Consider the following 72089-nt stretch of genomic DNA (forward strand, 5'->3'; position numbering starts at 1 on the left):
CATTCTGATTCTAAATCTGGCTAGAACCAGGAAAAGCAGAGGCATATGATGGAAAATAGTTTTGTCACAGCATTTAAACCTGAGAGACTGGTTCAGTTCTAACTTGGGGGTGGGCCCTATTGTACACAATCCTGTTCTCCCATCTCTATTTACAAAACCATTGATGTTCTGAATAAATCAGCAAAAGCAAGGAATTTTCTCCCAAGCTGTAGTTAGCAGAACAAACTCCATCTGCCTTCAGAGTTATAGAACTACATTCAGGCTTGGAATATCTGAAATCATGGATGAGATAACTGCTGAGAAGGAGATTGTATATTTGCAGGCTCTCAAAGCACAAACCATTCACTCAGTTAGTCAGGCTAGCCAATACAGAAGAGAATCTAATCTTTAATTTAAAAAATAAAAGTAAGGTTTTAGCCTTTTTTATTGCAAAGATGGCCTCTAAAACAGTCCAAAATCATACCTAAGGTTAAAAGGTTGCAAGTGATTCTTCTTAAAGAACATATAAGAACATAAGAATAGCCACACTGGGTGAGACCAAAGGTCCATCTAGCCCAGTATCCTGTCTTCTGACAGTGGCCAGTGCCAGGTGCCCCAGAGGGAATGAACAGAACAGGTAATCATCAAGTGTTCCATTCCCTGTTGCCCATTTTCAGCTTCTGGCAAACAGAGGCTAGGGACACCATCCCTGCCCATCTGGTCTAATAGCCATTGATGGGCCTATCCTCCATGAACTTATCTAGTTAACCCTGTTATAGTCTTCGCCTTCATAATATCCTCTGGCAAGGAGTTCCACAGGTTGACTGTGCGTTGTGTGAAAAAATACTTCCTTTTGTTTGTTTTAAACCTGCTGCCTATTAATTTCATTTAGTGACCCCTAGTTCTTGTGTTATGAGAAGGAGTAAACAACACTTCCTTATTTACTTTCTCTACACCAGTCATGATTTTATAGACCTCTATCATAAGCCCCCCCAGCACTTAGTCATCTCTTTTCCAAGCTGAAAAGGTCCCCAAAAAGGAAACAGGCTATTCACAGTCCCCTCACAGACATGTTGTGGTCCAGAAAAAAAATGTAGTCCCCCCACAATACTCTACTACAAGCCAGGGAGGAATAGAACTTTGAATGCCCCCAAAGCCTGTGTCAACAGCTGCCAGCATATGGTGTCAGTGCAATGGTACTCACATGCAGCACTCCCTGGAGAGTCAGATTCCACATCTGTCTGACTCTACATGTGAGGAAAGGTTAGCTTGCTAAGGAATGCTTCAGGGAGGACAGAGTGACAACATTATTATATGGAATTGTCCCTGAGGTGTGTGTGCGCTCATCCAGCCTGCTGTCCATGGCATCAGTTGAACAGCTCTCATTTCCTCCCCAGGGAGACTTGACATCTATTTTACACGATTATTTCTGGTCTTCTCAAACTGCTCTGATTGGAATATTACTGAGGCTAAGATTTTATCATGGAGATCATGGAAGTCACGGAATCCATGACTTTCAGAAACCTCCATGACATTTTTGCTTCAGATGTAGGGCAGTGCAGTTGGAGCTTTCAGTCAGCAGGACCCCCCCTACAACTCCCAGCTGTGGGCAGCGAGGACCCCCGCAGCTCTGAGCTGCTGCTGCGGGGAGATCCTGCAGTCCTGATCCACCTCCGTGGGTGTCGTGGGACCCCGCAGCCCCAAGCTGCTGCCGTGGGTGTCCAGGAGACCCCCACAATGCTGAGCCACCACGGGCATCAGGGGGACCTCCCACAAACCCAAGCCACCACCACAGGTGTTGGGGGGACCCCCGCAGTTCCCAGTCCTGCGGGGTGCGGGAGAGACCCTGGAGCTCCTATCTGCCACAAGAAGACCCCAGAGCTCTAAGCTGCTGCTGGTGGTAGGGGAGAAGCCCGTACTCTCAGCCACTGTGGGTGGGGGGAACCTTGGAGCCCCAGCAGCAGTGTGTGCTGGACCTTCCTCCTTCCCCATTTTGTCATAGTTATTTTTAATAAAAGTCAGGGACAGGTCACAGGCTTCCATGAATTTTTGGTTATTGCCCGTGACCTGTCCATAACTTTTACTCAAAACAACCAAGACAAAATCTTAGCCGTAAATATTACATATTGTCACAAAAATATTTAAGTGCTGGAACTAGGGGTGCTGCTGCACCCCCTGGCTTGAAGTGGTTTCCATCATATGCAGGGTTTACAGTTTGGTTCAATGGCTTTCAGCCCCCCACTATACAAATTCTTCCAGTGCCACTGCAAAAGTAAGTATATTTATTAGGAGTCTGAGAACTTGGGGACAAAGCAGTTCTCAGCAGTTTTCTGGAGGAGTGTGAGGACATCTCCAAGGCACCCAGCAGTAACTGTCAATTACTAATTAAACTTCCTAACCAGCAGTGCTTTGCAAGAAGTGTGCATTAGGTGTTATCTAAACCATCTCACTACAATTATCATTGATTTCACTATCTGTATGTCCAAATGGGAGCGGGTAGTTGGTCAGTCCGATAGCTAGCTGGCTTAGTGGTCAGGCAGTGGCTTCACAGTTCTTTTCAGCCTGCCTGTCCTGGAGGGGGCCCTAACAGGTCATATACAGCAGGTCTCAGTCTCGCCTGTGCGCCTCCTCTTCCCACCTTGGGGTTCAGTCATGAAGGACGGTAGGAGAAGTGTGGGGGAGGGATGATCTGGGCCTGTGTGGGCCTGTGGAGAGATGATCTGGTTCCAACCCAGAGCCCTACCGGATTGTTGCAGTGTCTAGACTACTCATTGGTCCACCCCAAGTTACACTCACCCCAGATCACTTCCTGCCAGGCTGTGACTCCTCTGTTTGGGGCATGCCACAGACTTAGTCATGTCTGCTTTGTCTGCTGGGGGCTCAATATCCCATTATTTAGGGCCCCCATAGGTTCTCGGCTCCTTACCAGGGGGAAATATGGATCATGGCTCCCAAAGTGGCCATACCAAGGCTGCAGTCTCTCCACCCACTGTTCCAGAGATCAGCCTCATTTCCTGGTGCAACCTGTGGGCTTCCCTTTTTAAATTGTCCCTCCACCTGGAACATGCCCTACAGCTGTTGAGGAGTGGGGCCTCCCTGACCCAGTACTGCTCCAGGCCTTACTCTGGTTTAGTGTGGAGTCTGTAAACCGCGCCACACAGCCACAGTCCAGGAGAGACTGGCTGGCATGTTGGACCCATGCAGAAAACCACAGGATTTAGAGATGGAAAAGACATACTTGTCTTTGCCCTTCTGTCAGGTTTGATTGTTCCCTAAAGTATATTTTGTAGTGCAACATACATTAGTTTTAGATGTGTCGAGCAATGGAGATTATGACGCTATTGCACAGCCTAAACTATATAATTGTCAGACAGTTTGGTTAACTGTTGAAATATTTTCACTCATGGGGCGGGGAGAAGTGGTATGATAAAGGTATGTTTGCTTACTGGATGTTCACACCAGTGGGTGGAGAACTGAGTTAACAGACTACTGCCAGTGTTATCATGGGGCCGTGCTTTATTATCAGTCATGTAAATATATTGTTAATGCATTTTCCCAGTCTGATGCTTTTTACCCCTACAAAAATGGCCCTTGTTTTTTCAGTCTCAGTGTTTGTGAGTCAGGGAAATATTGCCCTTGAAGGGCTTCCAGGAAATGTAGTTAATGATCCCAGAAGTACTGGGAGGGGACTTGAGCCGGTGGTGTTTGTTAGTTTTAACAAACTGGCTCTTTGAACCCAGCCCTTATTGCTGCTGACAGTACCTAGCAGAAGGGCTATTTTTTTTTCAAATTTCCAGCTACACATTGGGGCAAGAGAGGAAGAGAAATAGGAGAGCTAAACCCTGGAAGTGACAAGGCATGGGTTAATGAGGAACTGGAAAAAGACAACAAGGAAGAGGAAAAGAGAAGGGAAGCAAAGAGACTGAGGTTGATCTGGAAGAGAGAACTTTGTGAAAGTGGGACAAAGAGGAGCTTGGGGTGAGAAAGAAAGTAGGGGGAGCTGGGAGCATGAGTACCTCAGGTGAAGCTCTTTTGTTAATAAAGGTCTGCAAGTCCAGAAGGTTGGGAACCATGACTCTAAACTGCCTCCTGTAGTAGGTCATGTTCTTTTACAAAACCAGAAATTCACAACCCCTCAAACTAGTCTAGTATTACTTGCTTGGGAACTGGCAGGGGAGTGATCATAGTCAGGAACATTATCTATTGTCTGGAATATTGTTTAGTGATATTGTGATTAATATGTAATCCAACAGTTTGGCATGGTAAAGCATGTAGGATCTGTGCCCATGTGAAAATACCACCACTGAGCATTCTTCAAATCATTCATTACTATTTTCTGTGCACTATTGCATGATGATGTGGAATAGCCTTTCAGAATAAGTTCCAGGAAGAATTTAGTAATGGGTCACAATAATCAATTTTATTAATGATTTGTTAGAAACCACATGAGAAGGCAATGTCAGTTTGCAAATCAGCTCTGTAATGCTCTGACTCTTAACCCGCATCTTGTAAAACTAAGCAATCTGCTGTGTACTTAATTTTATTGGCAGAGACATTGGACAGTGGATGATCTAAGGTCAGTGGCCTGTTATAAGAACAAAAGAACATAAGAATGGCCATACTGGGTCAGACCAAAGGTCCATCTAGCCCAGTATCCTGTCTTCTGACAGTGGCCAATGCCAGGTGCTTCAGAAGGAATTAACAGAACAGGTAATCATCAAGTGATCCAATCCATTATCTTTGAGTGACACTCTCACTTGGAGTTTGTCATGGAGTAAAGTGGTACATCAGATCCTTGCAGATGCCTGGTCATGAGACAGGCATACCCTCAAGCTCAGAAGCAAGTACTGTAGGTACTTTAAGTTCCAGGCTCTGTTGACTTTTGCTTTTTGAGGGTGTCCAGTTAACAACTGAAAGTGAAAAGTCTTTATTTTTAAGACTGGCAGAAGAGAAAAGGGTGTCAGTGTCCTAGCTGAAAGTCTAAGTTGGGTGGCTACAGAAAGAATATTTGCAGATTGAGTCCTCAGTATAGACCTCTATGGTGCAGTCCAACAAATGGGTAACCTTAATCCTCATGACCCTGCAGGTCTCACATATGGGATGTCCCATCAAATCCATTTCATTTAGGGAGGGCAAACATAAATTTGGGTCTTTAAGACACATTGGTGTGTATTACTTCTGTCTTCGATATCTTGGGTGAGATCAGGTGATCTCATTTGCATCATAAATTCATTATTGGACAACTGTCACCTAGAAATCAGCAGAGGATGAGAAGACCACTTGAAGAGAAAAAACATCATGAGGTCATCCTGCCTCTCAAAATAAAGTCATTGAACTTTGGAAGATATAAGCAAAAACAGAAGTCATATTTGGCTTCCATCAGTAGACAAGAGGCCAGAGCTTTTGCAAGCTGAGAAAGATGAGTCCTTCAACCACGGGTTCAAGACTCTGAAAACTGAATATAGGTGAAACTCCCACTTAATCAAAGATCTTCCACTGAGGAAGACAAGGGAAGCCAGCATCTTGTACTTCTGTAGAAGGTCCTGACTGAGGAAAAATCAGCCATGGTTGGGAAGAAGAGTGACTGTGAGGAAACCATCTGGAACAAAGTCTGTACCTTGCTAGATTAAGTTTTAGACTTTTAGATGCATGTTTTCACTTTTATTTGCTTGTAACCCTTTCTAACTTTATTCCTTTTACTTTATATCACTTAACCTATGTCATATTGTTAATAATTTCTTTACTAGTAAACCAATTCAGTGCTGTGTTTAAATGGAAGGGTGTATTAACCCCCACTTAAGTTAATAAACTGTGGTGCTCTTGTGACTTTAGAGGAGCAAAATAAACCTTATTTTCTCTCTCAACTGTCCAGGAGAGGGCTGGACTTTGCAGAGCACATGCTTTTAGGGAAATTTGGGATTGGGAGTGTGTTGGGGTCACCTTGCTGATTGTAACCCAGTCTGGTGGAAGCCAGAGTAGAGCTGTAGACAGGCTGCTTTGGTCAGAGCTCCTAAGCCAGGACTGTCTAGCACACGTGTGGGCACACACACCAAGGTATACTTGCATGCTTGTGAACATCCCAGGCTAGGAGTACCAGCAGCAAAGCATTCATTGCAGGGCACCCAGGGTTACAGGACAAACAGTGACAACCCCTCACTGGTCTGGATTTCATCTCAAACCCTGTGACATATGTGGACTCCTATCCAGAAATGAAGAAAGGAAAGAAGAAGAAAATTGTGGGAAATATGGATAATATTTTCCTCTCCCCTTCTGGAGTAACAATACCTGGGGAAGTGGTACCAGAGATGATATTTAGGGCCTGAAGGTTCAAGGGCAGGTGAGAATGATAGACAGATGGTTTTGTGATGTTAGGAGAGATGTTAAGAAGAATGGGAGTGAAGAAGCTCTTGTGCTGAACTCCAGTGCCTACAATACTATCTCCTTCAATATGATCACAATACCATTTTGTGTTTATTCCAATGTGTGGTATAGTTTAGAAAAGAAAAAAAAAACTATTGTATTGCACGTTGCAGAAGATCGCATACTCCTTACACTAGCCAAAAAACAAAACAAAACAAAAGCAGATTTGAAGGCATTCATGCCCTTAACATTCACTAGGATTCTTCCTTGTGTAGATAGTATGAGATAAGGCCCTGTGTGTGTTTATTTCAATGTACCCCCATCCAATTATGTGCATGTGTGATGCATGAAAAGAACATACTACCCATGCATAGTACTGATAGGCTATTTACATGTGATTATACACTCTTTAATTCTCAGCCAATAAAGTATGCCTTTTTCACAAGGACTATATACATGTGGCTATATATATATATAAAATCAGGTTTGACACAGAAAATTAAACTGATTTTAAGTTACCCCGTGGGAGAAAAAAGTCTGAACAATTTTCTTTAGCTAAAGTGTAATAGCCCCGTGGGCAAGGGATGATGAAGTATCCTAGGATGCCTAGTAAACATGATATTTTCCACTGCATGCATCCAATGAAGTGAGCTGTATCTCACGAAAGCTTATGCTCAAATAAATTTGTTAGTCTCTAAGCTGCCACAAGTACTCCTTTTCTTTTTGCGGATACAGACTAACACGGCTGCTACTCTGAAACCTAGTAACCATGACAATTTTTACATGTCTGAGGGCAATTAAAAAGGGGACAGTTCTGTGTGAAATGGCCCATGGAGTTTCTGCCTAGGGATCATAGACTGCCATGGGAGACTAGGATCAGCATTGGTGAAGTGTGTTCTGTGTACAGGCATGTCTATGGTAGAAGCATGCACTGGCAAGGAGACCTGCTGCTCACTTTTTCCTTAAACTCAGGTAAGTCAAAATGGGTGACCAAAATGTTCCCAAGATCTCAACATTTAAAAGGAGCACCTTCAATAAAAGGGAGCAAAAGCAAACATAAAATATGTCATTGTAAAAAGATAGTTTTAACACTGGTTGAAAATGTGTTTCTGAAAACAAAGGGTTAGAATTAGCATTCTTCTTCAACCAGAACTGTAGTATCTCTCCTAACAGCACTGGAGGAAATCCAGCAAAAAGGGAGTTGAAAAGCCAGAGGGATGAGGGAAGTGGCATAATAGTGAATACAAACTATTATGAAACAAAGGCACTTCCCCTCCCCCCCCGCCCCATTTGAACTGGTTTTACTCACAGAATAATGAAGCTTTTAGCCACAATCAATGCTACAAGCTACTCCGGAAAGAATCCAACAGAAATGAAATGAGAATAGGGCACATCAAAGCTTCTGTGTTTGCAATAGTAACAGCTGTGTCTAAAAACTTGAGCTCGGGGTGGAGGGTTTGTTATTCAAACAAGTCTCTTTGAAACAGCATTTTGAATTCAAGTGCACATGACTGTCTATTAAAACAAAGGGAAAGTGTAAGGATATGGAACAAATGCATTATGATTTGAAATAAGGTGCTTTTACAATCACATGCCACAAAATTTATTGCAAGAATAGAGTGCCAAAAATGTGTTGCAATTCTATTGAATTTAGTCTTAAGGAGTTGTAAAAAGGAATAAACATTTCAGGACCAATGCCCATTTATCCTATTCTGCTGCACATGAAAGAAATGTGTATTAAACCAAGTGCATATCTGGAAAAAATTAAATCATCTACCACTGGCAAGCCTAAAGGAAAAGTTCACAAAAAAGCTCAGTTTTGTATAATAAAAGTTCTCATGTTTCTTGGTCAGAATGAAAAAGCATGACTTCCAAAGGGAACATTTTTTATTGCCTTCAGTTATTCTCCTCCCTGGATAATATATTTTAGGGTTCTCCATTGCACCCTTTCATTCAATGATCCAGTGTTCTCTACTTTGTACGAGTGTTACCTGAACAATGTTCTCTAAATGGAGTCAGTTCAAACTATCACAACAAACACCATAGGAATGAGGCACTCATTAGTGATATCTAACAGCGTTATTCATTAGCAATAAAAGTTAACTGCCCACCCCCACCCCCAGCCATGTTTCTTTTTAACTTTTAAAAAATAAGGGGTTTTTTTAACTAGTCCAAAGGTGCTTGATTTATTGAATGCTTTTCAGGGGCCAAAATCTGCCATTAATAAATGGGGTTCAATGGGTGTGAATGAAAACTGAATTTGTTCCAAGGGACTAAATTCACCACTGGCTCAAATTAATTTACCACAAGGATGCATGTGATTCAGTATTGTAGTGTGGAGGGGGGTGAGGGTGTAGTGTTCTAAAGAGTTATAGGTCACAAGCAAAATACATTTAGTGGTTTCATCCTGTCACCATAGAACATTGGCAAATATTAAGCCACTAACAGTTTTCAGAGCAAGATGCTCAGCTGGTGTCAGTGCTCCTCAGTGGAGATAATTTACACCAGCTAAGGATATGACCCTCAGACTTTACACAGGAGAATCCCATAACTATCATATAAAACATGTTGTGGATCATAATTGAGCTTTAACAACAGATGTATAGAAAGTTTGCTTTTTAAATCTGCCGTCGGAAAATGAAATGATTTACCACTGCTGGGCAGCATTAATAATGTTAGCATAGTTAGCTTTAAAACAAACATATGCCCAACAGCAACGAATGGCGATTTAATTTTGCTTCCTTATGCAGAATTGCATCACTATGCAAATGATAAACTTAGCAGCTGGTAAATTATTCAACATCGTGTCTTTCCTGGGCTTTTCAAACTCCATCCATTCCTGGTTCTCCTCCTACTTCTTTCATTCCTTCAGTCTCTCTTGAAGGCTATCTCCACAATTCCAGCTAGGAGTGAGATTCCCTGCTTGTGCACATATACTTGTGCCGGCTCTCAGAGCTAGCACAAGTATAACTAGTCGTTACAGCCACAGTAACATGGGTAGCAACAGCGGAGACACAGCCAAGCTGTGCAAAGTATAAACCTGCCGGAAAGTAGTGGGTATGTACTTGGCATAGCTCAGCCATCCTCCACTACTGCTACCCGTGTTACCAGGGATACACGGCTGTCTATACTCCTGCTAGCTTGATGAGAGCTAGAGAGAGTATGTGTACCCCTTGTTCATAGTACAGGCATATACCCACTGAGGCTGTCTACATAGCAAAGGAAAAACCTGCGACTGGCCTGTGCCACCTGACTGGGGTTCGCAGGGCTTGGGCTGTGGGGCTTGGGCTGTGTAGACTTCCGGGTTCAGGCTGGAGCCCAGGCTCTGGGACTTTCCCACCCCACAGGGTCCTAGAGCCCAAGCTGCAGCCCAAGCCCAGACATCTACACAGCAGTGAAACAGCCCCACCGCCTGAGCCCTGCAAGCCCCAGTCAGCTGGCACGGGCCAGCCACAGGTGTCTAGTTGCTGTGTAGACATACCCAGTGAGCCCTTTACTCCACTTTCCCCTTGTCTGGGGAGTCTGTTTTTTACCTCTGCTATTCTCCCTTTATTCCTTTTTCTTAGGTAACCTTTTTGTAGATGAAGTCACAGGATAGTCTTTATGGTGATGACTCACAATCCCAGCCTCTCTCTCTGACATCTCCTGAACGTCACACCAATAACTTAAATTAAATATGGACAAAGTGAACTCCTGAGTTGTCCTTGAAATCCTCCCCAGGCCATCCTTCTTTGTCACAGCTGACAGCATCATCATCCTTCCTGCTACTCAGAGCTCAAAGTCATTTTTGATTCCTCCTCCTCTTCCCTAGCTGTGTCCAGTCTTACTACTTCTTCCTCCATATAACATTTCTCTAAGATCTGAACTTTTATTTCTATCCACACCATGAAAGCTCTTGCCATCTCCAGTCTTCATTACTGTAGCTGCCTTCTCGCTGGGCTCCCTGATAACCACATCATGTTATGTCACATCACACCCCCACCCAACCTGCAGCTTCTAAGATCAGCTCCCCTCCCCTCATTCTGACCATGTTATTCCCTATTTTCATCCTTTCATGACTCCTCCTTTTCCACTGCATAAAGTTCAAGCTTCTTGTCTTCACATTCAATGCCCTCTATATATCTTCCCTTCCCTACTTACTCATTCATCTCTTTTGTGCACTCCACTTTCTGCTAGTGGGGTGCCATTGTGCAATAAATCTATTGCTGCAAGTCTGAACTGGTCAGGAAACGGTTTTCCAGCACAAAACTTCTCAGAGTATTGAAAGATTTTTCCATCCAAAATGGGATGAAAAGTAAAAGTCTCAAAAATGTTAACGAAAAAGAGATCCTAAAGAATAAATTTCAGTTTGGGTAAATGGAAGTGTTTCATTCTGATATTTTCTAAATGTTTCACTCCGATTTCAAATATTTCATTTTTTAACTATAACAAAGTTCTAAAGGAAAAGTTGTTACACAATGAAAAAACAGAATTTCATTTTGAAACACCAAAATTAAGTGTCTGACAATTAAAAAATTCAGAAGTTTTCCAAATTGAAAAATTTCTCACTAAACCTCTCACTGAAAGTTTCAGTTTTGACTAATCAGCATTTGCTGACAAAAAAATGTTTCCTCAATAAATTTCTGACCATCTTTATTGCAAATGAATTAACAGTAATCAACCCTACACATCTGCAGAGCCTAGAATCCTTATGTTCTCTCTCTGTAATACAAGCAAACACTAGAATGCAACATTTCCCACTCACGGTAGACAGGGTCCTTATGCCATTTCTGTTACACACACTATAAGGTTTTGTCCCAGATTCATTCCATCTACCCAGAGTTGCATTTAATTTAAGCTACAGAAACATAACTAAACAGCAGTAGAACTTAACACACATGAGGCAGAGCTGTTCTGCGAGTTTGAATTGGGTTGCTCACAGTGGCTCATGGAACTGGTATTTTTCATCTCTGAGGCTGCCATCTTGTACCTTGGGATCTAAGCTGCCACTTAGAGATCATTTTAATTAAGTATGATCCTGTCTTGCATTGTGGCTGCTGTATACTTGGTAAATCTCACTGCTTGAGGATCCCTCTGTATAGAGAGATAAAAGCCTCCATGGCAGCTACTACATCACTCCCTGCCAGTCCATCAGCGTGGGCCAGATGGCCTTGGAAAAGGGATGTTTAACTAAGGTATCAGTATTCCCTGATGATCCCCAGCTGCCACAAGGCACTCTGGGTGCTGTTGAAGAAATGTATTATGAAGATTTGTACAAGTGACATTTTTTGTGTCTCCAGTCAATGAACCTCTGTTGGGTAGAACTTGGGATAGTACCACTGCTTTTCTCCCAGTTCAACCCCTGACCACTCAGAAAGAGCTGTCTACAGACCCTCACCCTAAGCAGATGTATCTTATTCAGTGAGATATAGTTTATTCCTAGTGTTGCTTCCTTTAAGACTTCTTTTCTCTCCCTCTAGTCTTCTCATCTCAGAGGGCTACCCCAATTTTTCTCTAACTGGTGCTAGTGAGACCTACTTTGTCTGACTACCAGGATGAGTCAGCAAAATAACTCTACACAAAGCCTGACATCCAGTCACACAACACTAATGCATATTGTAGTGATTATAAAGAACAGAAACAAAAATGAAAGCAACATTTATCCAGTTAATGGCAAATCCATTCCTCTTTTGCATGGCTGCAGAGTTCCCCTGTGCAACAGATCCAGTGTGGTTCTGTTGCACTACAGGAAGGTGGGACTGGAATGAATATAAATGGAGGCTTTCACACCTTCTTGCACAGAATGGAACCTTTCTCTACATTAGACCCATGGGTGGCTGGCTGTTAGCAGAGTAGTGAGAGAGAATGGGGCATGAATTGACCAGGATTGTTGTTCAGGGATCCAACTCCTGTCCTCCCTCCTACTCATGAGTGAGATGCACCAGAGCCTCACAAGACTATTGTGTCACTGAGCTACAGGAGCCTCTGTGGAGTGAATCCTCAGCCACTTTAAGTCCTGAAGGGAAGGAGGGGAAAAAACCCATCCTGCCTCTGTAATTTTCCCAATACAGAGCACAGCTGCTCAGGCCTGGTGCTGGGTTCTGGATGTGTCCCTTCCTTCTCATATACAGTAGTAAAATTCTTTCCAATAGGGAATTCCTAACTACACTGGCTCTGCGAGAGAAAACTCTTTCACAAAGTTACTCAGATACCGTTTCTGTTAAAGCAGGGTTTCTGAAACTGGGGGTCGTGACCCCTCATGGGGTTGTGAGGTTATTACGTGAGGAGTCACATGCTGTCAGCCTCAACCCTAAACACCCCCCTTCTCCTCCAGTATTTATAATAGAGGTAAATATAAAAAATGTGTTTTTAATTTATAAAGGGGGTCGCACTTAGGCTTGCTGTGTGAAAGGGGTCACCAATGCCAAAGTTTGAGAACCACTGTATTAAAGTAATAATACAGAGTTGACAGCTTTCCCTCATACAACAAAGAGTATATGGTAACTGATGCAGACAGAAGTCCAGTAAAGTTTCAGTAAATGCTGGTTGCAGACTAATTCTCAGTAGAGAAAGTAAATAATGTGAAAGCAATGAAGACAAAAATAAATAAAATAACTCTTAACAAATAAGATCTTTCAAAGCCACCTGATGAGAATCAAAAAGTCATGTATCATGCAAAAATCATAGAAGAACTGGAAAAATGGGTTATGAAAAAGCTAGTTCAACAAAAAAGCACACAGCACCATTGTAAATGTTACCCCTGAAACATTTATTCCTCAAAAATATGGCTAATGTCTGATCTCCATCATGGTAGCAGAAATTCATTTTTTGTTTCTGAACCAATATTAGCCTCCACTTGTGTTATGCAAGTAGAAATCTGCACCTTTGCCGATTTGATATCTAAGGTGATCTTTTCTGGGAACCAATGTTTTGTTAAATATATTACAATGATGATTTTAGAAACCTGGTTAATGTGATATTTTACTCTGAGCTGCTCACATAATATTTCAAATAATTTAAAAAGTCTCGCTGACAAAAAATAGTGTTAATTTTCAAATGTAACCCTTCTGGCAAGTATTGCTGGCAGCAAAGAGAGCCAGGTTCAGTTATCTAGGGGTTCCTTCTGAAAGCTTAAACCATACCAGCTGAAGCCCCAATCCAGAAACCCAGGAAAACTAAATTACCCTCTTTGAGGCCCTTGATAGGCAATACTTCCCCACTCACAAGCCTAATTTGGGGAAGGAAGGGAAGGATATGGAATAAATTTGGGAAAGCCAGCAATTACAAATAGACTTAACCTCAGTCCATCTCTCACTTATGAGTAGCTAATGAGGCAATGTATTCTAGCATTAGCTACTACCCTCCTCAGCAACTCTGCACTCTGTTTGTTGTCCAAGGTCAGCAGAGGCCAAAATTCAGGCAAATCCAGCTCATAATGGAAGTGCTGCCTATTCTGCTCCAGGGCCTTTATCATATATCCCAGCTGAAGCAATTACACTTTTGTTGCTGGGTAGGTAGATCATCACTAGTGTTCATCAGGTAGGCTACTGCTGCTTTGTATAGCTTCAGCCCAAGCCACCTCAGCACATATACATTGTCTCAGCTCTGAGTCCTCAAAGAGAGATCAGTGGCAGATAGAATCCTTAACAGACCCCTTGACATGAGCGAGACACTCCCCGCCAAATTTAAAAAAAAAATCCTTTCTCTGTCTTTAGCCCTGTGCAGGCTCCTTTACCTAACAAATTCAGATTGCAGTTATGGTCATGGTGACCCCTCGCCCCAGGTAATATTGGTACAGTTTAGTGGCCAGTTAGTTTCCCTACAGGGATAATAGCTGTACAACATCCCCAAACTTAAGTGAACTTTTACCAAAATGGCAAAAACTGTCCCATAATAGAAATGCAAACGAGTGCTGGCCTGCTCACTCTTTCCCCCAACAGATGCTGGCAGAAAGCTCCATCCCATAAGGTGCTTCTGGAGTTTTCAAGCAGCTCTGGGGTACTCTTCTCTGTGATGCAAGGACCCTCCCTTGCGTAACTGAGCTCTGTGGCCATCTCCCCAGTCCTGAGGTCCCACACCCTCTCCACAGTTTCTGCTTGTGTGTCTCTTCTCAGAGAGGTCTAGTACCAGAAGACTTTTCAATATCTGCCCTGCTGGGACACTCTACCATTATACACCGACTGTCAGTGAGGCACTGCACCCACAGGGACATATATGGCAGTAGGGAAAGGAGCAGAGTTTCAGATTGCACTTCTAGGATAAGATATAGGGCAAACATAAGTAGCCACAGAGCATGGATACAGCCTCTGCAGAAGAAATATTGCAATGCCTGAATCAGATCAGGTCTATGTAGTCTAGTATCATGTCTCTGACAGTGGCCAGCATATGTTTCTTCAATTCGGGATTCTCAGAGTTTTCCACAAGCATAAAGACTGCCAGATGTAGGTCAGATAGTCAAGATCAGTTTTACCAGAGATCCCTGAGTAAGCAGCTAACCAAGGCTAAAAAGCGTGCCACACTAATAATTAATGATAGGTCAAGTCAGCAACACAGAATGGGGGGAGGTGAGGCAAGGCAAATGAGTGCGAGCCCACTCCTGTTCACTACCAGTGGTTATTAGGATTGCAGCTCAACCCATTGTCCTACTCATAAGTATGACCCTGACTTCTTTCCAGATGATTTAGGCTGTTTTATTACTATCTGGGCCAATGGCAACAACAACTCAAAAAGTGAAGAATGGGCTCAAGCTGCCCAAAGTATCAATACCTATATTTTCTTTATAAAGCTGTGCTTATTACTAAAAATAATCCACCTGATATACGTAGTGTGAAAAGTGCTTACAAGGGACAGTACCTAAATATGACAGAAAATTTTACATGGCTGCCCAATTTCTGCCTTCAGACACATCCACGCAATCCTACTGAAATTCAGCTCAATTCCAGAGAGTGGGTGGTCCAGCTCTGCTTTCACATAATTACATACAACTGTCACTGGCCTCTCTCTGAGCCATTTGACTCACTATTTACACATGGTACCATTGACAGCTTACTTCAAAATGTTAGTAGAAGAAGATGACTGTCTTTTAGGCCTGTGCAGTTAAAAAAAACAAACAAAAAAAAACACCTACAACTAAATTGGATAAGTGTTTGCATTTTCTAAGATTAAAAAAAAAATTTTTTTTAATTATTCCAGCACTTTTCATAGATTCTAGGTTTTTACAAGTTTAGAGAGAGGTGGACATCTAAAAAAAAAAGTAAAAAAATACAAACAAAGAAGATTGTTTTAACTGTGAAAATGTTTCTGCATTTTTTAAACCAGCTCTACCCACAGCCATTTTTCCATGGCTTGCTTTCCCACAGCTTGTGTTTAACTCAGCCTCCCTTTTTCCATGGCCTGTCTTTGCTCAAGCATTCTACCAAGGAAAGAGATCTTTCAGTTGAGACTGCTGCTATAAAAAATTATTTGGCACCCAAGAGATGCATTGAATCATTGTGTTTCCTGAATTCCCAGATGGAGCAGGAGTTGCAGACGCTTATGTCACTGTGCCCTCCCATGAGGCAGACTTTCCACACCACTGATATCAATAGCTTGAGATCTGCCAGTTGAAGAAATCATTAGAGCAGAGTAGGTGTAAATATTTTTGAACTACTATTGTGATGGCTGCCATATCGGCTGACACATGCCCAAGATTGAACTGGGGGCCTCCAGAGCTAAAGAGCTGCAACAGATTGAGCTAAAGAGCCAAGGCTTTGTAACTAACTGCTGTAACTACTCATATCATCTGTAGAGGAACACAGATGAGGACCTATCACACCCACTTAGTGGGTTACGCTGTTACTGCAATGCACACAAATGTATGCGTTACTACCTAATTGAAATTCACCTGATTTTGCAATAAATTATATGAAAAACAGATGGCCATTAGGTCTGAATTTTAGAAATTAGATGAAATTAAGTTTGTACACTTCTGCTCTTCACCTTGTAGGCATTTTTAGAATGACAGTAGAGGACATTAGACTCTGCAGGGATATTGAATATGCATTTCCAAACTAAAAATAACCATAATTTCATAGTCAAACATTATATATACGAAATAGGGTCTCCATAAAATTTATGGTAACGATAATGTGTGAAAACCCACTTATTAAACTTTCTTTTCCAAATTTGCTGTGGATGGAGGTTGGCATTAGTATCCTTGGGCTATGTAAAGGAATTCTAGGGGCTATATTTAGTAACTACAATATAACACACTATCTTGAATATATGTGTGTATCATCCCTGAAAGTGGATAGGACAAACTGCAACATACAGTATGTCCCATGGACAATTTCAAACTCTTGCATTATTGAATCCTGCTTCTGGTTTATTACTACATCCCAACTGAAACTTTATAGTTCTTTCAGTGAAGAATACAATAACTCACATCTGAACTGTATTTGTTTAGCTAAGCAAGAAAATTCTAAACTAAAGTTTTCCATCTCTGTGGCCAGGAACTGCATTTTCCTGAGAGGGTCTAACACCAATCCACAAGCTGGGCAGGAACTACAGGCCATAACTCTAAAAGTTAATAAAGAAACATTCTGCCACACCACATGTTTGCATACTCAGCAGAGCTACCTTATGTTCAGCTATGATTAAAGAAAGATCATATATTCCTTTCCCCTCTCTCAAAACTGTGGCAAATTATACCTTTTCAAACGTAAATTTGGTTTTAAAAGAATGGGAGTCTGTAATGTGAATGAAATATAAGCCAAGAAGAATCAGATCCAGCAGCTATTACTTAGGCCATCGGGCTTTATGGGATTTCTGAGTAAGGACTGAAGGATTTGATCCTAGAAGATTTCTGTGTCTTCTACTGTAAGTTCTTCAGAAATGCCCCCCTCCCACTCCCGCCAGATATATATTAGGCATTGCTGAAGAAGTTCTGATAAAGTTAAACACCTCTTCAAACTATGCCAAAGCAAGAACCAAGCCTTATTTTTGACATACCAAACAGTGCTTCTAACTTTCTTCTCCCAACTTAAAAAAAAAAGTTTTATGTAGCTTTGAATTCCCAGATTCTGACAGAGTCCAGAACTAGAGGTGACAAAATCTCAAAGAAAGGGTGCTCTTAGGGAGACCTCTGACCCAAATGAAAAGAAGGGGTAGCAGAAATCTCATGTAAAAGGGTATCACTGAAAGATTCTTCAGAAGTTTCAGCAGATACTAGAGGTTTGGATAGTTTGAATTTATACCCTGTGAACTTTCAGATGCTTATTCAAGGCTAACAGCTAAAAATGTCATATGGTTTGCCCATCATTAACTTATATTGACAATCTGGCTAGTTTTTCCATCTGCCTGGACATGCACAGAAAAAAACAACAAAAAACCGCAAGAACACCACAGATTGAGGGATTTCACTTATTGGTTCCTTGTGAAGACAGAGTTTGAAGGGACTTGAAGATGGAAGAGGATTAAGCAGGATCTCTTTAACTCTTCCATGCTAATAGGCCTGATCTAAGGACCATTAAAGTCAATGGGCAGTGGATCAGACCCAAAGTTTAGAGCAAGGATTGGGGATTTCAGAAGCAGGTTCTGTGGATTCTGTAGCATCTCTGCAGTGTGCCATCTGAGAGGCATCCATTCCCGCCCACTTCCTCCTCCTCTCTCCCTCCCCCATATATAAAATATGAAAAGCAATATGAAAAAACAAAATCAAATAGCTATAGACAGAGAGCTATTTGATTTTGTTCACATTTTTCATATTGCTTGCCTAAGTTTACTTTTTAACAAACCTTGATTATGAGTCTTAAGAATTTCCAAATAAGTTGAATGCAATACTGAAGATTCAGGATTGCAATATCACAAGTCCTAAGTTCAGTAGATGCAAGCATTTATGATTCAAGCCTCCACCCTGGAATATATTAAATCCCAGGAACCTTCGTAGACCAGCTTGAGAACCCCGAAAAGCCAGTGTTTTTAAAGACTGAGATCTCACAATTAGCGAACAATGGTAACAATACCTAGTGTATATATCTCAAAGCATTTCACAAAAGGTGTGTTATTATTCTCATATTGTAACTAAGGAAACTGAGGTCCAGCGAAGCTAAGTGATTTGCCCTAGGTCACACAGAAAGATAGTGGCAGAACTCAAAACAGAACCCAGCTAATAGGATTCTAAGTTCTGAGGCTTTCCTATTAAATCATGCTCCTTCCATAAGTTCTAGAGGCGAAAGAGCTCGACTCCTATTGATGAAAGGGCAAAAGTGATACCATACATAGGCTAATTTGCATAGGCTACCTACCCACAATTCCTCTCATGACACTTGGGGAATCCCCATAACTATGTAACTAACCACTCTCAGGTAACAGGTAACTAACCGCTTTCATGTTCTCTCCACAGGTACCATTGCGGAGAGTGGACCAGATGATATGTCTGGGGGGAGAAAGCAGAAGGAGACTCCGCTGGTTGGAAGGCATGAGATGCGCTGTCCTGAGATGGGGGGTTCCATGACCACCACTCCCAAGAGAAGGAGGCGGGTGGTGGTGGTCGGGGACTCTCTACTCCGGGGGACTGAGTCATCTATCTGCCGCCCTGACCGGGAAAACCGAGAAGTCTGCTGCTTGCCGGGAGCTAAGATTCACGATGTGACGGAGAGACTGCCGAGACTCATCAAGCCCTCGGATCACTACCCCTTCCTGCTTCTCCACGTGGGCACCAATGATACTGCCAAGAATGACCTTGAGCGGATCACTGCGGACTACGTGGCTCTGGGAAGAAGGATAAAGGAGTTTGAGGCGCAAGTGGTGTTCTCGTCCATCCTCCCCGTGGAAGGAAAAGGCCTGGGTAGGGACCGTCGAATCGTGGAAGTCAACGAATGGCTACGCAGGTGGTGTTGGAGAGAAGGCTTTGGATTCTTTGACCATGGGATGGTGTTCCACGAAGGAGGAGTGCTAGGCAGAGACGGGCTCCACCTTACGAAGAGAGGGAAGAGCATCTTTGCGAGCAGGCTGGCTAACCTAGTGAGGAGGGCTTTAAACTAGGTTCACAGGGGGAAGGAGACCAAAGCCCTGAGGTAAGTGGGAAAGCGGGATACCAGGAGGAAGCACAGGCAGGAATGTCTGTGAGGGGAGGGCTCCTGCCTCATACTGAGAATGAGGGGCGATCAGCAGGTTATCTCAAGTGCTTTTATACGAATGCACAAAGCCTTGGAAACAAGCAGGGAGAACTAGAGGTCCTGGTGATGTCAAGGAATTATGACGTGATTGGAATAACAGAGACTTGGTGGGATAACTCACATGACTGGAGTACTGTCATGGATGGTTATAAACTGTTCAGGAAGGACAGGCAGGGCAGAAAAGGTGGGATAGTAGCACTGTATGTAAGGGAGCAGTATGACTGCTCAGAGCTCCGGTACGAAACTGCAGAAAAACCTGAGTGTCTCTGGATTAAGTTTAGAAGTGTGAGCAACAGGAGTGATGTAGTGGTGGGAGTCTGCTATAGACCACCGGACCAGGGGAATGAGGTGGATGAGGCTTTCTTCCGGCAGCTCGCGGAAGCTACTAGATCGCATGCCCTGGTTCTCATGGGTGACTTTAATTGTCCTGATATCTGCTGGGAGAGCAATACAGCAGTGCATAGACAATCCAGGAAGTTTTTGGAAAGCGTAGGGGACAATTTCCTGGTGCAAGTGCTAGAGGAGCCAACTGGGGGGGGAGCTTTTCTTGACCTGCTGCTCACAAACCAGGAAGAATTAGTAGGGGAAGCAAAAGTGGATGGGAATCTGGGAGGCAGTGACCATGAGTTGGTTGAGTTCAGGATCCTGACACAGGGAAGAAAGGTAAGCAGCAGGATATGGACCCTGGACTTCAGGAAAGCAGACTTCGACTCCCTCAGGGAACGGATGGGTAGGATCCCCTGGGGGACTAACATGAAGGGGAAAGGAGTCCAGGAGAGCTGGCTGTATTTCAAGGAATCCCTGTTGAGGTTACAGGGACAAACCATCCCGATGTGTCGAAAGAATAGTAAATATGGCAGACGACCAGCTTGGCTTAACAGTAAAATCCTAGCAGATCTTAAGCATAAAAAAGAAGCTTACAAGAAGTGGAAGGTTGGACATATGACCAGGGAAGAGTATAAAAATATTGCTCGGGCATGTAGGAATGAAATTAGGAGGGCCAAATCGCACCTGGAGCTGCAGCTAGCGAGAGATGTTAAGAGTAACAAGAAGGGTTTCTTCAGGTATGTTGGCAACAAGAAGAAAGCCAAGGAAAGTGTGGGCCCCTTAATGAATGAGGGAAGCAACCTAGTGACAGAGGATGTGGAAAAAGCTAATGTACTCAATGCTTTTTTTGCCTCTGTCTTCACGAACAAGGTCAGCTCCCAGACTGCTGCGCTGGGCATCACAACATGGGGAATAGATGGCCAGCCCTCTGTGGAGAAAGAGGTGGTTAGGGACTATTTAGAAAAGCTGGACATGCACAAGTCCATGGGGCCGGACGAGTTGCATCCGAGAGTGCTAAAGGAACTGGCGGCTGTGATTGCAGAGCCATTGGCCATTATCTTTGAAAACTCGTGGCGAACGGGGGAAGTCCCGGATGACTGGAAAAAGGCTAATGTAGTGACAATCTTTAAAAAAGGGAAGAAGGAGGATCCTGGGAACTACAGGCCAGTCAGCCTCACTTCAGTCCCCAGAAAAATCATGGAGCAGGTCCTCAAAGAATCAATCCTGAAGCACTTATATGAGAGGAAAGTGATCATGAACAGCCAGCATGGATTCACCAAGGGAAGGTCATGCCTGACTAATCTAATTGCCTTCTATGATGAGATTACTGGTTCTGTGGATGAAGGGAAAGCAGTGGATGTATTGTATCTTGACTTTAGCAAAGCTTTTGACACGGTCTCCCACAGTATTCTTGTCAGCAAGTTAAAGAAGTATGTGCTGGATGAATGCACTATAAGGTGGGTAGAAAGTTGGCTAGATTGTCGGGCTCAACGGGTAGTGATCAATGGCTCCATGTCTAGTTGGCAGCCGGTGTCAAGTGGAGTGCCCCAGGGGTCGGTCCTGGGGCCGGTTTTGTTCAATATCTTCATAAATGATCTGGAGGATGGTGTGGATTGCACTCTCAGCAAATTTGCGGATGATACTAAACTGGGAGGAGTGGTAGATACGCTGGAGGGCAGGGATAAGATACAGAGGGACCTAGACAAATTGGCGGATTGGGCCAAAAGAAATCTGATGAGGTTCAATAAGGATAAGTGCAGGGTCCTGCACTTAGGACGGAAGATCCTAATGCACAGCTACAGACTAGGGACCAAGAGGCTAGGCAGCAGTTCTGCAGAAAAGGACCTAGGGGTGACAGTGGACGAGAAGCTGGATATGAGTCAGCAGTGTACCCTTGTTGCCAAGAAGGCCAATGGCATTTTGGGATGTATAAGTAGGGGCATAACGAGCAGATCGAGGGACGTGATCATCCCCCTCTATTCGACATTGGTGAGGCCTCATCTGGAGTACTGTGTCCAGTTTTGGGCCCCACACTACAAGAAGGATGTGGATAAATTGGAAAGAGTCCAGCAAAGGGCAACAAAAATTATTAGGGATCTGGAACACATGACTTATGAGGAGAGGCTGAGGGAACTGGGATTGTTTAGTCTGCGGAAGAGAGGAATGAGGGGGGATTTGATAGCTGCTTTCAACTACCTGAGAGGTGATTCCAGAGAGGATGGTTCTAGACTATTCTCAGTGGTACCAGATGACAGAACAAGGAGTAGTGGTCTCAAGTTGCAGTGGGGGAGGTTTAGGTTGGATATTAGGAAAAACTTTTTCACTAGGAGGGTGGTGAAGCACCGGAATGGGTTACCTAGGGAGGTGGTAAAATCTCCTTCCTCAGGGGTTTTTAAGGTCAGGCTTGACAAAGCGCTGTCTGGGATGATTTAGTTGGGGATTGGTCCTGCTTTGAGGAGGGGGTTGGACTAGATGACCTCCTGAGGTCCCTTCCAATCCAGATATTCTATGATTCTAAAGAGACCTGGATTTGTCACAGATCTGCTGTTTAATCTGGGGCAACTCATGTCACATCAATAACCTTATTTGTAATGATACTCACCCTCCCTTGTAAAGATTTTTGCAATCTATGGATGAAAAGCACTATACTACAGCTGAGTGCCGTTATTATTTAGTGAATTAAGAGATGATCATTTCTTAAAAATCCAGATGCAACCAGTGGAACTTTATATCTGTTAACCAGGGGAGTTTACAGCTGCAAAAGAACTAGTACTTTCCAACATGAAATACATTGATTTGGAATTTTGTAACTTCAATTGATTCATTTTACTTTCAACTCTTTCCCCCGTATTAAAATTCAATTGAAAGAGGAGGAATTCCTCAAGGACATTAGCTTTAATTAATAAAGGATGTGTGTGCCACCAGAAAAATCAGACATCCAAAATAAATAGGTTACAGTTGGAGTTATTTATAGACACTTAAGAAAAAGAGTGCAAGCATTTATAGAAGGAAAGGTGTATGTGTAAAGCAATAATGTGGTGCAATACAAGTAGTATTACCACTTCAGCCATTAATTCTTTTCTCCTACATGCAAAAAGTACTACATACTATATAAAGTCTCTTAATGCAATCAAACTAGCTCTTTCTGTTAAAAAAAAAAAAAGAAAAAAAAAAAAGAGGTAGCTCCTTGCCTGGATCTATGGATGTCAAGTGTCTGCCTAGAGAACAAATTTAGGAATCAAATTTAAAATGACGAAACAAAAGTGTTAGCATTTCCATTATGACACACTTACAACAATGGCCTGATTAAGAATAGGTGGCACCCTTTGCCTCTGGTGAATCCCCAACAAGATCTGTGAGAGTGTGAGGGGATCCAGGGGGTACATCTACACATGGATAAAGACTCTTGGCACGGCTGCAGCTGGCCCGGGTCAGCCGATGGGCTCGTGAGGCTTGGGCTGCAGGGCTAAAAATTGCTGTGTAGATGTTTGGGCTCAGGCTGGAGCCCAAGCTCTGGGACCCTCCAACTTCGCAGGATTTGGGGCTTCAGCCCAAGCCCAGGAGTCCACATGGTGATTTTTCAGCCCTGGATCCTGAGCCCAGCTGCAGGTATTTTCAATCCCTGTGTAGACATAGCCCATATTGTCAATGTGCAGGGGAACCCCCAGCTTTTTCAACAGAGGCCAGACAAATGGAATTCCTCTCCTACATATAGTTTAGTTCTATGCAGGGGACAATGCGGCCTTAAGCTTATTGTTCTCCTGTTTTATGGATCTTTTACTGCTTTTGCTATATGATGTAGGATCTAGGGGAAGATCGTGCAGTCTTAGCTTTGCCAATTAGTTCTTCCTTATTCATGTGAATAATCCTGATGAAATCAAAGCAACCCCTCACCTGGGGCTCCATTCCGCCCTTATTATGCTGAACACTTACTTATGTCACATGAGAAAGGGTGGCAGCCTTGGACCCTAACGGTCACATAAGGACTGTAGGATCTGGCCCTTGTTAATGGGAAAGACATAACGTATCTCTTTTAGAGACTGACCTAATTTTCAGCTTTTACTGTAAAATAATACCTTGTTTCTAAGCTGCAAAGTTTTTAGATCTGAAGTCTATGATCCCAAAAGAAAACAAAGCAAAAAACAACAACCACCCCCTAATCAAATGGATGTTGACAGCTGCACATGCTGAACATTGTGGAACAGCTAGATGACACTAAAGCTTTGGGACTGAATTCAAGTTCTCAGTCAGAGGCCTTTCCATCTCCAATAAAGCTGAAATGCAAACAAAAACTTCAGCAAAACAAGTAAATAAACTAACTCATTTAACTTTGTCAGCTATTAGATATCAGAAACGCATGTTAGATAGTAATGTGTTAGGCCATAAACTACAGCTGCGTGTAGTTGCATCTAAGGCCTTGATCCGAAAACAAATGAAGGGAATAAGAATCCCTAAATTGACTTCAGATGGGCTGTGAACCAAGCCCTAAATTAGTACATGTGAGAGCAAGACTGGCAAGTGATTGGCAAAGTTTATAAGGCAAAGTAACGTGGTTCTTTAACACAAGAAAGCCCTGTTAATTACATACTGTATATGGAAAAATAGATTAAAAATGTATGCTAGCCAGTAACCCATTTCATGATCCTCTGTGATAACAGGCTGCAACACTAAGTGTCAGCTAGGGAGTCAGAGATCTGGGATCAATTTCTGGCTCATCTACAGACTTCCTGAGTGACTATGAGTACATCACTTAATCTCTATATGCCTTGGTTCCCCATCTGTAAAATGAGACTAACAATACTTCCTTTTTTCTATCTGTTTAGTCTGAAAGCATTTGGGGGGAGGGGGGCAGAGAATGTCTTTTACCATGAATTTTCACAGTGCCTAGCACAATGGGGCTCTGATCTCAGTTGGGCCTTCCAGAGGCTACTAAAATAATAATAATATAATGTTTGAGAGTGAATGTATTGCTGTATAGTCAATAAAGCATGTTGTAGTCTGGGAGGAGTCCACAAAAGCAACAAAAATTAGTTAAGCTGAGGCCTGCAACCAGGGGGATTTAAATTGTGTTTGTCCTGATAACTGCAAATCACCGAAGTACCACTCCTACAGATATAACAAGTCACAGGTCCTAGACTACAGTATGTCTAAATCAGCCTTACTTTGTGAGGAGTATTAGAATCATGGATCTCCCTTTATGATGAGCTTACCTTAGACAGTTACCTGCCTTAGACAGGCTCACCAAATGTGAAGGATCAGGGCCTTCTGTGTAACTGAAATTCAGCCATTGAACAGAGTGCCTGTCTGGAAAGAATAATTCTGTAAAGGAAAAAGACATATGGAAAGTGAACTGAAATAGAGAAAATCCTTTAAATACACAAATACATGAATGAATAAATCACTTCAAAATAAATTTTAATGTAAAGATAGAGCATAGGTCACCCTAGTACCCAATCAGCAGGTAAAAAAACACTTGTATAACCATTGGAGGTAGAAAATCAGCACTAGATTGCTCAGGATGGTGCTCACTCATTTTGCTGCACAGTGCGTGAAAGGTACAACCGCTTGCTTTGAGGCCAAGTGGTAAATGCTCAAAATGAAATCAGCTCACCCCTCTCAGAGCCCAAGTGTGATCCCTTAGGCTTGAGGCCAGTATTGCTTGATTCAAGAGCAAAGAGATGGAATTATTTGTAGAAACAGTATTTGTAGAGTGGGCCTACTTCAGCATTCACTATCCCAATTGTCTAATGGAGGAAGCTATTGATATAATGGGAGGAGACCCAGGAAAATGAAATGACAAATACCCTGTTCTCTTAGTTAAGACCTACCTTCAGAGAGAAGCAGAGCAGAATGAACGTTCTTTAAAACAAAAGGGCAATTGAAGAGAGGGGATATTATCATGAGACAGGAACCCTCATCATTTAAACAAGAGCTATTTCCCAAAGACTGAGAAAAGAATACTTGGATGAGGCGCTTTCTAAGGATATTGCTGCAAGAGTGCTCAGTGAAATGTAAGAAGAAAATATTAAGCAGTACATCTGAATGCACAGTATCTATACTAGGCTCAAATTCAGTTCACACTGTCAGGTATGCTGACCCCAAAAAGAAATATTACTTGCAGGGAGAACTATTTAATATTTAATCCAGTTTGTTAGGATCTTCCACTTACAGCAAGGGAAAATATGCATCCCCAATTCAATGGGACTCATAGTGTTTGCTTGGCTATGTGTTACTTTTTGAATGTTTTAAATGGCTTAGCCAAAACATGTTTTCCACTTCGTAATAAAGGGCCACATTCAGCTCTCAGTTAAATCATTGTAAATCCAGAATAACTCAACTGAATCTGGAATAAATCATACAGGTGTAATATAAATCAGGATTTGACCCAAAGTTAAAATCAATACAAATACCTTTTAAAAGTATGTAGATATTATCCTGGATTTTGTTACATCTAAATTACATTTTCTTTTACCATCAGGGATATCCTGTAATTACATATATTTTTTACTTAATATCTATATCTGAATATTAAATAGTAATAAAGACAAATTCTTCTAAATGTAAAAAACCTTGTTGTTCTAAGTCTTTGTTTCCATTTGTTTCACTGTATAAAGCATCCAGTACATCCTTGCATAGTTGTAATACATAGAATGCAAGTATTTTACTTTTTCTTTTATTGCAGAACTTATAATGAATGGATTCTAAAATTAAAAGTCTCTTTTTCTGCTCCTGAAATTTGAGGCACATTGATGGATTTTTTTTTTTGTAACATGCTCTGTAACTTCTGAAGTAAACTGTACTTGCTTACAATACTACCTTTGTTTGACTTCACTTCAATTTGATTCAGCAAAATTAATATCAAGACCAAAAACCTTCTCAGAATGAGGTCTTCACTTGAGGGTAAGAATTGTACCACCCTCCCACAGGTCCAAAATCCCACTGCCATTGGTCAGGGTCAAATACCACTGGCTCTGCATTCTGAGTAATTCTGTGCCATTTGAGAAAGTGGAAGCCAAAGGTAAGTTTTACTACTTCTTTACTTGATTGGTAAATTGGATTCTTAAAGATGGAAATATTTTTTTTATATTTGTTTTATTCTATAATGGAAAATACTAATTCAAATGAGGTAGATTACTGATGTTATTTACTTTATTTTTCTTCTTTAAACATTTCTTAGTTCCTTCCTGTGAAAGGTGTACATGATCTTCAACAAAATATTTGAACTGACAGCTACAGTAGATGCCAATATAATTACAGTGTGTTCCAATATCTGATGCTTAAAAAAAGTAAAGAGACACAAACTTTGCAAGCCGGTCCAGGTACTACAGTAACAGTTATAGAGATACAGTTTAATGGAGGTGAGAAGATAACTGATTACTTATTTTGTTGCTGATATTTGTTACGTGAGATAAAGTCTTTAAAAACTCATACATTTAAACTTTTATATCTAGGAAATGTAAAAATGGTTTTAAAATTATTTGAACATAAAGAAAACAAACAATTCTTAAATGATTAATTACATGTAATATTGATATACAGGAATGGCTTGGAAAAGTTTACACAAGGCAAAAAGAAACCTATGCCTGATACGTTAGTGATAATACACAGTATACTTTATTGTTGGACCTTTGGGGATGAATGCCAGAATCAAGCCAACCATAAAATGAGGCCAGTAACAATCCTGACAAAAATAGGGAAGAGAAAATAAAGACAAAGAAAAACAAATTATTTCATGTTTACTTTGGTTATTAAACCAGCACCAAACATTTAAAAAACCTGGGACTACAGAACTGAGTGAGGGCCGTAACGAATGTATTCTTCTTATATTTGAAGGATCTGCAATAGAATTATTTGTAAAAAAAAAAAAAAAAACAACTTTAATAATCTTGTAAGACACCACTGAAAAGCTGCCATTCAATTAAGACTTGCTCAAAGACTAGCTAAGCTGTCTCTAGGTTTTCCCAGAAGCAGATAAAAAAATTGTTTGAAAAAGCACTGGAAGGAAAAATGAGTGCCTTGTGCTGTTCATCATCCCCACTGGAATTTCATATCCTCGTGCCTAAACCTGCTTCATAAAGACCTTCTTTCAAGTAGCTGAAGTTCACTCTGTTGCTCAAAGTATGCAACCTCAAAAGGAAAGGCTCTCATGAATTTCTTATCTTTCATACACTGGGTAGTTTAAGCAGCTAGAATTTATAAATGAAATAATAAAATACCATAATACAACTGAGGATTGTACTTAGCATCATAGGGAGTACGGTTTATTAGTCCTTATTGGACCTATTCATCAATTATTACTGTCAATACTCCTGTTGAAATCAATCATAGCTATAGGTAAGTAAAGGATTGAATAAGGAATGATAAATAGAGCCCTACATGTGGATATTTTAGATAACAGTGAATGGATCACTTCAGCATGAGAGAGAAGGAATGTTAATATTCAATCCTATTTTGGATTTTCTACTGTTTATTAAAATATGGAACATTTAAATCAATTTCACGTGTTCGATATTCTAGCTGGGGAGAAGAGGTGACTATGTCACACCACCACTGCTCATTGGAGCGAGTGGGTAAGAAAAAATGGAGCATACCATTCCTTTAAGTAGTGGGGGGGGGGACATAACTGCTTTTATTTTTTTCAGTTGGAAATCTGCAGAAGGGATATTTTTAAAATATATCTTGCCTTCCAACTAGTTGAAATGCCATAGTTCAACATATTGGTAAACAGAGTAAAAGTACTTGAAATAAGGTACTACCGGAATTGTGGAAAAAAGGTTCTACTCTTGTTGGGTTTGTAGGGGAAATATAAAATTCTGTTGCTGGATATTTTGAAAGGTCAATCATGGTTACTGTGATGTATAAAAAGTCTACTAATTTGGCCCTTGATTAGCTTCTCAAAGTCATTTTATGGTGGAATTGAAAGGGCCAATGTTATGAGAGTCAAAATGTATTCCACTTTCAGCTTTTCAGAGCTATTCTCATAGAGGCGAGTTTTGTCAAGAAATTCTCTGTTAATGCTCTCCTGATACACGTGAAAATCAGTGGGCCAGATCCTAAGCTGTTGTAAATCAGCACATGCTCAGTGAAGTCTGCAGAGCTATGCTGATATATACCGGCAGTGGATCTGACTGAATGATCCTGATTCAAATGAAATCATAAGGTATCTTCACAATAACATAATAATCAATTAATAAATACTTTCAATCAATGATCCTGGAATTTTTTAAAAAGCTCCTTAGCCTTCAGAATTCTTGCCAAATTGCATATCCTGCTTGTATAAGATTGAAATTTTGCAGGTGATTTGCAATTATGTATTTATGCATATTATGTTTCCATTTAGAAATAATTGAACAATGAAGACATTTGCAAATATTTTTCTGGGACTTTTTATCTTTGAGGCCATTGTGGCTGCTCCTACAATAGATACCTTAACTTATGACTCTGAAACCTATGACGTAGCATTGGAAGACTTGGATAATCTTTATGACTACAATGAAAACCTCCCCGTGGACCAGGCAGAGGTAATCTGAACTTCACTTATTTTGCTTTTCCAAAAAGTACAATGCATAAATGCAGTGGTTATTTAGGATTTTTTTTAACTATTCATCATTGAGACAGGTCAATCAGTGTGGGGGCTATTGCCTAGAGTTGACTCAACAGTTTTCTGTGTAATTTAATATACCATATTTAACACATGATTTCTCCCCATCTTCACATGTGGTCCAAATTGTGCCCCTGAATTTTTTTGAGCTAATCCTTGAGATTATAGCCAATAGCCTCTGTTTCCCTTAGCTCTCCTCACTTGGCTCTGATACATGTTGGAGGCTCTCATGGTGGTGCCACTATGTTGGTGGGACAAAAGCGAGAAATGGAGAAAGTTGGGATAGAAGAAACATCCACAGCTCCCCATAAAGTGGGATAGAGCAAGGCTGTTTCCTGAGATTGCATTATGGAACAATGATTACACGGGATACAGGTATTTCAGCCCATAAGTTCTTTCTATAACTTCTGGCACAGAGACAAAGGAAAGGAGGAGGGAAGGAAAGGGGAAAAAGAGAAAAGAGAGAAGGGAAGAAAGATAATTAAGGAGAAAAGACAAAGAGAAAATGATTAAACAGATTATAGTCCACTCCTGCTGTAAGGATTTAGGCAAACTCCCAAAGAGACAATGGGGGTTTGCCTGAGTCAGCACTGAGTGCTAAGAAAATATGAAGAATAAAAGAATGTTAAATAATGTTAGATTTAGATAATAAAAACAAGACTTTTATTAAATATTATATGTTGGGGGTTCTGAATCTGAATCCTTCCTATGCCATCAGATGCTGATTAGGGCACAAACAAAGCTCCGCCATCCCTGTCTGGTCCCCACCCTTTGACGTGCTTAGTTTGGACGGCCCTGCCAGGAGTAAAAGTTCTTACCCTCACAGTTCTCAGGGTCATTGGAATGTGCAAGATTGCATCAAGGCGCAGTCCCCACCCCACAAAGTTTTGGTGCTCATTACCTAACAGAATTATATAGGTTTATAGGAGTGGTTATTGTTTTAGTGTTTCATGATTGAGGACAGTAACTTGTAACTATATAATAAACATTTCCCAGCAATCAACAGTCAAAGGACAACTTACTAAAAAAAAGTAAGTAGGCCAGAGTCAGATGGTGTAAATTAGCATAGTTTCATTGAAATTAATGCTGAATACTAGCAGAGAATCTGGCCCTAAGATCATAAACACTTTCATGAGCTCACTGATGTAGTGCAGGGGAACTGTACTGTTCCTTTTAAAATAGGGAGGAAGATTTCTGCTAAGCCAGAGATCAGGCTTTATTCAAAAGTGTTTGAAATGGGTTTAAAATGTTCCCAAAATACAAGACCCACAATGAGCTGGTTGCTCTCAGAGATGTTTGCAAACAGCCTGCTAATGACCATCTTCCTTCCCTGCTCCAGAGACAACACAGTCATGGTGAAAAGGTGGCTGACTCTTCCCTACAGAGATAACTCACCTTAGTCTATCTCCCCAATGCACAGCCCCCATTTGCAGACACCCAGCTCTCCCCACACTTGTGTTTCCTGCATGTCTTCCCTGGGAAATTTACCTCCACTCACTGAAAGCCACAGCTGCATGTCAGCTGAATATATTTGATGTTGATTAGTATGGGATACCTATGCCTTGCTGCCATCTGGGGAAGAAAAGGAACATACACCACTACTGTAGGGCTTCTCATACTTAATTTTCCACCTGCTTCTCTTCCTTTGTGATGTCCTAATTAAATCAGTAAATATATTACACCACCGAATGTTAGTGGTGAATCTAATAAATCTATTCTTTTTGAGAGTTGCCCAGTAAGCTCCCATCTCACCAAAACATGGAGTGACTCTCTTTACCAAATTCCAACAATTAAGGATCGAAATGGGGCTAGCCTTTTGTTGCTCACTTCCTGCTAAACAGAAGTGCAGGGTTCAGTGCTTAATTTGTACCGGGGTTTGTCTGACTGAGCTCCAGCACCTCTAGGCTTGGTTGTTCATAGCCCTGGCATCTCTGGGCTCCCAGACAGCAGCCACTGCTCTCCAGCTGCCAAGCTCTCAAGTCAGCACTGCCATCAATAGCAGTGCAGAAATAAGGGTAGCAGGATACGGTGTATCGCCACCCTTACTTCTGCACTGCTGCTGGCAGCAGCACTGCCTTCAGAGCTGGGTGCCCGGCCAGCAGCCATCACTCTCCGGCTACCTAATCTGTGCTTAATTTGTGCTGGAGCTTGCCTGGCACCTCTTTCATTACAAATTAAGCACTGGCGGGGTTCTCAGCCCAATCTTTGCTCCCACCAACCAAAGAGAAGAAGTCTCTCTCCATCTCAATTTCCCTCCACTTCCCTATGAAAGTAATAAATGGGAGGGGTGAGAGCCCTTCAATAGGAAAGAAATCAGAGATGGAAAAGCCCTATTAAATTGTTTAATCAATCTCTCTCCTGAGACAGGATTGTCTCCTATTACTGAGCAGCTCATTCAGTCATTTTTAATTCCTTTTGTGATGCATCATCCATCACAACACTTGGAAGGTTTTGTAGTTTAAAAGACCTCCTGGTAAGAACATTTTCCAGCTATCTAGCCAAAAATTTCCTTTGCTTAGTTCCATCTCATTACTCCTTCCATGTCCCATCCTGAACAAGTCAAGGAACTCATAGTTCCCTGAAGTCAATGAGAGTTCTGAGTGCTCAGCATTTTTGAAAATCAAGCCACTATAAAGTAGGTGTTTAAATATGGATTTAGGTGCCTAGGAACCTAAATTTAAAAATTGTGGTCATACATTTTGTTTGTAGCAATTAAAATGTAATTTATCTACTCATTCCATCACTCCTATGTCTCCTATCTGACATGGAATCCAATTGTACTTATAGATCTGAGCTACATAAAGGGCTCTGTTTAACAGAAATGATTCATGCAAGGCACAGATTATAGGTATTGATATGAAGTGATGAGTGATAGTGCAAAAACTCAGGCTAGCTATAGAAATACAGTCTATCCCATTTATGGATGGCTGCTCTTTAGGGTCCTGACACACTTCCATTCACTTCAGTGGGCTTTAGATCAAGCCTTAGATCCTTAAGGTAGTGTAGACAATTACTCTACCTCTTGCATTAAGGACTTTAAAGTCAAGTGACCTGTGAACTTGAATTAACTTTATTAGAACAGCCTGTTTGCCTGTAGATGAAGGGTAATTTTTTCAAAGTGCCTGATTTACACACCAACATCCCATTAAATTTCAGTGGGACCTAGACACCGAAGTCAGTTAAGTGCTCTTCAAAATTTTACCCAACAGGTATTATACCTGGGTATTCAAATATGCAAGCACCAAGTTCAGTTATATTTCTGCAGACTGGGAAAAGAAATAAATTGAAAGTCTGAGTTCATTCACCATATAGGTCAGTGATAAACAGTGGATGAGAGAAAATTCAGGTCCATTTTATTTAAAAAGAGAGAGAGTGCACTTGATATTCTTTTATGGAAGTCCATCTCTTCACACTGGAGATCATGTTGTCTGTGAAGTGAGCACCATCTCAGCACTGAATTAATAGATGTGGAAAATGACAACCCTTAGACATTTATCTTGAACATGAGCCCAAATAAAGAGCTTGTCACTTTTTCTAGACTTGCAAGGGTCCACTGATGTGAAGCTGCTGGAAGGAGCATAAGCAGATGATCTTGCAATAAAGTGAAGTTATATGAGTGTGTTCTCGGAACTGAATGCTTGAGAAACTTAGTCCCTAACTTTCCCTCTGCCCTTTGGGGTTTGTTGGTAGGATGTATCGGGATGAGTGAGCCTGAAGAGAGGTATTGGTAGGAAGGTGTGAGAAGGAAACCATTTCGGAGGTAGGTGAGGAAAACAGCAGCTATAATTAGTGGAAGAGATCATGGTGGGAGTTGTGGGCACTTTAAAAAAAATTACTTAAAAATAAATAAATCTGGCCAACAAGGTAAGGGAGCTCAGAGAAGAGGTCTGGTTGGGTAACTTAAGCAGCCTACTAGAGGCAAAGATGGCCTTAAAGATCCTATCAATTTATTTCCTCTGATTCTGAGGAGAGTATATTTCCTTTAAATTTTGTGCTTGGGATACAGGTCTAGGGGTTCATTTCTGTGTCTTCTGTTTTAGAGATTCTTTCCTTGGGGAATCTTTGTATTCCAGTGAAAAGAAATGAATACTGGTATTTTTATAGACTCCATGGACTATTTTCTGTGAATTATGTCACCTAGCTGGTGGTTGTTGAAGGGATCTCCTGTGAAGCCTCTGATTTGTTAGTGCAACTTTAAGGTCTGTAGAGTTAACAGGCTGCAAGGATACTGCCAGTGAGCCCCTGAAGTCCCTTCCCACTGTATGTGGATAACGGACCTAACTTCATCTCCTTCAATGTGTTCGTCTGGTATTCTAAGTGTGGTGGGAAACACAGTATATGGATGTTAGAAAGGGCAAGATAGCTGAGGTTGTGTATTATTTAGGAGAAATGTACTCAATCCTTAATCCTAACTAGGAAGCAGTATAATAGGGAAGGCTAAATTTTGGCTATGAAACCCAAAGTTGCTTCTAGCACCATTGCCTTGAGACCTGCAAGTTCTACTATGGCTTTCCAACTGAAGGAAATTTATTGTCGGAGAGCCTTAAGAAAAGAAAAGAGGTAATTCCATTTAGAAATTTATGTGGTGTTTGTAAACAGACTAGCGTTAACCCACAGACAACAGGAAAAAGAAAATAAATGCAAGAACCAGGAAGAAATGCTGAGGTCCTGACAGAATGAGGCTAGGAAGGAGTGATTTAAAAGGCAGCCTTGAAACTTTAATAGGGTTTATCTTCTGAAACTGACAGACAATCATAGTTTAAATATGTTGAAATACCACATCTTTTCCTCATAATAGTTTTTATTAATGATTATTTATATTATAGTAGCAACCAGAGGGTCCCAATCAGTCTTGGGGCTTCCTTGAACTAGGTTCTATAAAAAACATATACAAAGTAATATTTTCTTCCCCAAAATTGGTATAATCAAAAGACCAGATTGTCAAAGGCACTACTCATATGAGTAAAATGATCACTGATTCAGGGGTTCAGAGACTTTCATTCAAAGAGGGCTTACACTAAATCTCTTAAATGAAAACTGGATTTGAACAGCATATAAGACAATATTGAAAACTGGAGACTGATTTATGCATATTTCAGCTAGTAAACTCAAAAGAAAATCCTAGCACAGTCTGATTACAGAATATATTTAAACATGACTAACCTCTCTTCCTTACAGCAGACAAAGCTGCTTTATAGCAGAAGGACAAATTAAGACTACATCTACACTATGAACTAGGGGTGTGATCCCCCGCTCTTGTAGAGTTACTTGTACAAGCTTGAGAGGTAGCACAAACATAAATAGTAGTGTAGCTGTGGTAACATAGGCCATGACAAGTACGTACCCATGGGGTTCAGGCGAGTATGTACGCGGCCCCACTAAGCCATATCACCACTACTGCTGCTCATGCTACCAGGGCTATTTACACTTGTGCTAGCTCAATGGGCTCCAGCAAGAGTATGCTGCATGAGCTAGGAATCACACCCCAGCTTGTAGTGTAGATGTAGCCTAAGAGATATTGAGATGGAAGTAAAATATTTTCAACTGAGATGGGGAAAATGAGATACAAGATGGCTATGCTAGATGATAGGAGCTAAGGAAACAGTAGCAAGTTTAAGAGAATGGACAGAGATGAGGCCAGGTCAAGACAAGTGAAGAAATTGGGTTAGGGAGATGATGGCAGGAAAAGGGTTAAAACAACACAATATCCTGTGACTGGTATTGGGAGTGCAAGGTGGGAAACTGAGTCACAAATCCATCCAATTTAGGCTTAATTAATTTTGACCTTATTTTATACAATTTCAGACAGATTTGTTATAATGTCTGTCCATATGCTTATGCCAGACAAAGAGATAAGATGGACTTGGTAGAGGGCCCAAGTTACCACATTCCTGGGCTCTGGGAAGGTCTCCTGTACCTCATGATGGTAGTCACTGCCTCAGATCTGGTCCTTCAGTCCTGTTCCTTCAGTTTCTGGCCTGGTGCTTGCCCAGTTTGGGTCTTTATCACTTGGACCTTTTTATATATTTCCTCATCGTGCATTACTTAACCTTTCTCCAATCAACATTAAGCACATTAATCATTTGTTTTAGGTAATATGCATGTGCAATCTTCAATTTACACAACTTTTGCTATTTATTCAATTTCCATATCATTCTACTTCTGTGTCACCCTGCCTTTGGGATTTCCCAGTAAAGTGGGCTTCTTGTCATTATAGGTTTACGTATTTTACCTAAAATCATCCAGCACATGTTGTCTTTGTCCTGTCATCAGTTACATCAGCAATTCCATGTAAAAAGAGAATTGGAAGAACACCACTCACGTCAGGCAAAGCTTTGGCTTAAATGTAACCTTATCTAAACTCATTCACTATCCACAATTTTAAATTACTGAAGTGTAACTAACAAAACTCTTAATCTGAATATTCTGCAATTCTTCATCTAAATAAATATCATTATTTAGCATGTGTGTGTTATCATACACACATAGGGGGTAAAAAATGCCACAGGCTTAAAATGTCAGAATTTCTTTATCTTCTTTAAAACATAGGTTTTGAGAGACTTTTTAACTCAGAGTACAACCCTAGGTTTGCAATACATTACAAAAAAGCTTTGTTAGTAATTGTCCATGTATTGCATTTTAAGGGGTGTCTTAATTTTAGGGCCTTAATAGTCAAAACTGGGGAATAAGAGCCTACACAGAGGATGGCTCAGAAGACTGGTAATTGTCTGCATACTATTTTATCACATACTCATTGGCTTGAACTTTGATAAAGTTAAAGTTATTATTTCTCAGCTGCCCACACAAAACAAATGTGTGGTGTTAGTGTACACGCACATATGACTACAAAAATCTACCTGCAATTTGCCAACAGGTGTGCCATCTCATCTGAGAAGGTGAGGGCTGAATAGAAGTGAAGATGAAGCTATTAACTCACCCCTACAAGTGAAGGCTGAGGTGCATTATCAGGGTAGCGTGAGGAAGCTTGTACTGCTGCTACTTTCTTGAGATAAAATAGAAGACTTCAGTGTATTGCTATGTAACGCTGACAGACCCCAGTCGTCGGTGGGCAGGATTGAACCTGGGACCTCTGGAGCTAAATATATGAGCCTTTTCTGCATGAGCTAAAAGCCATATGGCTGTTAGCTGAGACTGTAGAGCAGACTCATTAATCTGTCTCTCTAAGTGGTCTCAGTGCCACTAGATGGGACAGAACACCACACCCAGGAGGTGTGTGAGCTACATCTACACTTACCAGGGATCGATGCTGCAGTGATCGATGCACTGGGGTTTGATTTAGCAGGTCTAGTGCAGATCGCTCTCCCGTCAACTCCAGTACTCCACTGGAATGAGAAGTTTAAGGTAAGTTGATGGGACAGTGTCACCCATTGACCCAGTGCAGTGTAGACATCACAGTAAGTCAACCTAAGCTGCATCGACTCCAGCTACGTTATTCATATAGCTGGAGTTGTGTAACTTAGATCGGCTACCCCCGTAGCGTAGACAAGGCCTCAGGCTGACAATCCAACCCCTTTCATGAGCATGATATGCTTTTTTAAGACTTTCCATTTGATGAAGCTAACATGGAGCCGGGAAATAATCAATATGGGAATTAAAGCTTTCACAAGACACCATTTGTCCTTTATCTTAACACTGGAAATCTCCTGCTTTCTATTAGCTTCTTATGTAGCTCAACTGTGATGGAGGTATACAAACCCCACACTGGAGGAGGGGTTAAGGAGCTGCTCTGGGCCTGGGTGACTCAGACCTACCCCCGTTACAAAGCCTTCACAGGCTGGAGGAAGAGCTTAAAAAGGGAAGCAAATTAGCTCAGTGGCAGACAGGGAGGTGACCTGACCTCCTCTCCCGGGAAGCAAGTACTCTTGCTGCCTCAGCCCTGCTGATACTGATCTGACCAACTTGCAAAGAAGGGACTGGTGACTTTTGAAGGTCAGAAACTTTATCTCAGTGTTCTGTTATTTACTTTACCCTGTGGGAAGAGCAGGCAGTGGTAGGAAGTGATATAGGGAGGCAGCTATAAAGCACCCCAAACTGTAGGGTTTAGCTGCCTATGACTGGATCCTGGATTGGAGCTTGGTGGAGAGGATGGGCCCAAGCTCCCCTACCAAGCTTTAAAGAGTGGATTATAACAGATGTCTATCCCTCAGTGAAGAACCTATCTGAGGAAGACACTGACCCAAGGGGGACTCTCCAAAGCCCTTGCTGACTTCAGAAGACTTCCACATTGTTGGACTTTGTATACCCCCAAAAGGGTGAACTTGAACATGTGACATGGGCAGAGGGCTGAGCCTCTGAAAGGACAGAGGTCCACCACCAGGTGAAGCTTTAGTGAGAAAGGGGAACATCTGGAAAGACGACATCTCCCAAATGCTGGCCTGAGCACTAGGCAGCACTGGTAGTAAGTGTTCACACCAAGGTTTAACTGCAACTCTCAGATTTGTTCAGTTATTCATGATTGCCTTCATCCACTTGCACTTCCAAAAAATATCTATCCTTTAATATCCATGAGCTTTGTCAGGGAGTCACATGACTGCAAATCTGCAACTGTAAGTAATTGATAGAAATCGTGGAAAAACTGAATTCAAATTCTGCCCTAAAGCATGTGGGTAGCAGATCAGTATGCCTATTCCCTGCCCCCATATGACCCCTCTATCAAATGTGGAAAGTGGCATGCACAGGACCTTGAGCTGGCACAAAATGATCATAATGGTCCCTTTTGATCTTAAAAATCTATGACCATGACTTGCATGAGCAGGGAGTTCCACTCTGACCATGAATTATCTGCCTTTCCACTCCTTTGCACCTCCTGAGCTGCAAAGAGGCCAGATCTAAGTATCAAAACTGGCCCAGTACAGCTTTATACAGCACTATTGTTACCAGTGAGTTTCTAGCTTTGGTCCAACCAAAAGAGATGCTGAAGGCTGACTTATTTCACCCGCCTAATACTTTTCTAAACAAAACATCAGGACCAGAAACTAGGGCACCTGAAACGGCAAATGAAATTGGTAATCAGGCTGGATGGAGTTAGAGTCAGTATTTGATTTAATTGGTATCAGTGTAAATCTAGTGACTCTCCATTTCAATCAATGGATCATTCAAAATTCTGGTACAAGTACAACAGAAGTGGTAAGTAAATGTCATACCAGTAGAATCAGTGATTACTCAAGATTTATACCAGCATGTCTGAGATCAGCATGCAACCCACAGACTCTTGTCTTTGGAAAGAGGTGCTTCAGGGTACCTATTTGCAATTCAGTGGCCAAAGATGAATGGATGGAGTGTTCCTGCTTCCCATAAGAGATTCAGTGGAAGAACCCAGGAACCTTCCTAAGTTTCCATGGACAGCTTCCACAGATGTTAGCTTCTGAAGAATCACAATACAACTAATTTTGTTTGCACAGAGCTATACATATGACATTAACAGTGTGCCTGTCCTGAAGAACTTGCCATCTAAAGAAATGTTACTTTAACATGCTATTTGCTGCTGTCTCTCTGGGTTATAGATTTTAAGATAAAGAGGAACAAAGAAAGAAACTAGGCTCAGGCTACTTCTGTAATAAACATCTTAAATTGCTAGGCATTTTCTTGTATGGTAGCTGCCATCTTCTGTACCATGCAAATCTCCCTCTGTTATACCAATAAAATAAAAATCAGCAGGATCTTATTAAAGGGGGAAACGACAAAATACCACATTTATTGTGAATACAGAAAGAATCATAGTAAGCAGTTAGTTATAGCTATAACATTCCATTCAATCTCATATTTATTCACACATTCATTCATACACACACACACAGGTTCTGCAAGGTTGTTATCATAGTTACCAGCCTTAGAGTTGCTCATGCCAAGCCACTGGCCAGGTGGTCTGGATATGAGGAGGGAGCCTTGTGAGATGCACATCTGATGCTCCTGGAAGTTGGTTTGCAGAATCAGACCCCAAAGTTCTCACTTTCTAGAGTCCATTTTTATAGGAATTTCTTCCTAAGCCAGTCTATGGGAATTGTTTCATCATGCTGTTGCTGAATCAGTCAGCAGATAACACATTCCTGACGGCTCCGTGCTGCTAGATCTTGTTATTTTGTTCTTTGGTTCTCCCATTCTTGAGGCTGTTGGGTGGATTCCAGTCTGCCCTCCGGGGGTCTCTGGTTATTTCCACTTGACGCCTTCTTCAGCAGATGGACATTGGATTCTTAGGCTGGCACCTCCCTGATCATTCAGTTATTATCCACACCAAGCATCCATCCTCTATCTCTATTTTAATCACAATTGTTAATACAACAAAAGGGTGGGGAGTCTCTGGGTGCTGTCTCTGTTGTTAGAGTATTGCTTTGAGTCTCTCTCTCTGTGAATTGCTTTGAGAACAGACTCTGTCTTAGAATGTACTAATGCAATTAGCAGCTTGCAAGTTTCACACATATAGGGAGAGAAACAGTCCCAAAAACCAAGAGACCTCTTAATTAGTAATACCCTGGAATTTAAACTATGGGGAATCAAACTTATTTGTGATTTTAATATAGGACTTCTTTAATATGATCCAACACCTCTCTTCCTTTAAATGCCTCCCCAAAACTCATTTGCTTTCAGTTAGTGTTTCATCACTCATTTCTGTTCAGGGGTATTTGCTCTGTTTTGTGCCTCACCATAAAGTTCATAAATATCACAAAAATAATGTAAAGTAAATCAGCAAAAAGCTAATACATTAATTTATGTTATAAAAAATACTCTCTCATGGTTTTACTCTCTGCTACAAAATGCTATACTGTGCATATGGGCATATGAAAATTGGTTTTGAGTGCCTCATTCCATAAATAGCATCTAAAGAAAGCTGGAATGCTGGTAGAAGAGAAAGTCTATAGAACATTGGTACTGACTACAGGGCTTTTCCAAAGCCAGCTGATTTCAATAGAAAAAATCCCATTGATTTTAATGGGATTTGGATCAGGCCCAACATTAGTAAATTTCATACCTGAGATGAAGTGTTATACAGAAAGTCTAACTAGAGACTAATTTTAAGAAGTGTTGAGCACCTACAATTCAAACCAAAGTCAGTCTGAGCTGGGAGTGCTCAGCACTTCTGAAAACCAGATCTTAAGTTATCTAAGATATAGACCTACAATTTCAAAGGTGGCTAGTAATTTTAAGTGCTCAACTCGACATGCCTGAAAGAGGCTTAATTTTCAGAAGTCGGTGCTCAGCACTTCCTTTTAGGCATACCAAGTTGGGCATCCAAATTAAGTTGTCACTTACGAAAATTTAGTACATACTGTGTAAATAGACAAGGGGGATAATTACAAGATGCTATGTGGGTATCTGAGCTTAAAAGATTTCACGGTGTTATATTATATTCCTTGAGAAATAGTTTGACCATGTGGTTAAATATTCAGTCATAACGTGTATACACAAAGGAACAGAGTTGAGGTTACATGTGCAGCCTTAAGTTTGTCCTTTGCTTACCTTTAAGGGTATAAGTGTGCAACCTTAATGTTTTCTCTGTGTGCATAAAGGGATATATTTATACACTGTTTGCTTATGTTGGGGTATGTTATGCAAGGCACAGGAGCTTTGTAACAATGTAAAGAATCACAGTATTTAACAAAGAAAAACAAATGCGTATAGAAACAAAAAAACCCACATACTTTGGCCCTCTGCAATTTCTTTGTAAAATTCTTCACTTTCTTAAAATAAGAAAGGAATTGCAGAGAACTACAGAGAAAAAAACCTACTAAATCATCTAGAAATGTTTTTGCCTGAAATATCTAATAAGGCAAATCCTGCCAAAAACAAACAAACATCTGAAAGACAAAGGGTCATTTTTGACAGTCTAGGAAACATCTTTCTCTTATTAAAATTTTGCGTGATCTATCAAATATGTAAAAGATGGAGCCCTGCAGGACTCAGAAGCTTGATAATAAGAAACAGACTTTTACCTCTAGGTCACTGGTTCAAATCCAGCCCCTGTGTAGTGGCCAAGAAGTGTTCATATTTTGTGACTTGTTTGTAATACATATCAGTGGTTTCTGTCCATTTTCTAGTGGAGAACTGTCGACATAAAAATCATCATTTAAACTGGCATTTTCCTTGACAACTTCAGCAGAGGTTCTAACAATTTAAATTAATTTAATTTAAACAATTAAACAATTCTTAACAATTAAGAATGTCTCAGCCACTCTGTTGGCAATAGCCTCACCAGATCAGTGTTTAAACTCACTGACAAGACAAGTGTAAAGAAAGCTCCCACTGCCCATGCTATCACTGCTGTGTTTGAAAGAACTACAGTTTCAGTCATGTATCTTTCACAAGCACTATATTTAAAATAAAAATACCTGTAATATTACACAGGAACACAATAGGAGAAATGGTGATCTTATGCTTAAGGTATAGGAGTGGAAGCTGGAATAGCAGGATTTACTTCTTGACTCTGCCAAAGATTGTCTGTGACCTTGGACAAATCACCTAGAGTGAAATCCTGGCCCCACTGAAGTCAATTGGAATTCTGTCATTGCCCTCTATGAGGGTAGGATTGCACTCTTAATCAATTTTCTTCAGTTTCCCAACTGGAAAACTAGGGATAATACTTATTTCAGAGGGGTTCTGTGGGACTTAATTCATATCAGTGAAGTGCTTTGGTATCCTCAGAATATGTAAGTAGAAAGACTACATACTATAAACAGTGTTCCAATAATGTACCTAAAAATATGGATCATAGGGTATAATAATGGTGTGGTAGACAGGAATGTTGATAGGAAACCTATCTTTATGACCTGACTCCGTCATATGACCTAGACAGAGTTTACAAGATGTTACTGGACATCTGTCAATAACTACTTTCTTCCCCAGAATTTTCTTTGCAATACAATTTCCATATCTTACTTGAATAAAAATGTGCAAAGCCATTGCTGAGTTTGGAAACACATTTTGGATGTGTTAACACTTTTCCAAATCTGCACTTCAAAAACTGAAACTTTACAGATGTCCACAAAAGAAAGAAAGTTGACCTCTGGAGACGGACATATGCAAACACTTTTGCACAACACCAGTGTAGGGTCAATAAGTTTGGAATGCATCTCTCCCTCTAGGCTTTCTCCATTCAGAGAACATCTGCCCCTATTTCCTGTGTTCTCTTGGTCTTCTTTTGATTTGTCCCCCTGTCCATTCCTGTTAAAGCTGTCTCACTCTTAGCCCCACAGATTGGAACAGTATGTGTTTTTGATAGATACATTGATAAGGTGCATCCTTACTTCCTATTACCCCAAGTTGGCAAGCACTGGCATATGCAGTTTTGTTCATGTTTAGGACATAGACCAAGTGCCATTTATGTTTATTCTTAACTTCTTATTTGTCCTTCATGAAAGGCCTGAATAAAAAAAAATCCTAGAGGTAAAGTCCTCCTCATTAAAACACGGCAACCCACACTCAACTGGAGACAAGAACTGATGGGCTTGGCAAGAAGATGCAGTGCCAAATCATCTTCGAGATGTGGGGATTCAGCACCTCTCCCACATCCCCTGGTGCAACTTGTGTAAAGCGCCAACTAGTCTGTAAATCTGCCATCCCACAACCCCCCCACTGGCCAGTTATTGTGGTACGAATGCCCCCCTCCAGCATTGCTCACATATGGGCACAGGGGAGTGAGTATTAACTGCACCACCCTGCACTTGCAGGAGAGACCATCTCCACACTTGTAAAGGCTGGTTAAGTATGCCCATCATCTTAACAGCACCCAGCCAAATCGCAAAATAAACCATTTACTAGGAGAAGAAAGCTCTAGGACTAGATGCAGACTGCCCAGTAATAATTACATACAGCACACAGATGCCTGTGGTTTGGTTTCTAATTTTCATAACACTTCACAATTCTGAATCTGAACTATTCTTCAGTTCAGCTTCTCTAGTTTGAAAATAAATCAAAGTGGTTTAACTAGGGAGTCCATTATGGCCAGCACACCAGCATGTGATGTTTGTTCTTTTGTCTGGGCTGATGCAAGGACAGGCAGCCATATTCTAATCTATAAAGCATTCTTTAAACACAATACAGAGATGGTGAGAGGGGTGTCAGGCCTTGTGGAGATGACTTTACCCTTTTGAGCTAAAATTCCTCATTGTCCCTCCTCCACCCCCCCCCCCCCAAAAAAAGATAATCCTTAAACGCCTACACAAAGTAACAATTTATGAAACTGGGACACCAAATGATGCATTTCAATTCGGTCCAATCACTAAGAGGAATATGCACCTTAATATGGAGGAATGTATGCCAATTTATTGAACAGTTTACAGGAAGAATTAGTTCTAGCCCAAGTCCCTGGGGCTCATTTTCAGTGTACAAACATAAAGCCCAAACCAGTAGTCCTTTCTAAGGCACTTACTTCAGTGGGAGCTGAGCTTGAATTTTATAAATATTTGGCAGTTATCTAGCACCTTACATGTTCAAAGCACTAGACAGACATTAATTACTTGTTCCTTATCAAATGAAAATACTCATGTTCACCCATCCTCAGAGGGGCTTTTCAGGTAGGTAAGCATTATTATTTCCATTTTACATATGGGGAAATGGAGGCAGAGAGGTGAAGAGATTTGTCAAAGACCACACAGTGAATCAGCGGTGGCAGAATCCAACGTAGAATTTGTGACCAATTGATTCCCAATCCTGCGTTCACTCCTTCAGATGACACTGCCTGTCTGCAATGGTAGGCTTCTCCTATACTCACTTGCCAACACTGCTTTGTTCTGTGATAGCAGCAGACGTGACACTGGAACCCATAGATGCTGAACCAGGGGTGCTGCCTCACCCCCTGGTGAGTTTCCATTATATACAGCGTTTACTGTTTGGTTCAATGGACTTCAATATCCCCACTATACAAATTGTTTCAGCACCCCTGCTAGAAACTGGCCACATTTATTTTTCCCTAACGTAGTTTTGAAGCAACATTGACAGAATGCAGCTTTATGGTTAGTATAGTAACAATTGGGTCTTCCAACTTATTAGATGGTGGGACTCAGAGAAGGAAAAAATGTTTTCTAGTGCCATGGCAGGGTTTACCAAAGTTTATAGGATTTTCTTGAGTGGAGGTCTTCATGCTTATTTAGATGCTTTTTATCTTTAACCCTTCCTTTTTGTGTCTTCTGCAACTGCTGATGAATAAAGCTACACAGTGCTGTGCAACCATTCAGACAGTGAAAAAGGTTGACAAACACTGAGACTAATTTATTATTACAAGCACTGACCCCCTGTCCTGTTTTAAGAGGAGGGTTCTTTTAAACATATTACAGTTCAAATGTAATATACATGTGCTGGTATGTTTTGTGGATTTATTCTGGCAGATTTTGCCATTTTAAATTCAGATGATTGGCATTTTTCTCAGGAGCTTCTTAGTAACTTTTCATTTGTCAAACAAAACATCACTGGCTGTATCACAAAATTGGTTTGTTAATTTGAATAAGTGTGAAAAGAACTTGGTTAATAGACGTTCTCATTAATGTAGAATGTTTATAATATTTTCCCTAACAAAGAAAGTATCTGAGGTGCAAAGTGAATAAATGTATTTCAATTTTATAAGCTCTACAGCTGCAGACCAAGTCAAAGTCATCTAGTAGCTGTAGCATAAAACACAGATGTACCATTGAGTGTCAGAGCATGTTTGGCCTCTAGTGGTAGAATCTGATCAATGAAGCATTGTTAGACCACCACCAGCCAGTGAATGCAAACATGTAATGTACCTCCTTAATATAACTATGTTTCTCCCCAGATAGAGATTGGAACCGTGTTACCTTCTGTAACTAGAGAGATTCATTCCCTGCCACCACTGCCAGAGGAAGCTGAGGAAGAAGCATCAACACCAAAACTAATTGATGGCTCTTCACCACAGGGGTCAGGAGTTCTTGGGCCCCAAACACATGATGGTTAGTGGGGGGGGGGGAAGCCATATCATTGCATTGGGTTGCTTTCCATGATGCACTGAGTCCGGTCGTGAGTTTGCTTTTAAATTAAGCATTTATCTAATTTGGGATGAGTTGTCCTCTATAAAGCTAGTCAAATTTTCCCCACAAAACAAACAAACAAACCAGAAGTGGAGTGTTCAAAAACAAAAAGCTTTTCATGAAAAAACACAACATTTTCCATTTTGTGAAATTGTGACAATTGAAATTTTTTATCAATATCATGTTCAATATCATTTTTGAACATATGTTTGATGATTTCTAACAATTTCAGTAAGCCTTTCCATTAAAAATATTGATTAAAACATTGTGGCAACTCTGGGAAAAGAGACAGACAAGTTTCCATTCTTAACTTGCAAAATGGAAACATGGGCATTTCCTGTGTCTTGGACTATTGCTAGTCAGACAGAAATCCTTGACAAGTCCCAAGGGAAATTCCTTTAAAAGTTTAGAATAAAATGCAAGCCCACCAAACACCACTACACCAAAGATCAGTAATTGCTACAGGCTCAAGTACATGGAAGGGAGGGTTCACTAGTTCTGGTGGCTGCCATGACAGGTCTCAGTGTTATGCTGTGATAGAGATGCAGCTGGGGAAGAGCCTGCAGATTCTGTTTTGTATCGAGTGCCTACGGGGACAAAAAAGAGACAAGTTCCTATTTCCAAATGTGAATGTTTAGTGGATGGAATGGAATCACTCCCAGACCTATTTTTTTAAATGCCACCAGTTAGACTCAAGCAGGATAAAGAATCTGTACTGATGTCAAAACACAAAACAGGGGTGGGAGGTTCTCGGGACAATTCTGAAATATCCAATGCAATTTCCTCCATTTTAGATTTTCAAACCTTTCAAAAGAGGTGTTATGCAAAATTTCTCTATGTTATGTATTATGAATGTCATACTTCAGAGGGGTTAAGGGGGCTCTAGCAGAAAGAGAGATCTTCCTTTTGAAAATGTGAATAGTGAACTCCTGGCTGGAACACCTGTTCTTATGTTAGGTGTTGCTCTGCCAACTAACAGGAAGGCTGAGAGACCCAGGAACTCCAGCTTCTCTTGCTGAATCCACTTCAGAGTCCCTTGCCTCCTAAGTTCACACCAGCCCAGGAGAAGTAGTAGTCCCCAAGAAGGAGGGAGAAGAGGAGAAAGTCTGTCCCTGTTTTAGCTGCAAAGTCCTGTCTAAGGTGGTCATCTAAGATTCTGAACTAAGCCTGGTTGGGAAACAACAACTCCATTTCATGAAAAGTTTAAAGGCTTTAATATTTGTTTTCACTCTAGTGAGGAATGAAACCAAGCCCTTTTGATATTTTTCAGAAAAAAAAGTGAGCCCCACCCCAGAATAGCCAACAACCCAATGATAAGGGTATTCACCTGGGATGTGTGAGATCTAGACTCAGGTTGACGCTCTGAATGAGGAAGAACAGGGTCTTCTACAGGTCATGTGAGCTGGAGGCTATAGAGGCAGTGTCTCTCTCTCCATTTCTCCTGTTGAAGCTGTTCCACTATGTATAAATAGCCATTAGAGCAGAGAGATAGATACTGACTCTATAGACCAGTGATAACTGCACTCACCTGCAATGCCATGTGAAACAAGGACTGGAATCAGGGTCTTCAACTGCCCATGTGGGTGCCCTGATCACCACACTATTGGCCATTCCAAAGTCTGTGGCCATGTCTATATCCTGGACCTGAGAAACCATTTTAGGTGAAACTGATACATTTGCAAGAAAAATGTTTTCACAAAATGGTATTTTTGCCAGAAAAATAGTTATTTTTTTCCCCTGAACAGCTTTACTCTAAACTCACTTAGCCCCAGATTCACTACAACTGATTCAAGGAAGTTTGAGGAGGTGTAACTTACACCTTTCTGTGTCAGACTTGCTCCTTGAAATTAGGTTAAATCACCCAGTGGGAGGGAAGGTAAGAGGGCAGGCTGGAGTGGAGTTTGCCTCTAAGATATTTCTCCTGGATCCTTGAGCACTGCAGACAGAAGTTCCAGAATAAGGGAGGATTTTAGTCTGTGTCTCCTCTCTCTGCTTGTCCAAAGAGAGCAGGTAGCAGACCTAGTATGCCCTTGGGGGGGTATCCCTCAGCTAGGCACTGCTAGCAATTATCATGGTCTTCAGTGATTGACCTTTTTGCAGAAACAAGACTTCTTATCCTGGTTGACCAAGTGGGGTCAAGCCAAAACAGGCAATTAAAAAAAAAATCTAAAAGCCAATCTAATAAGAACTTTTAAATGGTAAGTTCCTCTAACTTTCACTAACTACATTGCTAACTCAGCTGTCTAGTAAAACTGACCAAATAAGTTTTACAAATAAAACTATCTAGCACAAAATGCACAGTTAGTTCTGTGGCCAAAACAGGTGAGAAACAGATAAGGTGTAGCAGGAATATGTATACCCTCAGTGAAATGTTAGGTTTCAGGGATACGCCCATGCCCACTAATATTCCCTATTCAAAATGGTCTGAAGGCCATCTGGCCAAGCATATGATTTCCATAATTTGGCTCTGCAGAGGAAATATCAGGAAAATAACCTACTCTAGCCTTCCATATCCCACATCTTTTAGTAGAAAACTTCTGTGAATGAGGTGAAATGGCTTGAGTTTTGATTTTCATGCTCCTCCTGGGGCAGCTAAATGTTTTCTTTGAAAATGCACATCTTTCAAGCAGTTTTAGCTCAAGGGATGAGAAATCTTTCCTGATGTCAAGGTTCTGGATCAGAAATGTTAATTAAAAACCAATGGGAAGGAAATTGATATCCTGTCTCTAAAAGTATCTGAAAAAATTCATTTCCTCAATAATCATCCAAAAGATACTGTTTACGGAACTAAACTTAAGTAACTGTAATAAGTTTCAAAACCACCGCATTTGAAACTTTAGGGCAGCATAGCATCTGAGGAGTTCAATGTGGCTATAATCTCATAACCCTAATAAGAAGGAAATGTCAAATTAATTCTACTTCTCATATGAAACTCTTATGACAGTGGATTGCAGTTGTTATGACTGCTGTTCTTATCACAGTTTTAATCACAAAAGGAATCTATCAGGAACTTAGATGTTTCATATTATTGTATATTAAGTTCATGTTCATTACATTGAACTTTGAAGCACTAAGTTTTGATTGGCCATATCATGTCTTGGTTCACTGTTAAATGAGACTTAACAATCCAGGAAAGGAATTAGCCATTAAAAACCCAAAGAGGATTGTCCAACGGCAACCCATACAGATAAGTGAGATGATGAATTCTAGTTCACATACCTAATCTTTGTAATCAAAATTATAGCAAGAATGGAATTTGCACACAATATGGATTGTATCAAAGGAACTTGATCCATTCCACTGAAGTTTTAAACCTTCTGCTCTTCTGGGAATGCCAAGGATCAGGGGATATCTGGAATGTGTTAGGATTCAAGGTTCATTTTCCCTATATCATTAGGTTAGTTCTACAAAAAAAATTGGATCCTACAATCTCTGGGACATATATAGTAAAGATAGCTACAAAACCTACCATGTGGACAAATGTCACTATAGCTAGACGCACCCCCTCCCCGCCAGTCCCAAACTACACCTTATTAGATTCTGGACTTTAACTTCTTTATGCAAAAACCTAAGGCCAAGACTAGTGAGTGGGACTAGCATAATCATACAGTGGTGGGCAAGCAGCTATCACCCCTGGCATGGCTGCTCATGGTCAGGGCTGGCTCCAGGCACCAGCGTTCCAAGCAGGTGCTTGGGGCGGCAGTTAGAAAGGGGCAGCAGTTCCTTCTCCCCATTGTCGGCCGCGGCAGCTTCTTCCTTTTGCCAGCCATGGCGGCAGTTATTTTCCCCACTGCTTGGGGCTGCAAAAACTGTAGAACCGGCCCTGCTCATGGTAAAGGGGAAGCATGTAGGTAGGTATTCCTCACAATAGCAGTCCCTGCATCCTTACTCTCGTGGGAGAGCAGGTGGTAGGAGGGAGGGAGGATCAGAGTACCACACCAGGCCACAGAAAAGGTCGGGAGTACCAAGGGAAGCATTCTGCACCCACTCTGCAGCCTCAGGGGAGCTCATTCCTACATGAAGGACAATCTCCCCAGTATTGCCCCCGAGCATGCAGAAGCCTGCACAGCTCTCTACTGCCCCCTACTGAACATTTTTGGCTTGCTACCACAGTCTAGTCCCAAGAAGAGAGACAACAAGCCTTGCATCATGAGTTGAAGGCAAACAGACTGAGAAGAATGCTTGGGCCTGATTTTCGACTTTGTTATTGTAATCAATAGCGTTGTACCCATGGCGGTAAAGGGGATTGGGGGAGTACAGCAGAATGGAGTGTCCTCAATATAGCAGAGGATGAATCTAAGAATTGAGCCAAATGGCTCCAAATGATTTCAACAGTCATGACAACACCTAGGAAGAGAGGGAACAAGCTTCCAAATCATGCAGAGGTTTCTAGATCAATGTCAATATCTTGAATTACTCCTCAAAGCAAAATGAGAAGCCACTGAGATCTTTGGAGATGACATAATATACACTATATAGCTAGGACATGAAACAGACTTATTCTGTGCTAGCTGCAGACATCAAATGGTCTTAGAGGCTAGCCTCATATCAAACACGGTCATAATTTAATCTGGAGGTCAGAGACATGTAACTGTGACAAGATCCTCAGGGGATTAGTGTCCACCATCCTTTACTCAAAAATAGATGAAAAAAAGGCATTTTGGCCACTACTATGAGCTGGAAATCAAGAAGTGGTAAGGGATCCAGGACCACCCATATATAGTGAGCCTCATTCTGACACACACACAATCAATCTTTGGCATACAATCTACATGCTTTCCCTTTACCTATAAGCATCACCTCCGTTTTATCGGGACTGACTCTTAATCAGCTAATCTCATCCATTCCCTGCTTACCGCCAGATACTTGGAAAGCAGAGAGGCTGCACTATTTGGGTCCAATAAAAAGAGAAAAAGTAGACCAGGGTATCATCCACAAACTGCTGGTAATAGAAAGCCACTCTCACAAGCACCCCCAGCAGCCATCCAAACATGCTGAATAGGAGGAGGGGACAGAATAGAACTTTACATAAGAGAATTCTCAAAGGGGATAAGCAATTGATCCCCCACCCGAACCATCTCAGAGATCAGAGATGAAAGAGATCCCATCCATCCCAGCAAGGTGTAACAGACACTGAAATGGCACTGAAGGCTGCTGCCAGAGCTAAAGGAATCAACATGGATATTTAACGGTCTTTCCTGAGAGAGGAAGTCACTATCAATGAATGCAGTGGGATTCTTTTGCCACTAGCAGAAAGCCAGACTGAACAGAGACAGGGAAATCAGGGGACTCCAGCTGGCATCAGAACTGATTCACCAAAACCCTCTTTGTTGCTTTTCCCAAACGAGAAAGTTTAGAGACAGGGCAGCAACTGATCAGTTTGCCTAAGGAAAGCTAAACATCTTTTATTCTCCCTTCCAGAGGCATTAACAATCTCAACAAATAAAGGGCAAAATCACCTCCTCTCACATGCACGCAATTGATTTTACTGTCCATTACTGCATCTTGTGAATTGTGGTCTCTAAGCAGGTGAGAGAGCAGCAAGAGTAGATGGAGATGGATCCCTCCATTCTTGTGACTGCTCTCCCAGTCTGTGGGTTGGAGGAGCAGCCACTCCCCATTTGCACTGGTCACCCAGGATGCTGAAGACACTGGATCTGCATAAAAAAAAACAACCAGTTCCCATGGCTTGGTCCTGGCCTGCCTCTTTCATCACCATCTCAGCTGACCCACTCATCAATGAGCCAGTTGGGAAGATTCTTTACTCTGTGTGTAGATGTGCTCAGGCACCCGCCTGCACAAGGGCCACCCCCTTGTGCCCATGCACATCCCTTGCGTGAGGCTTAAGTGCCGTAGAGGCCCTCCCATCAACTCTTCACGCCATGGAGGAATCTCACCCTTTGTGACTTGGATCCTATGTCTACATATACTTCTTTAAAAGCACGGAATAAAAATGTCAGCTACTGTAGGATTATTGGATTCATTTTATATTCTAAAAACACATGTTTACAACTACAGTTCCTTTAATTTCTATCTCTATCATTAATAAGTCAAACAGGCTAAAGTATACAACATTTAAAAGCTTCAAGTTTGGAAGGAATATCTGGAACATAAGATGTTCTATAATTATTGCACAATGTGCTATTTTCTAGTGCTTATTCTGTAATGAAAGAGGTGCCAGGGCTCAAGCAATTTTTTTACTTTCATAACTGATGCGGCAAGCCCAGAGGTGCTGGGGCTATGAAGGGCCAAGCCTAGAGGTGCTGGGCCTCAGCCCTGGGAGCCCCTGGAACAAATTAAGTACTGCCATTTTCTTAATACCACCTAACTCTTAGATAATAGAGCTTTTATAAAACTGGCCCAATCTTAATATTCTCACTGCACATTTTTCTTCACATAATTACTTTCTTTTATTCTTTTGATAGGCCTTCCGACTTGCCTTCTGTGTACATGTCTGGGGACCACAGTCTACTGTGATGATCATGAACTCGACGCTGTTCCTCCACTGCCCAAGAAAACCACCCATTTCTACTCTCGCTATAACAGAATCAAAAAGATCAACAAAAATGACTTTGCTAATCAAAGTATGGATGACAGTTCTGATGCAATTGGTTTCCCTTTCTTTTTTCCTTTTCTGCTTCATGCCATTTTAAGTGGTAAACTGTCTTATATAAGACATGTCAAATCTATCAATGTCAGTGGGACACATGCTGAAAGTTAAGCATCTGGTAAAGTGCTTTGCTGTACTGGGGCCTAAGCCTTCAGTAACTTGACTATAGATTCACTAAAATTCAATCCTAGAATTAGTGCAAATAGTACAATACAAATAATTGACTGTTTACCTGTGTCCTTGCTAGCATTTCGAATTAACATTAAAGGGGAAAAAACCCACAGAGAATTTAAAGTGCAGTGGTTAGTTCTCTTCTTTAAAGAAAGCAATCATTTAAAAAGAAAACGAGTCCTTGTGACACCTTAGAGGCTAACCAATTTATTTGAGCATAAGTTTCGTGAGCTACAGCTCACTTCATCGGATGCATGCAGTGGATGCATCTGATGAAGTGAGCTGTAGCTCACGAAAGCTTATGCTCAAATACATTTGTTAGTATCTAAGGTGCCACAAGGACTCGTTTTCTTTTTGCGGATACAGACTAACATGGCTAACTACTACTAACTACTCATAGAATCATTCTAACTACTCATAGAATTCTAGCTACTCATTCTAACTACTCATAGAATCATAGAATATCAGGGTTGGAAGGGACCCCAGAAGGTCATCTAGTCCAACCCCCTGCTCAAAGCAGGACCAATTCCCAGTTAAATCATCATCATCATACTCTGAAAATCATCATTTAGGCAGTATATCCAGTAATTAGCAAGAGTAAGACAGGAATCTATGTAAAAGCTTAAAGAAGTTTCTTCATTTAAAGATATTTATTGATTTGCTCTGGTATGAACAGGAAAACCTTACGGAAAAGGAAATATTGAGGCTAAAATTTTCAAAAATGTGCTAAAGTTAGGCTCCTTGAGGCCTAAATTTTCAAAATCAACTAGTGATTTTGAGTCCCTCCATTTTTTAGGTAAGCAACTTATGAGGCCTTAAAGGGGCCTGCTTTTCAAAAAAAGTTCAGAGCCCCCAAAATTGATTTAAAAAAATGTTCAGTACCCAGTGGTTTCCACTGAAATCAAGCCAGTTTTTGGGAACCCAAGTTTAGCCACCCAATTTTGAAAATTTTGTCCTGACTGATTTTGTTTACAAAGTAAAACACCAGTACTGAACCGTTAAAGTAGTGCACTTAGAATTAATCATGTAATGTAACACACCGACTTATATCATTACTTCATTAATTTGAAAATGCCCTATTTATTCTTATTGAGTAAGACTGCCCATCTCAAACATGTTTACAATATCCAGAGTCACTACCAGGCTCACAACCAACCTACTAATTTTTTTTTTTGTGAATCCCCCCTATGTACACACACACACCCCTTTTAATGGTAAATACGTTTTTTGACCAAAAGAAAAAATACTTCTTTAGGAAAAATTGTTTCATTTTGCTGGAAAAAAAACAAAAATCAAAACCTGTTATCACTTTTTACTCTTTTCTACTGGAAAAAGTTAGAAAAAAAGGAGGCAGTGGGTAATAAAAGTGTTTGGATGGAAATGCTTACTTTTTTAACCTCCCTCCTTTCCTTTTTTCAGTATGAAAAATATTTTGCCCTAAAAAACTTTAAAAATTTCAGAAAATTTTGAGAATTTGACATTTCATTCTGAAATTTTTCAGATAGGAAAAATTTTGAACAAAAGGAGAATCTTTTTATTCATACTCATTTTTTTCAAACCAGCTCTCCTCAGAATCTCTCAAAATGTAACTTGTTCCAATTGTGTAATTTCACTCTCAGTGGAACACCCCCCCCCCCACTTCAGTTGCTTACTGGACCTCCTAGAAGTATGTTCTGCTCTTGAAGCTCCCATAAATTGCATTTGCGCTCATTATTAATGGAAGCTGGGCCCTTTCAGAAGAGGAAAAGTTCTTCAAGCCTCAAATTGGCATTACTGCATTATTAAAGACCTCTGGAAGAAGTAATCAATGCTCTCCCATACAAGTACATGTGTGTAATTAAATACCCATATAAGGGGATGTTCATATGTAATTAAAATGCATTTGCTTTTTTTTTTTTCCTTTCCTTTTTAGGTTTTAAGACAATCAGAAATAAGTTCTGGAGTGCTCTAAATATTTTATTAATTTTCTCTGCCAGACAATTTAAAGAGGATTGATTTGACATCAAATTTTATATCCGAGATCGATGAAGATGCCTTCAGGGAGCTGCCCCAGCTTCAGGAGCTAGTGCTCCGCGATAACAAGATAAGGCAGCTCCCCGAGTTACCGCCTACCCTGACATTCATTGATGTTAGTAACAACAGGCTTGGCCGCAAAGGAATAAAGGAAGAAGCATTTAAAGTGAGTTTGGGATTGACAGAAAAATCTCTCCTCCTCTCTGGGGGAAATTGTGGTCTGACCAGAGCACAGAGGTGCTATGTCCACCTTTATGGGTGGGCAGAGCCTTGGCTCTCCTTTCCAATTTGCTCACCAGTGTAGCTACACCAGCACTTTGTGGAATGCACACTGCAGTGCATAGATGTTACCTCCTTCTCTGGAGCAGCAGGTAGACTGCAATTTCCTGAGCGACACCCTTCCTCCTAGTAGCAAAGCTATCGTGCTGCCCTTTACTCCAGGCACATCACTAAATCACAATCCAGGCCTTGATCTTAATACATCTAAATAATAAAAATAGTGGGCCAGATTCTCATGCCTGATCTGACTCTTCTACACTGTCCAGTTGTCCCAAAGGAGCTACATTCTGGCTGTACCAGATCAGCTATGAATTCCTGCATGGGAAAGTGGCTCTCAGACAGCATAACAAAGTTTGCAGAATCAGCTCCTGCACCAACTGTTCCCTCTCAGCCTAGTACCTAGGGTGAGATGTGGAATGCACAACCCAGCCCCCAGACTCCCTGATGGACTCTCACTCATGCATTCAAGGGGGTCTCAGACATGGGAGAAAATCTGCCCCACTATTCCACACATACACACCTGTCATCCTAGAGTCTGAAAGAGCTTGGCAAACGTTAATGAATTCACAATAGCCAGTGAAACAGGTAGGTAGTCTTATGCCTGTTTTACAGATGGGGGAATTGAGACAGAGAGGTTTACTGACATCCCCAAGATGATCAGAAGGGACGGGAACTCAGGAGTGCTGATATTCTGTACCTTGGTGTAATTAGAAGATACTGCTTCTCCCAGACTTGCCACTATTGATATGCAGGGGTCTATCTTACTTTTGGGGGAGGAGGGTAAAGATTATTATTTAGAAACATTTTGCTTGAACAAAAGTGATTTCTGCCAAACAATAACCTGATGACTCCTCAAAGTAAAAAAAAAAAAAAAAAGAAAAAAAACAGGTCCAAAGGAAGGGCTTTCTGCAGGTAGCATGTGCATTTTAAAACAATGCTGAGGTGAAGACTCCACTTAAATATTTATTTGCCATTCTCAGTTGCTTTACCAAGACAGCTTATCTCTGATAGTAACTGATCTTGGCAATGCATGTTCCTATTTATATTTCATTGTAATTTTTTTTTTTAAAACCTAGAGTCATGTTGATTTAAAAGGAATTGTTGAGTTCAGTTTCTCATTGCAAAGATGTATGTAAAACTTACTGTCTCCTTCTTGGAGATTTTACAAAATTCTAGTTTTTTTAGGAAACACTCCCCTTCCTTCTCTTCCAGGATATGGTTGATCTGCATCATCTTTACATCACCGACAATAACCTGGATCACATCCCACTCCCGCTCCCTGAAAGCCTCCAAGCTCTTCATCTTCAGGTAGATTACAAAACCAATTGATTTTTTAATAGCAAAACAGAACAACAGATATAACTGGGAGAGCAAACCAATATTAGTGCTTAGTGGTTTGTTTGTTTTTAAAACTTCAGGTAAACTCTTATTATCCAAATGGATCATGGGACATCTGAAACCTTAGGCTAATCAGGGTATTGAATACATTCACTCTTTCTACTCATTTCAGAGTCAGGTGACAAAAAATGACATTTGAATAATCCAACTAGTACTCCATCTGGATATGAATCATTAAAACTTATCTGTGCAATGTAAATATTTTCAAACATAAAAGGCCATATTCTCCACTGATATTATTTAGTATTGGCAATGGAGCCATTTTGATTTATACCAAAGAAGGAGCTGGCCCACAATTCAGAACATAAGTTTTTTACCATTTGTCATGGGGTGCTTTACTCATCACTAGGTGGCACCTCCTCCTGGATGCTCTGAGGATTAGCTCTTTACAGATCCAATACCCTATTCTACTACTTACTGCATCCCTGCCACCACTCTCTCTTACTCTCTGTGTCTTAAGGTGTTCTGTCTTCATGCTTAGCCCTCCAGCCAGGTCACTATAGTTCTCCCCTTCCAGGGTAGGGAAGTCCCTCTGGACAACCATCCTAGGCAGTCTGCACTCTGCTGCCTGGTCTGTGCCATTTCTCCTGTGGCTGGTAAGGGAACCTAGGGCCACCCACTATTCCAGGTTCTAATCCAGGGACCCTATACCTGGCAACTGTAGTCTGCTTTCCCTCAGACTCTGTTGGGGCTTTCCCTGGATTCCTTCCTACAACTTCTAGCTCCCCACTCTCTGAGTGTACCAGCTCAAATGCTCTCCTCCCAGGGAGAAGCTGCAGGCTACTGAAATCCATAGCATCAAACTCCCTGCCCTACAGCCCTTGTCTGCTGTCAACTTACTAGCTTTATACCAGCCCCTCCTGTTCCTCCCCTGCTGGGCTCCATCTTCAATCAGCCCTTCAAGGCCTGGGTCATCCCCAGGTGCAGCCTATTAGCTTAACTGGCCTCTCCTCAGCCTCATAAATCCCTTCTGGGCTGCTGTGGGCTGAACACCCCATTGCACATTCATACTTTGATTCCAACCTTTTAAGAAATAAAGACCTGTATAGAATAAATGTATTCTAACAATGTTAATCCATTCTATTGGTTTCAAATTGCTAAACTGGGGCTACATACACCACTACATATTGAACAATAGTACAGACAGGTAACAAGCTGGATTCCCTCCTGCACCAATATCTGGCTGGTACAAAAGTGTGGGAGGGGCTCTCCATAGCTGTTAGATGCTCCTCATTTTGAGACATGTCATTTTAGTTCTAAAATAACCTATGTCCAACACAAATTTGGTGTCCTATCTTTTTATTGGTGAAAATTGTTTACCTCAGAAAAAGAATCACAAAGCTGGAGTTACAGGAAGAGTTAGTTATACTAAATGAATGAATCCCACAGAATTTTAAGCTTCCTGCATGAATTGTGTGTGTGTGTGTGTGTGTGTGTAAGCCCTTTATTTAGGACCTTTGACAAACATTGCATTCCAGATCTGTGCCTGGCAAGTTTAGAGGTCTGAGGATGTCAAGAAGCTGACTATAGTTCCATGATTCTTTGGGCTGAGGATTTGCTCTGGTCTCTCACCTTCCCACTTTCCTCCACCCAGTCTTCTTGGTCTTTTCCAGAGAGTGTAAGGGGTTGTTTCAGGCTGCAGTTTTATACCAGTTGAGAGCTCCTCCTCCCTGGGAGAATTGTCAGTTGGCTATCTGCAGCCAGTATCTGTCTCTTTTGCACTTTGAGCATGAAAAGGCACTGGTCTGGGAGATAACCTGGTCCTTTGTGCTTATGTTACTTTCTTTCATAACACAGAAAACATGTCAATGCATTGGTTTTCAAAGACAATTATCATCAAACATATATTTTTGTCTTTCTGGATATTTTTGCTTTTCTTTTTAGAACAACAACATTCAGGAGATGCATGAAGACACTTTCTGCAAAATGAAAGATGTTGCTTATGCCCGTCGAGCTCTAGAAGACATCAGACTGGATGGCAATCCTATCAACTTGAGCAAGACTCCTTCTGCTTACATGTGCCTACCCCGTTTGCCAATCGGTAGTCTCATCTAAGCTTCGACAGTGGCCAACACTGTCCTCTGACATGGTAGTGCTATGACAAATGAACAAGTCATTGCTACAGAAAGCCCAATGCATATTATTTTCAGAGCTCATTTGACAGGTTTTTAATCAGTAATGAAATTAATGAAAAAGACAAACGATAATGTGAAATGCTAAGAGATGTACTGAAATATAGGCTGTGCGATGCTATAGATACCAATGCATTCAATACGACAACTGCATTGAATATATAGAAAGAGGGGATCAGAACAACGGAAACTGTATAACTTGGATGCAATCAGATGTAATGTATGCATGCTAAAATTTAATAATTTTATATAGATTTAAATTAATTATAACAATAAATGAATAACACAAAATGCATGTACGTAAGATCTATATCCACGACATTTTCATTTTAATTGGCTTCATACTCTCAGTGAAATACAAATCTTTGCTTTCTACTTGTTTTCTGAAGCACCAGATTGTTTTGGAGAAATCCTAATAATATTCCAAAATATTTGGAAAATATTGAACCTGCCCTTGTATCAATACCGAAATGTGGAGAATAAACATATACAAGTAAATAAATTTACATAAAATGCTTCTCATTGCCTTTGTAGTAATAATTGGACATTATAATCTTGATGAAACGCAAAGCCTTGTTTTCTTTATCTTTGCTAAGCTAGCCAGTTCTTTTGGAACAATAATAAAATCCTCAAGTTTGGAAAATATTGAACATTAACCTGTATCTGTTAAAGAAGCTGAAGAACTTTACCTGGAGTACCTTGATAGTCATACAGAACATTGTAGCTGAATAAGTTCAGTTTTGGCATATGATCTAAGTCTCCAAGTATATATAGCTATTTCTCTGAATTCTTCTTCATTCCTCCTGGAGTCTCAACAATTAGGATCTGGAAATTCTCTCACCCTGGCAATTTAGAAGAAATCTGTTTTCTGTTGAATGTTTAATACCTTCCACTTTGGAACATGATGGTCAAAAACAACCTGATGGATTCAAAGAAGCTGTTCACTCAGAAGGGTAAAGAGAGAAACGTGACACCCTGAAAATCTTTTGAAATATTTCTGAAAAAAGTTTGTGCTAGCCAATAACAAAAAATATCTTCCCACCTACAAAAACTAAAATTTATTTGGTATGAAAATTCACCTGAGCTTAAATGAGCATATGCACCATGTAAGCATCAAATGCAGCCAAAACAGTACACTTCGGCTGAGCCAGGCAATGGAAAGTCTGCACTTAGGAACACTGCATCTCCCTTTCCCATGCTTTCTGAACCACAACATGGAAGTAGGCATACTGGGGACATAGACAGTAGGTTTGTATGTGCACGGCATGAATTCAGAAGGGCCAAAATTAATGCTGGACAGTCATAGCAGGCTACCTCCACTACTCCCCCACTAAGCTTGAGAGTATTTTTTCTGAAAGCTAGATAGGAAGGATATACGTTCTTCAGGATTTCAGCCTCTGTTCTCATTTCATACTTCTGCTCAAACTTCAATTTTTCAGAGTTTTGCAAATCCTGGTATAACAGGGAACACAGGAAAATAGTTTATTTTTGCATTCTCCAGCCCCCTAAACATGTTCCTCCCCCCCCCCAAAATGTGCTATAGCATCAGTCTTTCCACTGGTGAAGCTTCTTTTTGTCCTCAAAGGGCCCTGCTGTCTCAGACAACAACTGGTGGGTCAACAGTTTCAAAATCTCCCCCTACTTCAGATCAAAAAATCTTAATCAGCTGCTTTGTGTTTGGTAGTCCAAGGGTAACAAACAGAGATGCATTGCATTTTACAAGATAAGGACTCCACATTGGTTTGTTCTGCAGCCATTTTGTCTAGCCCCTGTGGTTCATTTTACCCACCTTGTCATTCATTATTCAATCCGTGACAGATAGGACGACTTCCTCCAATATCTTGGAGAGATCTCACTGTTTTAAATTTAGGTACCATTGCGGGATAGGAATTTTACCTAATTCCATGGGGGAGGGAGATCATAGCTCTCCAGGAACTAAGAACAGTGGGTGGAGACCCCAATTCTTCATGGGAAGGGTTGGAAGGACTTGACCTATTCATGGCGGTGCTTGTTCCGAGACAAGATGTTTATGAACTTGTAACCACAGAAAAAAACCTTGTCGGGGTTTGAAGGACTGGACACTTGCTGGAGCTCTTGTTGGATCCAGTTGGGGTGATCACTGGTAAACTTATTAGCATATTTGTATGGTTTTAGCATGTTCCCTCTGTTAATGCACTTCCTTTAAGAATAAATGTGCTTGCTTAGAAAGATTGTGTGGTAATTTACACCTATGGGCAATTATGCTGCTTAGAGCATAAAGCAGGCCTGTTTAGGCAGTCTGATTTGCTGGGGAATTCACAGTGTAGACAGGCAGCCTGGAAAAAAAAAACTGGTCAGGAGGTAGTGGGACACCACCACCAAACAGAGGTGACAGCTGGGGAGCCTGAACCCTGAAAGTGGGTGCCTTTGGTGGATCATAGAGGGAGAATACTGGTGCAATTGCCCTGAACTGTGACATAAGCTGTATGTAAATTTTTGGCAGTCAAATGGAAAGTAATGTTAGGAAAAATAATCATTTAACATTACTTTTATCTGCTTCACACAGGCAATTACGATTTCCCACTACTAAACACTAATGGCAGAGGTCAAATTATACTGGTAAAGTGCAATATGTTTCATAATATTGTTTAAAATTTTTGAAAAATATTCAGTCCCTCCTGTTGTTTGGTTGTTCTAGCTAGAGAGACAGTCCAGGGGAAACAGTGGGACAGAGAAAGCAAAGGAAAAGTGTTGGAAGAAAGGGGAGTGAGTTATTCATACCCATTTACTGAGATCTGAATATATGAAAAATAGGAATCTCCCTTTCTCTCACTGCGTACAAACCACCTGTCTTTTCTGATTCCTGTTTTCCTGCTTTGTTTTTTATACAACAATGACATAAAAATCAGTCACAGACACTCAAACTTTACTAATATTTATGATTAATCATGGGAATATTTTTAAAGTGAATCCAGTGTTCACCATTTGAAATGCTGGATCTATTATGTTGGGCTCCAGCAGCTTCAGCATATTCTGCTTTCTTTGCTCGTGCTGCAGCAAATAAATACACTCAGAGGCAAATAAATGGCTTCTTAGTCACTTTTTTAGTTGCCATACTGTGAGAGACTTAAAAAGCTCAATCTATTCAGTTTATCAAAAAGAAGATCTAGAGGCAATCCCAGATTAACCAGTGTTCATTTGCTGCATTTGCACAGGGCTCCCATCTCAGGGGGCCCCCGACCAAAGTTAAAAAAAACCTCTGAGCAGTTTGGAGACTCCATGCACCAGATCACCCACTCAAATTTGGCCAGGCCGCCCCTCCATCATGAGGGAGGAGTGGGCAGGCCAAACCTGAGCAGTGTGGACCTTTATGAGTGTAGAGCAGGTGAGGAGAATGGATAGAGCTGAACACCTGGGATCAGGAGAAGGCACCCTAGCTCTGGATAGGAGCAGAGCACTGAACTGCGGGGGCACCGGTGAGTGGCCAGGAAGGTCCCGGGGCACTGGTGAGGAGGTGGGGGGCAATTGTTGATGGACTATGAGGTGAGTGTAGGAGAGCTGCAGAGTGAGAGGTAGGGGGCAAGCAGGGGATGTTAAGGGCAATGCTGGGGACTGTGATGAGTGGGATGTGTCCAGGCTGCTGGGATGTGTGTGGAGGCTGTCAGGATAAGTGGGGACTGGTGAAGGGTTGTTGGGGTAAATATGGGGTGAGAGGGGCATTCAGGGTTCTGTGGAGGGGTGGGGAGAGAGGGTCATTTGGGGTCTGTATGAGGTGGGTTAAGTATGGAGTGGGGTTCCTTTGAAGACCCCCCCCCTTCTCATAGTGCACAAGGACCCACAATTCTTTAATCTGGGCCATGACTTGGCCATGAAGAGAAGGTACCAGGCACTAAAGGGTTCTTTAATCTACAGAAGAAAAGTATAGCAAGAACAGCTGGATCAGACAGAAATATAAGATCCCAATGATCAGCTGCCTGGTGAACATTAAATAACTGCTCTGGTAAACTTGATAGTGTGGTGTTCACACAAAGGGGTAAATTTTCAACATAGTGGCTGGGGAAAAAGTGTACAGCTTTCAATACACCATGAGCTGAATGGCATATCAAACCTCTCTGTACATCACATTGAAAAACATACATACCCGTTGTATGCCAAACCAAAATACCGAACAGTGAACGAAAGCTTTGTTGGAACTTCTGTTTGCTGAATACTCAACATTGTGGCAGTTGCCTGGAAAACTATTAAGAATGAAAGGACAAGGGACTACATTCTTGTAGGACAACTGCTAAAGGGAAACCGAGTCTTTTATCATTGTCACAGGTTCAAAATGACTCTGCTCAGTAGTGACATAAAAATCTTGACCACCTTAAACTGTAGAATTATTTAAATGGAATGGGTTGATGTTAGAAGTCTTCTTCCTAGTGAGCAGGCCATCAGCAAAGATGTCATCATTGTGAGCACACTTTGAAGAGGCCCAAGATGCTAGCACTTAACAAGTAAATAGAAAAGACTAAATAAAATAAAATAAAATAAAATCATCATCTTAATAGACAATCATGACTATTGAATTACCCTATCACCCATATCGTTGGCCCTTCTGAAATGGGGTTAAGGTATGTTAGCAATATAGTTTGGAAAATGGAGTCTGTTCTGTGAATACAGAAGACCTGTTTGTCTGGCAACTTTCTTAGTGCCTGATCCAAAGCTCATGGAAGGCAAGGGAAAGGCATCCATTAACTTCAATAGGCTTTAGATCAGACCCTTAAATACTTAAATATAATTGAGAAATAAAGAATGAATAGGGAGATCTGCTATAATTAATATGACATGCCACAGATACTGGAATGATATGTCAGAGCATCTCCAGACTACTTCATTACACAACAGAGTCTAGTTCAGAGACCATATTTGTAGTTGAACCTCGCTCAACTGCATTAAACAAAATGTAACATCTCTCCCACCCTAGTTGCAGCTCATCCCAGTAATTGTTGGGCTATGTAAGCTTTTGTTGTGGTTGTCTCCATAAGAACTAAAAGCAAATGAGGTTTGGTTTCACATACCCATACATTGTATGAAATGTTGTTGTAGCCGTGTTGGTCCCAGGATATTAAAGAGACAAGGTGGCTAAGGTAACCTGAAGAAGAGCTCTGGAAAAGCTTGTCTCTTTCACCAACAGAAGCTGGTCCAATAAAAGATATTATCTCACCAAACTTGTCTCTCTAGACATCTTCAGTTAATTATTTTACAGACTACTACTGCCATCGTGTGTTGATACATTATACAACTTTGTATTATACCAAAGCCTTATATTAAAGATAAATGTACTTGTCCTTCGTTCAAGCTTGCTATGCTCATTACTGAGAGCATCTTTCCCTTTGTAGTCCCAGTATATCAGTCTGCTAGAATTTTCACCGTGGCCTCCTTACTGAGTACTAATGAAATACATGGAATTGGTTTGAGAGTAAAGCACGGTGACACAGTATGAAATTTTGTTTATTAAACCAAAAGAAAAAAAACTGACTGTAATTCCTTTTGCGACACTCTGTTTCAAAAACAGCATTTTAAACACACTCCATTCTTAACTGTTTTTTTTCTGATTTAGTATTTAAATAAAGAAAAAGCCTGCCAGAACTATTTAGGTTAGGAAAATGATTACAACAACTGTATCGTGATGACACCTTTCCCACATCGAGATAATACTGAGGCATAATATTCAAAAGCCCTCACTGGGTATTGTCTTAGTTATCTCAGAGATTGCAGCTCCCTCTGTGATAATAACCACATATGACAACTACAATTACCCGGGTACCATGAAACTAACGACCCACAGGAAGAGGCATACAGATGGGGGACATATATTAGATAATTAGAAGGCATGGATATGCTGTAACCTTTAGTATCCCAAGGCTACCCCTCTGCATTCAAAAGGAGGCAGACCTTAGGACCACATTACAGAGCTTTGTGGGCTGCATTTTAGCCCATGGCCAGGTTTTATTTTTGGAAATCCCTAAAGGTAGAGTACATAAGGCAACATGCTCCAGTGACTGGGCATGGGACATGAAGCAGGAGAGCTGGGTTGAATTCCTGTCCCAACCATTTGCTCCTTGTTACCATGGAGAAGTCACTTAACCTCTCAGTGTCTCAGACATCCTATCTGTACAATGGAGATAATAACAATCACTCACCCTTATTTTTGAGGTGTTTTGAGAGCCTCAGATGGAAATCTCGGTATATGTAACAAAACGTAGACTGGTATTAAAGCTAGGAGTGGGGCTGGGGCCTGGAGGTAATAAAGGGGTGACACCCAATTTTATTTCTTAGCCCCAGCCTCCTGACCTGAATCAAAGTCACAAAGGTTGATATCCTTGTCACATGACAGGTGCCAGCATCCACTGACTTCAGGGGTAACTGCTACACTAGGTTTGATCTATCCCAGAGTTTGGGGTATTTGGATCAGGCATCTTGTCTCAAGCCCATCTCTAGTTAAAACCCATCCACAAAGCGTGGCAGGTGTGTGGGATCTGAACATGGTGCAGTTGCCCCGGAGCCTCGGGCAGCAGACAAGGGATTTGGCTCTCCTCAAGCCTCCTAGGCAAGAAAAACAACCTCAGGCCCCCTCTGGACAAAAATTCCTGTGGAATGTTCAGTCACAGCCCCGCCCATTGCTTTGTGATTGGCTGCCCGTTGCCCCCGGTGACTGGGATGCTATGTTCAGTGTGGACAGGACTCCTGAGGCAAAAGGAGGCCGCCAGCCCCGGTGGCACTACACCCGCGGCCTGTTGAGTCTGTGCAGGGACAAGGGACCAAGCGGCATCTCGCACCGGGGGCTCATCATGTTACGAGCCGCTATAGGAGTTGGGCATGGCCCCAAGGCAGGAGAAGCTGGAAGGAACAGCAGCAGACAAGGACAGGAGGTGCAGGAGACCAGCTGGTTAAGGCCAGGAGGAGCTGGCAGTAGCAGAAAGAATCAACAGTACAGAGGGAACTGGCAGCTGCAGGAGGAGATGGAGCCAAGGAAGCAGCTGGTGGTGCAAAAGAAGAAGTATCTGGTGGAACAGGATCCTTACATATCCCTGACTAGCCGGTGGAGGAGCCGGCATTTGTGGCAGCAGCTTTCTATGCAGGGTCAACAAGATCAGTGGCCTGCAACAGCAGACAGGGCCCTGGTGTGGGGGAGAAGAAGCCTGGGAGGGTTTTCTCACTGCCACTATGGCACTGGGCAGAGGCAGCCAAGGGCTGTGCATCCCTCTCCTAGGTGGTACCACTACAGACTCCCTAGAAGGAGGCGGTGTTGGTGGATGGGGGGAGGCAACAGCAGGGGATCCTGGAAGAAGAAGCAAGCAAAGCGTTGGAGCACAACACGGCGCCGCTGGGTCCCCAAGTTCCGTGTACCAGCAAGTATGCGTGCAGCTGTAGCTGCACTGCTACGACCCATGAACCTGTGTGGCTGGCGTGCACCAGGGATGCGTGCACCAAGGAACACAACTCAGTTCATCATGCACCAGGTGTATCAGGACATGCGGCGGCAGGAGAAGGAAGCAGCAGCAAGCAAGGGAGCAGCAGCAGTGTCCACTATAGTTGGGGAGAAGCCAGCGATGCAGCACCCCAGAGGAAATAACATCTGCAATCTGGTGGCAGAGAACTTCTCTCACATGGTCACCCTCTCTGCCATGAGCCCAGAGAGGTGCATCTCTGATGGGGAGGAGGAGGAGGAAAGAAGACAGCAAAGCCAATTTGGGCCCTTCTGTCAGGACCTGGGGTCCCATCTTGGTATCTACTGTGAGACATAAAATAGAGTCATGGGCAGTGCAAGGAAAGTGTCTGACTTGTGGAATCATCAGCTATTAAGAGCAGTCCTGCTCTTGACATTCAGGTCCCTGAATAAATATATATATCTGCACTCCTAACCATGCTGCCTACTGCCTAGTGATTCACACACGCTGAGACAGGACCAGGATGATGAAAGCTACAGAAGTGCATGGGCTAGTTTTGCATAGATGTGTCCTTTAGCTCTGATAGGTTCCTCAAAGGTCTATTCAGGTCCCTCTTTTGCACATATACCCATTCAGGAAAGCATCCCTATTCAGAAAAGCACTTAAGCACATGTGAAGTCAATAGGATTCATGCACATAATTAAAGTTAAGCATAAGCTTATGCATTTTCCTGAATAGGAATGCTTATGTGCTTAAGTACTTTCCTGAATCAGAGTCCTAGTTAGGACATTAGCTGGGAGAATACTACTTAATTCGTTAATTTATTTAGATTTATACAAACATTAAAATGTATTCACCCAGAGCCTTGGGTAACTTTGGGGTCTATATACTAAAAAACCCAATAATACGATAAAAATAAATGCATCAGCTTCCCTAAAACCATCAAGAAAGGGAAAAAAAAATCACATTCCAGCCACAGAACACTACTGTCAATGGATCTATCCTGACCCTCAGCTCACCCTCCCCTCACAAAAAGTCAGTGAAAAGAGAGAGGCTTTACAATGTGTCCTAGCTTCAATCTGTTAGCCGATGAAAGTTTAGCCCCAGATACCATAGAGTACATATCAGTAGTCTAATCTCTAGGTGACAGAGACAGGGATTGTGAATGCACAGTCCGCATCAGAAAGAAATCATCACTAACTCAGAGATAGACAGCAATAGAAAAAAAAGCCTTCCTGGCCCCTGCTGCTATATGATCATCTAACCCCAGCTGGGGATCCAACAAGATCGCCAGATTAAGAATTTGAGTAACAAGTGACAACCATATACCAAAAGTTGAAAGGGCACATATAATAATCCTAGCCATATCTCCTGGTTCCTTGTGCCCACCCCCCAGGCAGCATCACTTCCGCCTTATCTTCATTGAACTTCAGCCTGGTTCAGGAGCTTCCTTTTGTACAACTGAGTTGTGCGTTGGGATTGGGAGGTAATGAACTGTGATTTGTGTTGTTGAGTTTGAAGTAGGTGGGGCTACAGTTGTTCTCCTTTTCTTTGATAGCCCATATTCCCCTTGCCCTTTCCCTATAGATAGAGCCCTACCAAATTTGTGGCCATGAAAAATGCGTCACGGACAGTGAAATCTGGTCTCCCACCATGAAATCTGGACTTGTGTGTGCTTTTACCTTACACTATACAGATTTCATGGGGGAGACCAGTGTTTCTCAAATTGGGGACCCTGACCCAAAGGGAGTTGCAGGGGAGTCACAAGGTTATTTTAGGAGGGCTGCGGTATTGCAACCTTTACTTCTGCACTGCCTTCATAGCTAGGCGGCTGGAGAGCAGCAGCTGCTGGCTGGGTGCCCAGCTCTGAAGGTGGTGCCTCACCAGCAGCAGCGCAGAAGTAAGGGTGGCGATACCATACCAGGCCACCCTTATTTCTGTGCTGCTGCCTTCAGAGCTGGGCAGCCAGAGAGTGGCAGCTCCTGACTGAGAACCCTGCTCAGCAGGCAGCAACACAGAAGTAAGGGTGGCAATAACATACCTTGCTATCCTTAGTTATGCGCTGCTGCTGGCGCAGGTCTGCCTTCAGAGCTGGGCTCCTGGCCAATAGCCTCCGCTTTCCAGGTGCCCAGCTCTGAAGGCAGCACCTAGGGTTGCCAACTCTCCTGGTTTTGCTGGGAGTCTCCCAGAATCAGGCTCTATCTCCTGGAGGCTACTGAAACGAAACCAGGAGAGTTTAGGTCACTTAAAGTTCAGTGGCGCAGCAGGGCTAAGGCAGGCTCCCTGGGAGCAGGGGTCTCTGCACACTGCCCGTGCCCCGAACACTGACTCTGCAGCTTCTATTGGCCGCAGAAAGTTGTCTTCCTAATCATAGGGGGTGATAGCAGAAACTTGCTTCTTCTGCTCATAAACAACTGGAGCACAATTCTACAAAAGTGGTCAATTGTACAACCATGGAACTGTGGAATTCATGGAAGCATGACTACAACAATGTGAATATGTATAATGAGTGAAGATCTGAAGAGTCAGTTTTTGCTTGTTTATGATTAAGTTCTCAGGCCACTGATATTTTAATGACCAGTTTGGATGGAACTGCCTATTAATTTTGTTTGTTCAGCTGTGGGACTAATTGCGGAGAATGTAATGCAGTGCAGTTGATTCAAATTTCTTTTAATTTGGCTATACTTTTTAATTGGCTTGAATTAATCATGGAATATTTCCCCCAGGACACTATTCACAATTTATCTTCAAGTTTTGTGTCATCTTTTTGTGCAGAGTAACAAAGATGGAACATCAGTATGGTATTGTTCAAAGTTTGCCTTGCAGGAGCTAATGTCTAGTATAAAACACTATGACAAAGCTCTGTCCTTGCCTCCATGGGTCCTGCATTTCCTGGCAGATTTCGCTAGCCTCAGAGGCTCACTATGACCCTCCACGTAACCCTTCTCTCTCTAGAGACAAGGGTCACAGTCTACTGAGCCATTTTCATCATAAGCCAGCGAGGGAGGTGAGGAGAAGTTATCCTTCCTTGCACAGTCTCTGTTGTCTCCCAGTCTCAGTGATTAATCAGGGGGCAAAGGTCTGGGGGGGAGCCCAGGCCCACCCTCTACTCCAGGCTCCAGCCCAGGGACCCTAATAGTACCAGCTATGGTAGCTGACCTTTTAGAAACATGACATGTACAATTCTCTGGGCTACTTCCCCCACAGCAGCCCCCACTTCCTCAAGCACCACTTCACCCTTACCTCAGGGCCTCCTTCCTTGTGCCTGATATGGTGTGTACTACTCAGTCTCTCCAACAGCACAACTTCCTCTCACAGCTCCTGACATGCACACTCACCTGACCAACTGGGAGGCTTTTAACTAGTTTCAGCCCGCCCCTGATTGGCTTCAGGTGTCCCAATCAACATAGCCTTCTCCCTGCCTTCTGGAAAGTTCTTAATTGGGCCCAGGTGTCTTAATTGACGTGGAACAGCTGCCATTTCACTTATCCTGGTACCAGGGATTTGTTTAGCCTGGAGCTAATATATCTATCTCCCACTACTTTTCTATAGCCATCTGGCATTGCCCCATCACAACACTAAATATGAAGCTATTTACAATGTTTACATTTTTTCCTTCTGAGAGATTGTTTTGTTTCCTTATTTATTTGTTTGTTTGTAAGTGAACACTTTAATCTTCCTGAAATTCTTGTAATCTTACAGTGAAGCTGTTGTTAAGCCCAAGAGTCTGAATGACAATGATTTGATTTATTCTGTTTTCTCCTGTAGATATAGTTGGGGGAAAAGCACTCTGCTCTACTGCTCAAACATAATCCAAAGGAACATGGGTTAAGTATGGTTTCTGAGAAGCATTTTAAGACGGCAAAATCAAAGTTCATTGCATCTCTCATAGTTTTGTCTCTTGTGATAACAGATGATGGATTTTAGAGGAGAAGAGCGTTGTATGTCATTTTATCTCCAGAGAGCAGAAAGAAAACCTTCACTTTGGAGTTATCTACTGTAATAGGGGAAGGAAGTGACCAGGGTTAAAAGTGGACAGAAATCCCTAAAACTATTTTAACAGTGAAACAGCATTTACCAAATGTGTGATGAAGATCTTATATATAGTGCCAACCCATGGATATTAGAATTGAGGGATAGGAATCCCATTATGAAATAGAACCGTGAGAAGATCTAAATTGTTATTAAAATTGTTTTAAAATATGACCAAGGATATAAAAATATTTTACTCTAGCATGGCATTTGGCCACTAACTTTTAACAGGTCAGATGCTGTGGCAGCGTCATGACGCTATGGCATTGGGTCAATCTATTCCTTTTTAGCAAACTACATTTTGCATCTAGACTAGTGCTCTCGACAAGTAGGATCTAATTAATCTTTAGGTGAGATATGAATAGTTTTACAAATGTGGTATTTCAACTGAAGAGTCACGTGTTCTATTTAATTATAAAGATCACATTCCTTAAGAGATTAATAATTTCAGGCATACACTGTCTGAATATGGATACATACTATATAATAAAATTGAAATGTCTATGAGGTAAGTGAAGTGTTCTGACATCAATGTCAATCTGAACTGAATGCATCCGATGAAGTGAGCTGTGGCTCACGAAAGCTTATGCTCAAATAAATTGGTTAGTCTCTGAGGTGCCACAAGTGCTCCTCTTCTTTTTGCGGATACAGACTAACACGGCTGCTACTCTGAAATCTGAACTTGACCTAGCTTCATGTGTAATTTGAAAAGAATAGTTTCACTTTTATTTAATCTAAACCACAAGTATTATGACAGCATATTATTAACATTTAGAATAAACTCAGTCAATGTTATAAAATGAGAAATATTGGGTGGTGTCGTTAACGATACTGTTGTCATTACGGCTCTGTCAGGATTTCTAATGTACACTGGGGAACTTGTGAGGATTATTTTCATTGAGTATATGTTTGTAATACATCAAGTGGGAAAACAAAATCTTATACCTCATTGAGTCTGAGATCTCCAAGCCTTCTCCCAGATTTATTTCTCAATTTGCCAAGGCCTAAATGTTGGCCACAATGAGTGACATAGACCCAAAATGGGAACGCAAAAGCATTAGTCATGCAGGAATATTAATATAATGTGAGATTTATTCCTTTAGTGTAAATACCTTGTGTTACTTCATTTTAATTATTGTTATTTTTATGTCAATAATTTTCAATAATAAAGGCGGGGACACCAAAGTGGTGTGCAACACAAGTAATATGGGATTGAAATAAGGGACATTTGCTAGTAATGCTCCTAGGAACCCTCATGCTTCATTCCTCTGATCCTGAATTTCGTTTTCTCAGCAGAAAGGAAACTTTCACCCAGATTTCTAGTCTCTTCACCTAGAAGCTTGGCTTCTGAGGTGTTAGCAGGGAAACCTTTCCACTTTTTGGAAGAGATCTGACACAAGAGGTGTTGAATCGTTATCCAGTGGGTGTGTTTCCAGTGGGGTCCTGCAGGGAATAGGTTCTTGGACATAAGCTATGAAAACATATTTATCAGTGAACTGGAAGAAAACATAAAATCATCCCTGATACAGTTTGCAGATGATACAAAAATTGTGGCAGTGGTAAATAATTCCGAGAACAGATCCCTGATACAGGGCAATCTGGATTGCTTGGTAAAGGGGGCACAAGCAAACAATATGTGTTTTAATATGGCTAAATGTAAATGTATAATCTAGGAACAAAGAATGTAGGCCATACTCACAGAATGGGGGACTCTGTCCTGGAAAGCAGTAACTCAGAAAAAGATATGAGGATCATGATGGATAATCAGCTGAACATGAGGTCCCAGTGTAATGCTGTGGCCAAAAGAGCTAATGAGACCCTGGGATGCATAAACAAGGGAATCTCAGGTAGGAGCAGGAAATTCAGAATTAAGGTTATGCTTAAAAGAAATCAAAACATATTAAGGAAAGAAACATACAGTTAAGGCACTCAAACAACTTTAACTCTGAGCTGTAGTTATGCCACAATAAAAATTTTGAAAATAATCTGATGTTTTAAAAAATCAGTGCAACTTAATCTGGGACCACAACCACTAAAATATATTATTCATAATTCTATATTTATTGCATGGTGTCACTACAGGACACAGTTAAGGTTGCTTGGGTGCCTTATTCATGTCCCTCTGCCATGCGTTTGGGAGAGTGCTGGTGTAGGACCTGAAAAGGAATTTTAACACTGTCTCAATGGTGGGGTAATGCTCTACAGAGGCGTGATTTCTAAAGCACACTAATGTGTTGTGCACTAATTGGTCTGTGTACAGCCTGCTGGTGCATATTAGTGTAATATGCTTGGAACAGTACTATGCTAAAGAGCACTAGGGGAACTTAAGTGTGAAACAGCAGGATCTACATGGACCAATTAATTCACAACATCTTAGTACACCCTATACCTCCAGAGAGTATATTACCCCACCATGTAGACAAGCCCTTAGACTTTCAAGGTAATGTATATACATATGTTACATGCATAACACATATACACACAACTTACTGTATTGCACACAAAATATTATGTTAAAAGAATATTAAAGTTTAAAAGCCAAGCATTCAAAAGTTAGGAAATGCCACAGTTGAGGTTGCCTGTGCAACCTTAATGTGGCCCTCTAGTGCATATGGACTATGATATAATCTTTAATTACATGTAC

The 72089-nt window shown here is 41.4% G+C and overlaps 1 protein-coding gene across 1 annotated transcript; it reads left to right on the forward strand.

The window, feature by feature from the left end:
* The first annotated feature begins 29155 nt into the window (after positions 1–29155).
* Positions 29156–57924, forward strand: EPYC (epiphycan). The gene is made up of 6 exons (XM_073331070.2): positions 29156–29323; positions 45167–45320; positions 51824–51982; positions 54156–54358; positions 55684–55779; positions 57754–57924. Exons 1-6 carry the CDS (start codon positions 29156–29158, stop codon positions 57922–57924), a joined length of 951 nt encoding a protein of 316 aa, XP_073187171.1.
* Positions 57925–72089: the final 14165 nt, after the last annotated feature.

This window comes from Lepidochelys kempii, chromosome 1, assembly GCF_965140285.1.
Source record: "Lepidochelys kempii isolate rLepKem1 chromosome 1, rLepKem1.hap1, whole genome shotgun sequence".
NCBI lineage: Eukaryota > Metazoa > Chordata > Testudines > Cheloniidae > Lepidochelys > Lepidochelys kempii.

Excerpts from the sequence above, each read along its gene's own strand:
- EPYC (XM_073331070.2), top strand. The coding sequence starts at position 29,156 with ATGAAGACATTTGCAAATATTTTTCTGGGACTTTTTATCTTTGAGGCC. Across the intron at positions 45,321-51,823 it reads TGGGCCCCAAACACATGATG|GCCTTCCGACTTGCCTTCTG; the intron begins GTTAGTGGGGGG and ends TTCTTTTGATAG. Across the intron at positions 51,983-54,155 it reads AAATGACTTTGCTAATCAAA|ACAATTTAAAGAGGATTGAT; the intron begins GTATGGATGACA and ends TTTCTCTGCCAG.